This window comes from Carassius gibelio, chromosome B3 (genome assembly GCF_023724105.1).
Source record: "Carassius gibelio isolate Cgi1373 ecotype wild population from Czech Republic chromosome B3, carGib1.2-hapl.c, whole genome shotgun sequence".
NCBI classification, from domain to species: Eukaryota; Metazoa; Chordata; class Actinopteri; order Cypriniformes; family Cyprinidae; genus Carassius; species Carassius gibelio.
This window is the reverse complement of record NC_068398.1, coordinates 51,071,867-51,143,955: the sequence shown is the minus strand read 5'-3', so window position 1 is coordinate 51,143,955 and position 72,089 is coordinate 51,071,867. Positions and strand designations below refer to the sequence as shown.

Sequence of the window (72,089 nt, the reverse complement as noted above, 5' to 3'; positions counted from 1 at the left end):
CATTAAGAACAATACTTCTTTAATAAAAACTAAAACTTGAAAGACACGTTAACCTTCTCATAAACAAATTTCCCACCTCAGGCACAAACTCCTTATTAATATTATACATATTTTTCAGGCAAGGGCGCCTTTCATGTACCAGCCTGATACAGACAATATGTAAACAATTAGAGTAGTAAAACAAATAATAGATTTTTAAAGGGGTCATATACTGCAATTAAAATGTTTCCTTTCTCTTTGGAGTGTTACAAGCTCCTTGTGCATAAAGATGATATGTAAAGTTGCAAAGACTAAAGTCTCAAATCCAAAGAGATATTCTTTGTAGAAGTTAAGAGTCAACCACACCTACCTAAAATGGCTCATTCTAACATGCATGACACCACCCAGATCTTTGGACTCAGAGTCTAGAAGTACGTATATTTAAATAATTTGCCACTGAGGATTCAAACCAGGGGTTCGAATACCATTTTTTGAGCTTCAAAGATTCAGTAGTAATCAACACCGGATATTCAAAGCTTTGGAGGGAGGGGAATGAACATATTCTTCACTCTACCGCTGTGTCTACACCGGACACGAGTGGTGTAGCGCAACAAAATACAATAGAACTAGGGGTGTAACGATTCACTTGATGCAGTGATTACAAACCCTGAAGATTCATATGCATCAATCTTGAAACATGATTTTTGAATCGTGAATCACCAATCTCAGTCAGTAATCGTTTATATTTAAAATGATAATGTTACGTTCTCTTCCCAGTCTAGGGGTCAGGAGGGGAAGTAAAAAAGCAAAAGAGATCAAATGACACATCCAAGATGAAATCATCGTGCTAATCCTGATCCAGCTAATTGGGTTCTTCGAACACACCAGTTGTGTATGATTAGTATCGCTGGATTGAGTTATCTGAGATAATTGCGCATTCATGTGTTGGCTCAAAAGGGGATATGTATCGAATACTCGAAACCATGATCAGCAGTGCAGCGATTGGCTGGTAGCAAGACAGCAATGTAATGACGTCATATAATTTAAAACGACACCTGACGAACAATTTGACAAATTTCTGGACTTTTATAAGAAAACAGCCAAGCAAACAAAACTACATAAATGTTATAATAGATACATGAAACAGATAATAGATACATGTTTTTATTTTATTCGAATTTTTTTCACGATTCCCAATTATTTAGATTCACAATTTATAATAGCTGTGCAGTCTTTAAATTTTTATTTCAATATAAAAATTATCTATTCATTTCATTTTATATTTGGACAGATTTGTTACGTGACAGCATTAATGAAAGTTTCTAAAGGGTCAATATCATGTTATCTGCATCTCCTGCGCTCCATCAAGCCACTCTTATAATAGCAGTCATCACTCAAAATAATGCACGACTCTATTATCTGTATAGCATGTGTGTAAGACTCTAATACAATTATGAAGTAATAATTTTATGACAAATAAATATTTCAGTGAGTAAAACTGGCTGTGTCTATAGTAGGCTGTTATGGACTACACAGCATTTTTATATTATTTTTAAATAATTTTTAATATAATTTAATAAAATAATCTTTTAAATTGTTATTTTAAATTATTGTCCCTGGATCAGTACGATACTCTTGTAATAAAGTAGCGGTGGTAGCAGACATATTTTGAGTATCAGTTCTGGTTGAAAAGAAGCGATCTAATCCTGTTTACATGAAATAAGCTGCTCCCGAGCAGGTTTAAGCTGACGGACCTGTTGCTATGACAGCAGCTCCGGGATGAGCTTCGAAGAACCAAACGATCCAAGATCACGCCAAATCATCAACATTCAAATCCAGCTAACTGAGTTAGCGACGTACGAAGAACAGGCCCCTGCATTAATACTCTTCGGCTCAGACTCAGGCATAGCCTACTCTCAACGAGGTGCAGCTGATGGTAAGTAACCTGAGTGAGAGAGTGATGAGAGAAACAGAGCAAACAAGCATTTTCTTACAAGAGATTATATAAAAAGACCCTGGGACGTAACACTAAGAATCGAATGAATTGCAATTTCTATAGCGAGTCAATGATTTCAAAATATATACACATTGAATTACTACAAGCACAAATTAATGGAGACCTTAAACAGTTTTTTCGTGCTTCGCATCTATCCTTCACGCGCTCCACTATTACCGCCCGAGACTGTCAAAGGATTGCGCTTACACTCTGTTCTTCTCTTACGCAGCTGACATGTGATCTCTCTTTAGGACTCATGGCCAGTAATACTAATGTGAAGTAGTTTTACTTTTCTGTAGTTTGTCAATGGCTCTGCTTCTAACCAACGCCGTTACCTGAGCTGTCGAAAGCTGTGTATTTATTGCATGGATGGAGCAGAAATGTAAGTTTCTAAATCAAACGCACAGTTCCATTTAATGATTAGATGTGTTTTAACAATGCTGATTAACTGAATGTAAGAAGAAAACTGATAAAGAAAAGAAAAGAATATTCGAATCTCAAATTGAAAATCAAATGTGAACCCAACGAACAAATATTCAAATAATCGAATATTCTGGTCCAGCTTTAATTCAAACGTAAGTTCTGAACAATGCCTATGGTGAAGTGCCTAAGTGGAAGTGAGCGCACTAGTGGACACCCAGGGAAACAGAGACTCGACAGCATGACAGTTGATTACTGATTGGTCTCCACTTGTGTTAATCAGGTTAATGAACTGCGACTGCTCCTCCCGAACTTTGTTATAAAACAACATATAGAGAAGACTGGGACTATGCGAATAAACCTTGCGCGCGATATACAAATGAACAGGAAATTAAATGTATTAATTAGTGATAATATTAGTTAATAAAAACACAATCATTCAGTGCTTTTTAAAGTTTTTTTTGCTGTTAAGTGATGTAGCGGTGTCTGACTTGGGGGCGAGATGTGGGCTGATGACATCATCGTTTCAGAAAATAATACAGATTCACTGTCCAGGCTGCTTTTTAAATTTACTCTGCGACCCATTTAAAAAAAAAAAAAAACATCGGTTTCACACTCCCAATCCGCCGGATCCGGGTGGACAAAACACACATACGATACAAAATTTATGTGTATACAGTGAAATACGTCACCGTGTGGACAGGGCCTAAGAGGAGGCTGGCTGAAGCAATCCCTGCTATCACTGCTATCCGATCACTGAATCAGCTGACCAATAAAACCCTGTACAATGTCACCTGTACCACAAGCACAAAGGACCCTAGAGATTGCCCTTGTTATTATTATTGTTATTATTATTTCCAAACATGAGAAAGAACATTTATTTTTCAGAATACCCTCATACCCTTGGAGCTCATCTTTACGATGCGGAAAATATTGCATCACTACAACACAAAATACAATAATGTAACTGAAGCCAGTATCTGGAAAATGGTGGGCCAGTCTGCTCAACTGCAGTTGGATCACAATGGGAAGATAGTAATGGGTAAATAAATTTGTCTTTGTTTTTGCTTTGTTGTCTAACGTTACATGGTTGTCAAGATTATTCTTTACAGTTATTTGGAAGTAAATTCAGGTAATTTTTTTTTTTTTTTTTGCTTTCCACTACCTCCTTTTTCACATCAAGTTATTACTTTCACTTGGTAAACTAGTTTTCTGTTTAAAGTTCAAGTTATATCAGTTTTATTGGCACACTAATACGAATCATCATGTCAGATTGTCATAGCCCAACCAGTGTTGCCAAACTTAGTGATTTTGTCGCTATATTTAGTGACTTTTCAGACCCCCTTAGCGACTTTTTGACAAAAGTTTAAATGAGTTATTGCGTCTGAGTTCTTTAATTTGTTGGTAAGTCATCCGCAGAAATATCCATGCCCATTGGCACCCTTTTGGAATTGTGCTCTCGGGCTAATTTGCCCTGTTCAGTAAAACTGTCTCTCAGTCTTGTGTTACAATCAACTGACCTCACAGTCTACGGAGACGGACATGCCTCGTGCCATCGCATCAGCAGAGTCTGGACCAACAATAGACCACTTGTATGCACAGCAACTCACATTCTGCAGGGACAACTTTGCAAGTATATGCAAAAGATCTCCAGAAATTAGTTGACTCTTGCCTGCTGCCGAGAGTAAAAATTGACAGTGCGCCTAATAAAAATAAATTTACAACATGATGTTTGTTTGTTTTTACTGTTTTTTGTACTTTCTATAAGTGGTTGTAAAATAAAAAATAAAAATGTCTGTGTTTTAGTTCTGTTCTTGGAAAAGTTTTGTTAAAATAAATTTTTTTGTTTGCTTAGGTCTTTGGACCTTGTATTTTACTGTGTAATACAGTTCATTGTTAATAACTTTGATTCATATCTATTGCAGCATAACTAAAAATGTTTAAAATTTATTCCATGATCCAATGGCCATGCAGTTACACTGCATGATTGAAAATACTTTTTCCCATAATGTCTAGTAATACGCAGTACTCGTTCCCATATCTCAGGGAAACAAGATTACTTTTGTAATCGAGTATGTTTTGGGTTAATCAACCGAAAGTTCAGGATTTAGCTGATGGTAAGTTAACCTTGCTTTCTGGAAATACACCCATGGGGCCACCTAATTTTACTTGTGCAATCATTTTTCTTTTTTCCCCGTTTACTCTTTAATCCTTGAGAATAAGAGATATATTGTTAATTTGATGCTAATTATATATATTAAGTCATATTGCTTGCTTGCTTTTTATTATAGAAATACATTATAAAAAATGGCGATCCATGTGTAAATTAGTATAAAATGTAATAAATATATAATATAGTAAATTAAACATTACCTTGTCATAATAGTATTTGTATTTAATACTCCCTTATCTTAAAATAATTCCGTATTCTCACACTTTATTAATTTGTTTATTAATTTATATATATATATATATATATATATATATATATATAAAAATTGCAATAATATTGTCACTATTATCAAATTTAGTTATATTAGTTATATTTGATGGGTAACACTATGTGCACTGTGCTATGTGAGAACCAGGCCAAATCTCCAGGTTCATTGTAATAATTTATAATAATATATAATATTGTGCGCAATCTGTCACATCCACTGGAGTCTCGTCCGTAGAGCTCTGAAGTTTCAACACTGAAACATAACCTACTCTTAGTAAATTAAGTTAATTAGGTACTTAAGCGGTTAATTAACTGATGATTGTTTGATTATTTGAAGAAACCTGATGATAACAAGCAGAATGATTGAATGAAAAAGAAGCACAAGAACTACAACCAGAGGTGGGACTCTCAAGTCACAAGCGAATCTGGTTCGTAATGAATGAAGCTGGTTTGTGGAGTTGTTTAATCCTCCTCTGCTGTGATCTTGAGAGATTGAATGTCTTTTATTTCAGTTGATTTCATAAAAGCCTGTGACTGGAACTCAGGGGGGAAGTGGTGGCCTATAAGTAAGAGTGTTGGACTTGCAAAACAAGGGTTGTGAGTTTGTGTCTTGGTGCTGGCAGGAATTGTAGGTGAATCTACAGTTTTCTCTCCACCTTCAATACCACGACTGAGGTGCCCTTGAGCAAGGTACCAAACCCCCAACTGCCTTCCTGGGAGCTGCAGCATAAATGATGAACACTGCTCTGGTTTGTGTTCACGGTGTGTGTGTGTGTGTGTGTGTGTGCGCGCGCACTCTGGATGGGTTAAACGCAGGGCACAAATTTTAAGTATGGGTCACCATACTTGGCTGTATGTCACTTCACTGTCACTTTCACTTATTTGTTGTGTTTCTCTTTTTTTTCTGTTTCTCTTCAGTGATTTTGCTTGTAACAGTAGGTGTTCATCATTAATGCGCAATCATCACTTAATAGCTTAATTATCTCATTAACTTCAACACCGCTTCAGTGTTACTTTTAACACTCTGTAGTGTGGACCCATATAGACACCCAGCAGTGTTAATCTGACAACAGGGATGTCTGTTATTATGCTGGCGGCTTTAATAAATTGCAGGAAATGCAGACTCACTCCTCAAATCTCAAACTGCTTTTATGATGCACAATGAAATTAAACACAAAACAAGGTTTTAAGAGATATCAGGGTTAAAAGATATGGCAACTGTCAAATCATTTCAGATGTATTAAGCAAAGCGTGAAGAACAGTCCCCCTGGTCAAGTTACTGCAGGATGTCATTAACATCCTCAATGGTGACCATTACCACAGTCTCAGCCGTCTTACGGGCATCATTCTCCTGAGCTGCCTGTTTTTACAAGAAAAAAGCTGTTTAGAGAATATATATATATATATATATATATATATATATATATATATATATAAACAAAGTACTGAATTCTCGTTCTTAAGATCAGCCTAATAGTTTTCATGTCTGTTTTTAGAAACTTCCGATACCTGTATGATAACAGAAATCTGCTCTATTTCCTCTCTGTCTAGTGCCTTCGTCACAGAGATCACTCCACTTTTTCGATCAATTTCAAAGTTGTTCTGGTATTGATTTGGAATGACTGGAACAAAAACGTCAATATATGCTTTATTATCATCAGTAACTTCATTATTTCATAACTTAACTATTTATTATTTAGATTAGGACATATGTCATGTAATCGTCTTTTAAGGATACCTGTCGTTAAGCTGTAAACTACAGACGTGTTGATGCCTTTGTCGCCATCTTGAGCTTTTATGGCCTCAGGAGTGATGTGTGAGAAGTGTCCTACCTGTGCATGGACAGAAAAGAGGGTTGTCCTCTGATGTAATTTAAAAATAAAATAGTTTTTTTAACGTAATTTACCTGATTTTCCTTAATGGATGCCTTGTAGAGACCGTGGTTAAAATAAGGGTTTAGGTTGTCCTCATCTTTAACTGCTATTTCAACTATCATTGTGTCAGTGAGGCTTCCTACATCCTGCAAGAAAAAAAATAAACCTCACTTAAAAAGAAATGTTGGGTTAAAAATAACCCCAATAGTAACCAAACTACTGGATTATTAAAGCACCTTCCCAAAAGTTGAATTAGACTTTACCCAACCATTAAATTTACTATTTTAATCTCTTCATGACATTTAATTTATTTTATTATATATCTAGTACTGACTTACTGTCACCCTTAAAATAATTTTCCCATCCAATCTAAATCTAAATCCTGACATCATGACAGCTGTTCCTGGTCCTTAAACACTTGTATGTAAAAAGCAGCTTGGACATTCTGCTAAACATCTCTTTCTGTGTCCCACGAACACGTACATGATGACAGAGTTTTAAGTTTTGGGTGAGCTATGCTTTGTAGACTAGAGTAGTACTTTATGTTTAGTAATCAAAGTGAAATGGATGTAGCTTTACTCTAGCAAGCAGGGTGAATTTGTAATGTTGAATCTTGTTGTAGTTCAGAGGTTTAGTCAACTTGATGTTACATGAATTCGTCTGGGCATCTTCACTCAGTCCAAAGTCTTCTGGTACTGGAGGCTGTAAACAAGAGTAGATGGGGACATGCATAAATTCATGTTATTTCATTTCATCTCTTAAAAAAGTATTTGCATGCATCAGTTCTGCACAGCAGACCAAATGCACAGTTACATCAATCAATGAAATTCTAATGTTTTAAAGGGGTCATGTCATGCTGCTAAAAAGAACATTATTTTGTGTATTTGGTGTAATGAAATGTGTTTATGCAGTTTAAAGTAAAAAAAAACACACATTATTTTCCACATATTGTACATTATAGTTGCTCCTCTATGCCCCGCCTTCTAAAACGTGTCGATTTTCACAAAGCTCATCACTCTGAAAAGTGAGGTCTGCTCTGATTGGCCAGCTATCAAGTGTGATTGTGATTGGCTTCATCCACAGTGCAAAGCTGCATTTATTCAGCGACCAGCATGGATCAGCTCAACCGAAGTGGATATCGTCCTCTTTTGGAAGGCCAAACAAAGTAGTTTCGCTTTCACAGTGAAACACACAGCGCCTATATGACATGGCGGCATCGGCAACAAAAATACTACGACAAGAATAAAAGGTACGCTTTTTTTTCTTTGCATGAACATCTGGGCGGCATTATGCAAATCTTCCCACATACTGACGTAGATATGTGGGGGCGTGTTAGGACGAGCTGTTTTTGGGGGGGTGTGGACTGGTCTTAACTTTTATAAAGAATATCTCTTTGGATTTGAGACTTTAGTCTTTACAACATCACCGATCTTCTTTATGCACCAAGAGCTTGTAACACTCAAAAGAGAAAGGAAAAATCTGAAATCACATCATATGTCCCCTTTGAAGTCAAGAGTCAAAAGCAATTGATTCAATCTAAGGCTTTGGCTGAAGTCAGTTGTAGTTCTTGTATTTCTGTTCGCCTCATCTCTTTTTTTCTGTTCTTGTTCTCTTTCTTTCAGTGATTCAGTTTGTTAACAGCAGGCGTTCTTCATTAATGATCAATCCTCGCCCAATAATTTAAAAATAATTATCTCAATAACCAGGGCCGCTGCTGGCCAAATGTGTGCCCTAAGCAGGATTGTATTGTTGTGCCCCCCTTCCTCAAATATGGTGATGAAATAAAAAACAATTACTATGGGGTGAAAATAGAACTTTAATCAAATAAAAAAGTAAATGAATAAATTGTATTATTTACAAATTACAATTGTAGCTCTCGACATTTACCTATGGCTATAACTTTATTATGACTCTAATGTATTTTATAGTCTCAAGCATTCAGAAATCATGCAAAAGGAAATTAAGCAGTGATTTATAATTTATTTAATATATAGGCCTATTAAAATCTATAAGGTGTGTATTGTAGCTGACACCTAAATGAACACATTACAATTGTTTTATGACTGCAAGTCTTTCTCCTCAAATGCTATTGAGCTTCAAATTTGTGTCTGAGTCCATGTGAAAAAGTAGCATAATTTACATATGACTTACAGTTTGTTTTAATAAATATCAAATATTCAATTCAATTGTGCATTATAGCTGACACCTAGATGAACAATTACAGTTGTTTTTATGACTTTAAGTCATTCTCCTCAAATGCCACTGATGTTAGAAAAGTGTATACAATATAAATGCCAATATTGCATGTAACTTTAGAGACGGTCCCTAAATTTGAGACTCTCGAACGTCCAACGTCAAGCCAACTTTATGCCTGTTTTTTATTTTATTTTTTACTTTCTTTAGCTTTCTTTTCTCTGCGCCGGATTGCTGATGTTCATCCATCAATTATAAATATTCAGCAAACATGAGGTGCGAGCGGTCGCAAATGGGGATGGGAGAATGGCGGAAGTTTTTTTTTTTTTTTTTTTTTTGAGCAACTGGGATGGTGCCCCCTCGGGGCTTGGTGCCCTACACAGACTGCGTACTCTGCGTGTAGGGAGCGACGGCACTCTAAATAACTTTAACACTGCTTCAGTGTTACTTTTTTAACACTCTGAGTGTGGACTCATATAAACACAGAGCAGTGTTAATCTAACATTGAGGATTTGCTGTGTAGCTAGAAAACATGAGATAAGATATATTCAATGTTTTTGTTTATAATCAAAATGCAGTTTCCAAGTCAATCGTCCCATAGCTTCTGTAAAGTACAACACAACAGTTGGGCTTTGGACACTGTCAGATCAAATGTCACTCATTTAGTGCATGTAGGGCTTTTGCATTCACCATTAATGCAGTTTTCCGGAAGCTTATTGTGTATATCAAATATGTAAGAATCATTGACTTACCAGAATAGAATATAAAGTTACTTTGCTTAGTGCAGATACATCATTATCAGTAGCTGTCACACTGAGCACAGTTTTACCCACAGGTATCTCCTGGAATGACAGAATGAAAGACAGGTTTACTCAGTGCCCTCAGTGATCAAACACACTATGAAGGTGTGAGATTACACACACCTCCGACACTGTGAAGCCGTATGATTTGGTCGGGAAGACCGGTGGGTTGTCATTTAAATCCCCAATGGTATGTTTCCGGATGTTTTTTGCCTGAAATGGAAAAAGAAGAATTTATAGTTTATAGTAATCTTTTTTTCTCTCTCTGTATAATACATTGCAATAATTATAGAATAATAATTGTCTTATTTAATGATTTAATGATGTTATTGTTTAAATAAACATACCCCTCCTACGCAGGTGATTGAATAATAAAAAGCATCTGCATACTAGAAGACAAAGCATACAAACAGACATATATGATAAAATAAAATGCAATACAATCCCCTATCTATCTATCTATCTATCTATCTATCTATCTATCTATCTATCTATCTATCTATAGGCATTGGATCAGTGAGGATGGAACAAACCATCATTATTTCGTCAGCATCGAGCGATTTGATCAGCCGTAAGGTAGCAGTTGAGCTTCCAGCAGTGTAATCCAGCTCCAGATATTCCATAGCAATGGCACAGAGATATGGCTCCAGAACCAGACGATCATCCGGGCTGATATCAGTGATAGTCTCTAGAATGTTGCCTCCTGTAAGGCAGATCAAATAGATATTCTAACATACAATCTAAAACAAACACATCAGATAATGCCAATGTTGTTTTCCCAATACCCTTGTAATACTCTTTAAAACAAGATAATTTTTTCTAAATATTTACAAATCAGAATTACTTTATTTTATATTAAATATTATATAATGTTTGTATATCTCACTTTCATATGGCTCATCGGTAATTCCTCTGTAGATATAGCTTCCATGTACACAGTCTATGTATGCAGAACCTAAAACAACAAGTAATTGGTTTCAGAACTCAATTCAGTAGCACACACTCCATTAATATATACAATATATTGAAAATTAAGCCAAATAAAATATTTATTTTAAAAATTGGTCCAAAATACTTAAATTTTGCTCAAATACTATTGGCATGACTCTGCTCCCAATCTCAGATCTTTACGTCAATTGTTTGTTGCATCAGCAGCATAGTTACTGAAACTTGACATAATCAAAAGTAAAACTAAACCACACTTAAGAATTATTTTACACATAGATAGATAGATAGATAGATGAATCAACAAACAGAACTAACAATTATTGCTAAATGTGTGACTGAATCATATAATAACTTAATTAATAATATTGATAGTTCATCGTCTAGCTGACTACGTCTTGTATTATTATTATTATTTTTTTTATTTTTTCTAAAATCCTGTCAAATGTGCACAAACTACTAGCTACTACTAAATATTGTAGAAACATAATTTTCTGTAAAGTTGCTTTGTAACGATTTGTTTTGTAAAAAGCGCTATACAAATAAACTTGAATTGAATTGAATATATAGACGGACGGACAGATAGATAGATTTTAGTTTAAATAAATTTGACTTACCAACATGTAGACAAGCTAAAATAATTACCACAGTGAATAAGGCCATCTTTTCCACAATTCACTGTCAGTGATGCTTGGATTGTGAAGTCTGGCAGTGAAGAGAATGATTATACCTTATATACGTATACTGAGCTGTTATTTATTGTATGCCATTAACCTTTATGGCCTCTGTTGTAAGCAGGTATCAAAAGTCAAGTCAAATCAAGTCACAACTTTACAGATTGTGTCAAAGCAACTTTACAGTATCAAATAGGACAAAAGTGTCAATAATGAAAAATGACAGGATTAAACACTCAATTTTCAGTTAAAGGTCAGTTTATCTTTAAATCCAGTGATGTCATCATCCAGCTCAGTTCAGATTAAATAGAATCTGTGCGATCAAGTCGACGATATCGCTGTAAATTAAGTGTCCCCAACTAAGCAAGACCGAGGCGACAGCGGCAAGGAACCAAAACTCCATCAGTGACAGAATCGTTCATAAAACCATTACTACTGTGCTGTTGGGAAATGTCAACACCTCTTGATGCTTTATTTTTTGTTAATTTAGCCACTGTATTGAATAAATACCTGGTGTTATGTTTGTTTTCTTCTAAAAGAGACAAAAAGTAATCAGATCTAGCAGTTTTTAATGCTTTTCTGTAGGATAGGTTACTTTCCCGCAAAAGCAATACGGAAATCCCATAGTTTGGTTTTCCTCCAACTGCGCTCCATTTTACTGTGCTCATTATTCCACGGTGTCAGACTGTTTTCCTTAACCTTCCCTAAGCATAAAGGAGCAACTGTATTTACGATGCTAGAAAAGAGAGGGTTCATCGTCTCTGTTACTGTTGAATCTTTTCTGTTACATCATCAAGTTGTTCTGAGGTTTTGGATATGCTATAAGAATGTATCCTGTCCTGATGTATCCGAATAAGGAATTCGGATACATCAGGAAGATTACTTACAAAGCAGTCTTTTGTGGTAGAAGTGATGGTTCTACCATACTTGTAACAAGAAGTAGAATTTACAGTTTTAGCTATATGAAGTTTGGACAAGACTAAATAATGACCTGAGATATCATCGCTTGGCTGCATAATTTCAACACCATTAAAGGGATAATCCACCACAAAATGAAAATGTTGTCATTAATCTTTTACTCCCATGTCATTCCATGGGGGGAGGCCTGGGACTGTCCCATAGACTTATATTACACTGTCAAGGTCCAGAAGATTATAAAAGACATCATCAGATTAGTCCATCTGCCATCAGTGGTTCAACCATAACGTTATGAAGCGACGAGAATACATTTTGTAAGCGAAGAAAACAAAACTAACAACTTTACTCAACAATTCCTTTGTCAACAGTTTCATCTGTGTCTATCCATATCACCATATGCATATGTTTCTATGTGTATTTAGCTTTGATTTGAAAGAAAACTGACTTTTGATTGCAACAGTGAGTAGGTCCTGAGACGTAACCCCAATAGGGTTCAGAGTGTCTATGAATGCTGAACCCAATGCATCTTTTTCTTTATCAACATGGATATTAAAATCCACGCTCTAACTCGGATAGAATGTCAGAAAAAATGTCTTTAATAAAGTCTTTTTGGTGTGCAGGTGGCCTGTATACAGTAGCCAGTACAAACATCACAGGATTTTTATCATTAACACTTGTTTATGAAGCACCATTACTTTAAACGAGTTATACTTGAAGCCTGCCTTCTGAGAAATACTGAAATGATTGTTATAAATTGTAGCAACACCTCCCACTTTACCTTTTTTGTATTTTCTAGTTCGGGGAACAGACACAGTCTCTATAGTGTGATATCTAGGTGAAAGAGTCTCTATGTGCTGAGAATTAACTGACCTCTGTGACGGGAGGCAGCTAGCAGACGGTCGGTTTAGCCAGTCTGTCTGCTTCCTGACCAGGGCCCCAGTTAGTCAAGTATAAACACTAAGACTTTTTGCCATATTTCTAGAGAGAAGAGTGGGGCCACCCCAGGAGGGATGAAGACCATCTCTTGAAGACCAATGGTGTGCCATAAATGCTAATAATTCAAGATATGGGATGGAGTGACTGGAAAGAGTTTCATGTGACGAGTTTATTCGAGGATATTTGACATTTTGAACTTTTGTAATTGAACTTTACTTAATCTTGTTCTGTTATTTATGCAACAGTTTCAATCATTTATGTCTATTCCTGTTTATTATAACTCAGCCCTTTCTAATTCTCATTCTGATTGGACGGTTGCAACACTCAAATGTTAAATGACCAATGAAGTTTATATTTGGCTACTGTCCTGCAACCGTTTTCATATGCTCTGCTTTATGTCTTTTGAATCATTCTGTGTTCTTTCTTTACACAAAATTGAATAAAGTCAATTCATTATTTCACAGAAATGGTAAACTGGCAGGGTAACAAGAGTCAACTGTTCATTATAGTAAAATAAACCCCTTAAGGGTAATGTAAGTTTGTAACCAGGATGTGAACCATCCTTTCAGGGATTTTTTTTTTTCAGATATAATAAATAATACATTGTTCCTTCCTCAATAACTAAAGCTGAAGACCTTTATGCTGGACTTTTGCCTGCAATTGAACAGGCTGTAAAGACAATCATAAATAATACATAAATAATACTCTCCATGAGATTTTTAACATCCGTGTGCCTAATTCTGTGTTTCCATTGCCAACACTATCTTATCACAGTGGGATATGTAAAGCAAAGTTGAAAAAATATTGCATGCCGTGCAAAATGTAACTGCAGTAAAGTTCAGTCAAGGTGCTGAGAAGGCAAACACATTGAAAGTTTGCACAAGATGGTCAAATTCAAATCCAATAACAGACCTTCCTTCCTTTTTTTCAGCTGAAACAAAGAGAAACTAAAAGAAAGGCCTTTACACAAAGGCTCTTATGCATGCATATAAATACACGGATTACACAGATTAAAAGCTAAATGTTTTCTATTCGGTTCATTCTTGGTTAAAACAAAAACAAAAATGTTGGTTCAATTTGCAGAGTGAAATTAGATCGGTCCAGCATCTAGAAATTATATTTATTAACTCTGTTATTATTATTGATTATTTTTCCTTCTAATAGTTTGCATTTTCCAATTATGCCTTAAGTGTGACCAATAGTATATTAGTATTTTCTGTTTCAGCTGTTTGATCACGCTGGTGTCTCTCGTGAGTCGTGCACATATTCATTGGAAACAGTGCAGTTGTTCACCTTGACATCCGGCGCGAGCAGTGGTGCACTTTGGCATATTTTTGTTCATTTTTTTTTTTTCGTAGAATACTGAAAGACGCCTGAACTACAAAGCCTATTTATAAATGGGCAACATCCATCACGAATATGGAAATGTTGGATTTCTCCAGAATTAGAGAGCCTACCCCATACAGTAAAAAAAGACATTTATTTTTGCCAAAATATATTTTAAATATATGCTAAATATATGTCGTAACTGTGAAGTTCAATAAAATATATTTTTGAAATCGAAAATATATTTCATTTCAACCTTCATTTACCAAAATATATTTAATATATATATTTAATAATATATTTCAGAGACAAGAAAATAAATTTTCAACCTTATAGTACAATGTGGATGGAGAGCAAAAGTATAAGATTTTTTTTTTTTGCATTCTAAAATAGTTTACAGTAAAGTAACGGAATAGGCCTGATTAGTATGTACAACATAAACAAATAATTGGCTACAAATAAAACAAGAGCCAAATGTTTAGAAAAGAATTAGATAAGTCAAGTTCATTCATTTGCTTGTCACATTGCAGAATACCTCACTACTAATGTAGTACAGTTGACTTTGACTTACTGGCACGATATACATGAGGAGATTTGATGATAAGGCATTAAGTGGCAGTAGGTGCACTGTATCACTTGATGTTTTGAAAAGGCACCAGAACTAGCACGATGCACAAAATACAAAACTGCTATGTACACTTTAATTTGTTGACATTAATTAATTATAAGGGATAGAATATAACACACATTAATGGTAACACACACACTATTGAAATAATCAGTATAATTTTTTGTTTAAAATAAACAACAAAAACAATGCACAATATATAATACTGCTAGTGTAATGTACATTTGATTTCTTGCCATTAAATATGAAATATATATCATATATATATCATATTTTTTCAATGATAATGAAGACATGTTAGTGTTATAAACATAAGCATCACAAAATAAACTGAAAAAGTTACAATTATTTACACAAATTGCTTCAGAATAACTTTGCAAAAATATACCACATTGTATAAAATTTGAAATTTGAAAAAGAGTCGCACGAGTCAGAATTCGGCTCAAAATCGGATGAAAATCGTACAGTGTATGCACAGCCTTAGATGAAATCAACTGAAATAAAATACATGAAATCTCTCAAGATCTGATTAAACAACCCCACAAACAGCATCACCAGCTCCACTTATTAATAACCAGACTGATTTTATTTCTGTCAGACGTCTACAGAAGATCTTATTGAGAATGAACTAAGGTTTAGAAGGTGATTTATTGTTTCATTTGAAGTAACCATGTTAGAGATCACTGTTTGCTTTAGTTGGGCTCTCGACCCTTGACTTCTGTCTTACTTATTTTTCTGGCTGTTGGGACCTTATGTTTCTAAAACATATTTGTTCTAAATCAAAAGCCCAGAAAAAGTATCATCAAGTGTTACACAAAAACACAGAGGCTGCATTTTTTTCCTAACGTGTACCTAGGTGTTAGTTGTTATATTTTATATTGGTGAAGATAATTATTCATTATTGAGCTGCTTGGAGTCTAATCTCTGATGAAACAAGTGTTGTGTAATTAGTTGGATTGATTACAGTAAAAGTGATTCTAAGAAGCAGTTGTTCTCTGACAGTCAGTTAATACAAAGACTTTCCAAACAGTTTAGTCTCCTATGGTGTCAATTAGTCACACACAGACATCAATAATCAGCATATGAATCTCAACAATGGTGACCATAAAAAAGATGCTGCAATGCATGCTGGGTACTATTATAGTAAAAAACTCATTCATGGCTCCAAAGCATGCATTGGCTGAAAATGCCATTAAATTTGGGTGGACGTGGGGCTCTTGCCGATGGGAGCTTGTACTCGCAGCATCGGATGGGAAAGCCTTGACGACCGTATAAATGGAAAAGGAGGTTTTCGCCGGCCTCCCGCGGGATCTGGATAGTGCATGGTGGAAATGACAGCTTGCGGCTGTAAGGAGAAAGGAAAGGTAGTCTGGCCAGGAGGCTCTCGCCGGCATTTGATGGGAGCACGCGCATCGAATGGGTAAGTCTCGCCGGCCGTAGGAAGAAAAGGTTAGGTTTACCTAACCTGGAGACTCTCGCCGACATCCGAAGGGAGCACACACATCGAACAGGTAGCCTTGCTGGCTGTAGAATAGAAAGTCTCGCCTGCATCTGGTGGGAGCTCTTTACTCGCGGCACCAGATAGGTAAGTCTCGATGACCTTAAAAGAGGATTTACACTGGGAGCGCTTTGCAGCACCTGACGGAGGGTTCAGTACTCAGAGCAATTTGAGTTGTCTAAAGGGGATGCTATGAGGGTTACTTGTGTAGTGGTTTAGCAAATCCAATACGCTGCTTCCGATGATGTCAGAAAATCTTTGATTGGCTTGCATTCGAAATTAAGTGTAGGATGAAATGGAATTTACTGTCCTGTCAGTGTACCTCGAATAAGTCCCATGAATCTGGATGCATGGGAATAGCTTAAAGCAGAGGTGATGTCATCCTTCCCCAGCCAAGAGCTTAAGAATTATTATTAATTATTTTTTTCTTCTCTCTCTCCATATTGATTGCGTGGTCATTGTTCTACAGTTGTGAGAGAGAATTCATCGTGGAGATAGAGGCGGGAGCAGGCTCCTGTGGGAGCAGGCACTGCTGCAGCGGTGGAGAAATATAAATAGAGGCTCCTGCGGGAGCAGACACTACTGCTGGAGCAGACACTACTGCTGGAGCAGACGCTGCTGCGGCGGTGGAGAAATATAGATAGAGGCTCCTGCGGGAGCAGACACTACTGCTGGAGCAGACACTACTGCTGGAGCAGACGCTGCTGCGGCGGTGGAGAAATATAAATAGAGGCTCCTGCGGGAGCAGACACTACTGCTGGAGCAGACACTACTGCTGGAGCAGACGCTGCTGCGGCGGTGGAGAAATATAGATAGAGGCTCCTGCGGGAGCAGACACTACTGCTGGAGCAGACACTACTGCTGGAGCAGACGCTGCTGCGGCGGTGGAGAAATATAGATAGAGGCTTCTGCGGGAGCAGACACTACTGCTGGAGCAGACGCTGCTGCGGCGGTGGAGAAATATAGATAGAGGCTCCTGCGGGAGCAGACACTACTGCTGGAGCAGACACTACTGCTGGAGCAGACGCTGCTGCGGCGGTGGAGAAATATAAATAGAGGCTCCTGCGGGAGCAGACACTACTGCTGGAGCAGACGCTGCTGCGGCGGTGGAGAAATATAAATAGAGGCTCCTGCGGGAGCAGACGCTGCGGGAGCAGACGCTGCTGCGGCGGTGGAGAAATATAGATAGAGGCTCCTGCGGGAGCAGACACTACTGCTGGAGCAGACACTACTGCTGGAGCAGACGCTGCTGCGGCGGTGGAGAAATATAGATAGAGGCTCCTGCGGGAGCAGACACTACTGCTGGAGCAGACGCTGCTGCGGCGGTGGAGAAATATAAATAGAGGCTCCTGCGGGAGCAGACGCTGCGGGAGCAGACGCTGCGGGAGCAGACGCTGCTGCGGCGGTGGAGAAATATAGATAGAGGCTCCTGCGGGAGCAGACACTACTGCTGGAGCAGACACTACTGCTGGAGCAGACGCTGCTGCGGCGGTGGAGAAATATAAATAGAGGCTCCTGCGGGAGCAGACACTACTGCTGGAGCAGACGCTGCTGCGGCGGTGGAGAAATATAGATAGAGGCTCCTGCGGGAGCAGACACTACTGCTGGAGCAGACGCTGCTGCGGCGGTGGAGAAATATAGATAGAGGCTTCTGCGGGAGCAAACACTACTGCTGGAGCAGACGCTGCTGCGGCGGTGGAGAAATATAGATAGAGGCTTCTGCGGGAGCAGACACTACTGCTGGAGCAGACACTACTGCTGGAGCAGACGCTGCTGCGGCGGTGGAGAAATATAGATAGAGGCTTCTGCGGGAGCAGACACTACTGCTGGAGCAGACACTACTGCTGGAGCAGACGCTGCTGCGGCGGTGGAGAAATATAGATAGAGGCTTCTGCGGGAGCAGACACTACTGCTGGAGCAGACGCTGCTGCGGCGGTGGAGAAATATAGATAGAGGCTCCTGCGGGAGCAGACACTACTGCTGGAGCAGACACTACTGCTGGAGCAGACGCTGCTGCGGCGGTGGAGAAATATAGATAGAGGCTCCTGCGGGAGCAGACGCTGCTGCGGCGGTGGAGAAATATAGATAGAGGCTCCTGCTGGAGCAGACGCTGCTGCGGCGGTGGAGAAATATAGATAGAGGCTCCTGCGGGAGCAGACGCTGCTGCGGCGGTGGAGAAATATAGATAGAGGCTCCTGCGGGAGCAGACGCTGCTGCGGCGGTGGAGAAATATAGATAGAGGCTCCTGCTGGAGCAGACGCTGCTGCGGCGGTGGAGAAATATAGATAGAGGCTCCTGCTGGAGCAGACGCTGCTGCGGCGGTGGAGAAATATAGATAGAGGCTCCTGCTGGAGCAGACGCTGCTGCGGCGGTGGAGAAATATAGATAGAGGCTCCTGCTGGAGCAGACGCTGCTGCGGCGGTGGAGAAATATAGATAGAGGCTCCTGCGGGAGCAGACGCTGCTGCGGCGGTGGAGAAATATAGATAGAGGCTCCTGCGGGAGCAGACGCTGCTGCGGCGGTGGAGAAATATAGATAGAGGCTCCTGCGCGAGCAGACGCTGCTGCGGCGGTGGAGAAATATAGATAGAGGCTCCTGCGGGAGCAGACGCTGCTGCGGCGGTGGAGAAATATAGATAGAGGCTCCTGCTGGAGCAGACGCTGCTGCGGCGGTGGAGAAATATAGATAGAGGCTCCTGCTGGAGCAGACGCTGCTGCGGCGGTGGAGAAATATAGATAGAGGCTCCTGCTGGAGCAGACGCTGCTGCGGCGGTGGAGAAATATAGATAGAGGCTCCTGCGGGAGCAGACGCTGCTGCGGCGGTGGAGAAATATAGATAGAGGCTCCTGCGGGAGCAGACGCTACTGCGGTTTAAGTTTAAAAATAGCTTGTTTTATTTATTATATTATTATTTTTCTTCATAATTATTTTACTTTTGTTTCATGTAAAGTGCTTGGAATAGCCACTGTGTACGAAATGTGCTATATAAAAAAAACTTGCCTTACCTAAATAAATTGGTCCTGCCATCTCAGTGAGGTTTAAACATGCACAGTAAGGCAAATGTAATGTCTTCATACATTTTGGTGTGGATGGCTTGCCTTGAAAAAATGCCTTGGCTTTGTGGTTAAATGGCATCGTCATCCGACAGAATTACGTCATGACGTCGTTTAACAACTTTAGCCATGAAACCAGCGTTAGCGTCTTCACCTGAAGAATGTATTGATTTACGACAGGGGGTCTGCAAAGCGAGAGAGACTTGCTGTGGTGAGCACTGGGGTGCGGCCCAGGCTGGTTGAATGCCTGCTGCGATCTAGCGCTCGAGGGGAGCCCGGTCTTGAGTGGTATCGAGCAAGGCGAGCTCTGGGCTTCGCAATGTATATTGGCCACAACGTGTGGCTTTGCGAGAAGAGCAGCTGTCGCGATAATGCTTAATGGTGTTCGGCGTCTGTGATAGGATGACGGACAGAGCGAAACGAAGATCACAGTCAACATTATTTTATAATTATTTGTTCAATAATATTTAACTTAACCTGCTTTGTATCTTTATTAAATGCAAAAGTGATTTATTAAAACAGGTTTATGAGAGTCATCCGTTTGATCAACGAATTGGAGCGGCATCGGCTGTTAGATCCTTTTAAAATGTCAAATAGCCTTCAATTGTGAAGATTTATTTTTAATGTGGATCCCACAGTGTAACCTAAAATAAATGTGCTTTATTATTATTCATATTCAAAGCTTTGTTCGAAAATTATTAATGCACATGCATGACATGGAGGCGCCCTTTCACATACATGTAAAATATATATACAGAACCCAGGTAAAAAAGATATATATTTAAATTGTGCTTTTTCAGACAACCTTAATATATTTAAACTATACTATACTAAGTGAATATATAAAATGTATTATTTTGAAAAAACTTTGAGTATATTAAGTGTATTTCAAGATATGTCTAAGGGCTTGTCATTTAGACACTGCAGTATTTGAAGACTGCTTTATCACAGGATCTGTGAAAGGCAAAAATAATTAATATAAAATTAGACAATGACAATTTTGTATCCATGATTGGATAAATGTATTATAAATTATAATTTGCACTGATGTTAGTATTTTGTTGACGTCTCAGTTTACCTTTTGACAATATCCTCATCAAGCTTGACATATGAGTGTCCATTCTTATCCTCTATTCTCTTCACTCTACAGCACTCTACATTGAACATAAGATTAGAAGAAGCCTAACAACATTACTTACAGAGAGCAGAGTTCAAATATAAAATCACTGATGTGAAAGTGACATGATATTACCAGCCCGAGACACGAACCCACAATCCTAGGGTTAGGAGTCAAACTCTAACCACTAGGCCACACCTTCCCCTAATTTGATAACAAATACCATACACGCTTGCAGAAGCTGGTAAAAATAAGAACATACTGCTATATTTTTGTATTAATTTCATAGTTCCCCCAAAACAATTTGAATTCTGTCACCGAGCTCATTATCATACGAACTAATCAGCCATTCAATGGCTCTGGGACAAATCAGGTTTAGTCAGTGTGTAGTTTGAATTTAAACACAATTAACTCAAGATTTTCTTCTTCTTATTATTATTATTTTAAAAGCATTTTAGATATGGTGTTGAAATCCTTGTTTGAATTTCAGTGGTAGTTTATTACAATTATTATATCATGTAATGAATATACTGTACAAACTGTATATTATATGGCCCTATACCAACCCTACACCTAACCCTAACCCTCACAGGAAATTTTGTGCATTTTTACTTTCTCAAAAAAAAAAAAAAACACTAATTCTGTACGATTTATAAGCGTTTTGAAAAATGGGGACATGGGTTATGTCAAAAGTCACCCTCTCCTTGTAATACCTGTGTCATACCCATGTCATTGTACAGAATTGCGTCTTGATATGTCACAAAAACAAGAGCACACACGCACACACACATGAAAAGAGCACCATGACTTTACAATTGTTCAATTAAAATAAACATATTTTGCTCTATGCAGTGTGTCTGATATCTGATTAGCCTAGAAGTAAAATTAAATGACTTTCAGAGGACTTAAAGCAAAAATCCCCTAAACATCCTGAATGGTGTCTGCACATCTTGTAAATGTCCTTGCGTGTTGCATTAGCGCTGTCATATCTTACTATGACATGCCATATAGCAGTTTTCAGCAATGGGCAGCTTGTAACTGGCCTGCCAACAATAAAATCTCCCCCGCTTCCACAGCCATAACAGTTGCAACACTTACTCATGATCAGAGTATGTGAGCGGTTCGGAGCATGCAATCACTCTCTATAAAGCATTCAAACAAATATTATTTATTTATTTAATTTTTTAATATATTTTATGAACAAAACTGTGATATTTCAAACAAACGAAAATATATTATACATGAATCATGAAGCTCATGTGCGGGCCATTGTTGTTGCATTTTTCATCAATTTATGCATTTAGCAGACGCTTTTATCCAAAGCATCTTACAGTGCATTCAGGCTATCAATTTATACCTATCAAATTATCCTTTGACTATGTTCTGGCCTGCCATCTAGTGGCAAATTCTTCTATTTTTGGGGGCCCGATGCCAAACTTACTTTTCGACCCCTGCCATATAGCCTATAAAAGCACATTTATTATTTTAATATTTGCGGAGAAATGCCTCCCAGACCACCTTCTGAAGTGGTTTGAGCGATCGGATTTAAACCCGTCTCGAAAGCATTTATCCTGGGGTCTCATTTATAAAACTTTCCTTAGATTACATCCTAAAATTGTATATATGCACAAAAGCTAGATTTTGCGTACGCACAAAAGTTTTCCGATTTATAAAACCCTGCGCCAGAACCTGCACAAAAATCCCTTTATAAATCCCATTCAGAGGAAGATGTGTGTACGTGCATCTCCACCCCGACTCCTCCCAGAAATCACCATTACAATGACTAACTTTATAAACGTTGAGTGTGCATGGGCATAATATATGCATACGCAACTTTCCACACACATATTGTGATCTTGGATATACACATTTACATTAAATATTCCACTTGCATTAAAGGAGATAAACACTGGAATTACATAATTTTACAAACAACAAACATATTTACAAAATGTTATTAACATTAAACATAATTTTCCTGTGACATGCTATATTTTATTGACAGGGATGTGTGCTATAGTTGCACAATAATAAATCTTTAAACTACAGACCACGTTAAGAAACTAGGAGAAAATGGTAAGATTTGCAAGTTTCTTTTTAAAAATAATGTCAGTGACAAGCCGAATCAGAAAATAGTTTTTTACTCTATATAGTTTTTATCTTGGTTCTCGATTCATGTCCGCACATTTGCCATATTTCTTTTCTCTAAAAGACTCTGTTAATTTCATGCAGTCTTTTCTATAGATGTATTAGATGAGGAATAACTGCTAAATTTGCAGAGCTGTGGGGCACATTAAGAACTACTGATATAAAGGAAGTTGTGTCCTTGCAGGAACTCAATGTGTTAACATTTAGATCTTATGATATGAGGCATAAAAAGATAAAAAGCCACACGTCTCAACACATCTCGCATTTTATTACTAAAGCTGTTTCGAAGAGTTTCATATTCATATTTGACTGAAACTGTTGAAAAATTAACATGGTTTGGTTTTGTGTGTTCTTGTGGTGTCTGGTTGGTGAGTTTTAAATATTTGTTCTGCAACAGATTTAGGGAATTTCTTCCCCCTAAATGTCTTTTATGTAATAATATTGAAGCTCAAATACTAGGAGCACTAGTTTTCATTAGATACAATATGTCATCTGAAGTAAGTGTTTTCTGTTAATGATGTTTGGAGCTCAAATTAAATTAAGTGTTTTATTGAAAATCACCATAAAATGTATTCTAAAGATTTCAAATGTAATTCTCAAACCATTTACACTAGTGGTTATTAGTAGCTCTTATTCTGTTTCTGTTTGTTCTTCAGGTGCGTTTGGGGATACATACGGGCTGAAGTCAGTGTCAGTGAAGGAGGGAGAATCTGTCACTTTACACACTGATAGAGAAATGAGAAATAATGATTTGATCCAGTGGAGGTTCGGACCGGAAAACATTTTAATAGCTGAAATCAATGTGTTGGACAGCAGCATGACTGTAAATTATGATTATGATGGACGATTCAGAGACAGAATGAAGGTGGACCGTCAAACTGGATGTCTGACCATCACAGACACCAGAATTGAACATGCTGGACGTTATGAACTAAAGATCAAACTTATGAAGAAGTTCTTCATTCTCACTGTCTATGGTGAGTTAAATATCAGTTTCATCTGTGTTGTGTCCATGTGGTAGTTTGGGATATTATTCTTTACTTTAGTGAACTCAATACTACCATCATGAAGGTATTTGAAAGTCTTCATCTGTGATAAACACGGTTTCTGTTTGTTCTGCAGGCGCGGTTGACGATGGGGATGAGATGAAGTCAGTTCCAGTGATGGAGGGAAACTCTGTCACTCTACAGACTGATACTGAAATGAACAATGATCTGATTCAGTGGAGGTTTGGGAACTATTTAATAGCTGAAATCGTGGATACGGCCAACGGCATCACTATATATGATGATGTTCTTGAAGGGCGATTCAGAGACGGACTGCAGGTCGATGAGAAAACTGGATCTTTGAGCTTCAAAAACGCCAGACTTGAACACTCAGGATTTTATCAACTACAGAGCAACCGTACGAGGAAGGTTTTTACTCTGAGTGTCTATGGTGGGTTGGTTATACCTTGTACATAGATCCCTAAAATGAAAATGTGTTATCGATTCCCAGGTTTACATTTACTGGTAACTTTCTAAATCAGATTCTATTTAAGTCTTTCTGAATGGTTCTCCCTCATCTACATCTATATCTTCATTCATCCTAGCTTTATTTGCTCATGTTTTCTAGCTCCTCTGCCTGTTCCTGTCATCTTCAGCTACTGTCCTCCTTCATCATCGTCATCAGCATCCAAATGTATGCTGCTGTGCTCAGCGGTGAATGGGGGTCAGGGGACTCTCTCTTGGTACAAAGAAAACCATTTATTGTCCAGCATCAGTGTGTCTGACCTCAGCAGTCTCTCTCTGCCTCTGGAGATGGAGTATCAGGATCAAAACACCTACAGATGTGTGCTGAACAATTCATTCTCTGAGCAAACTCAACATCTGGACATCAGTGAACACTGTCACACATGTTCAGGTACGGTAGCGCTGGTATTAGTTGATGTCACCAGTGATTTTACTGTGTATTTAGCATGTATTTCATGTTTTTACTCCTCAGACTCAGGCCACGGCTGTGAGACTGTTCAAGCTGTGATCCGATTGGTCGTCACTGCTCTAATGGGCGTGGCTGCTGCGGCTGCTGTGGTTGTTCTGTATTATGACATCAGATCCAGAAGAGCTGAACAGAATCAAGCACATCCTTCCATTTCAGCAATCTAAATGATATGGTTATGCCTTTTTATCATTTATAAATGATCATTCATTTTCAAAGGCTTTGTTTATCTATCTGCTCGTATCAATGTTGATTTATCAGCAGCTCATTTTCACCCTAGAAGATGAATTGAGAACAAAATACAGAGATCAGGGTGGGGGTTAGGGCAATTGGTAACAGTTAACCAGGGTGTTATGGAGATTTCTGGGAGATATGTGTCGTGTTCTTTAACAATCTGCCTGGAGTCATAGATGGTGTGATCTATGATTCCCCCTCTCAGAGGAAGAAATCTGTTTAAGTTACAACTGTGACAATCGCTTCTTTCACACAGTAATACCAGCAAATTGCTGTAAAATTATTGGGATGACTTAACCGGAAAAATGTTAAAAATGTGCTGTTCACACAGGCAACAACATTTTTTTTTTCTGGTAAAGCACCATTCACGCATCGATTTCAAATTACCTTTTTTTGGTCCAGTAACATCATATTTGATGAATTCATACCAAAAATCTACACAGCATTGAATAAATGCATCATCTGCATCAGATTGTAATGATTGGCCAAGAGCCATTGAAGTTTTAATTTGGATTGGCCCGGAGTAGACGTTTCACATCAGCACGGTCTGAACATGAACGTTCTTATACCGATAATTTTCAATCTTCGTTTACACACATCACAATTCCAGCAATTTCCTGGTAATGTTACAACTTCTCATCCTGGTAAATTGCCAGATTCAATTTACCGGAACGGCTCGTTATTGTGGCAACATTTCTATGCTCCTAAACACAAAGCGGTGCAAAACAAAACGTGACTGGTTGCTTTGCCTGTCCGTCATATGGCATGCAAGACTAATTGAGCTCTGGCCATATTAACCAGTAATTTATTTTCCAGCAAGTTATGACTGGTTCATTATAGTCCCACATCTGGTCACATCTTTTTCCTTCAGCAAACATCGCATTATCAATTAAATCAGCAGCAAGAGTCAAAACTAGTCCACAGTTTAGCAAATGTTGGCAACCTCTGTAAGTTAATCTTGAATATGCTTTACTGAATGCTTTGATACCATGTAATAAGGTAGGAAATTGTTTTGAAACTTAAGCTCTATCCATAAGAATGCAGTTGTTTTTAAAATAGCAGCTTTTTCTATGTGTTTCTTTTCTTGTGGTTTAAAATAGCTTGAATGTGTAAATTGATAAATTAATCTGCGGATCATGTGCGTGCCGAACAGTATAGGGTCTTGTATGTGCATATCACGGATCAACTGACAGATCAGAGCAGAAATTATCTTTCATTTACGTCTTTTTCTTCAACGGTTCGTCCACATGCAAATGCCACACAAGGTCACTGAAACTGCACATTTTTTAAAACGCCTGCCAGAGTCAAGATTTTCAAAAACTCGGTTGCAATGTTATCATGTAGACAACAAAACTGGAGTTTTTGGCTTGTGATGTCGGTGCCTACACTGTTATCTCCGCCTACTGGAAACTTTTTTTGTGTGCTTTTTTGCATGTATTTTTATATAGCTCTTTATAACCCTGTATTAGACTGTGTATCTGTAGGCCAGCAGGTTCCATGTGCGATTTGATCCCAACATTTATTGAGTTTAAAATTAAAAAAATATGTAAAAATTAAAATAAATATCTTTTCAGATATACATTTTTTATTATTATTTATTTATTTTACAAAATGCCATATGGAAACATTAAAATAAATGTTCTTTCAAATTTTTTGGTCTTTTCTTTGTTTTTACAGAGTGCCTCAGAAATATGCCACAGAAGACACCTAAAAGACAAGACTTAGTCAGATTGTAGTTATATGAAATGAAATGTACAAAAAAAAACTTTTTGAATAAATTAATAAAAAATATATGTAAACCAGTAATATGGAGAATTTATCAAGAAAAAAAAACATGAACATTTGAAAACTATAATTTTTGACAATAAGATTGTGTGTACTGTGTAACACTCATTTCTCAACATAAAAGCATTAACAACCTATAAACATTTATGTGAAACGTATAGCCCAGAAGTCCAGGAAAAAACCTTCTTTGGAAATTATTTTCTGTCTCCCATGATGGATTCAAGTCTTTCCACACCACAAAGGCATTTAAAGCAGACACATCAAATGCAGTAGGAGAAGACAACAATTGACCACGAGGTGTTTTCTACTTGCAACCATAGCTTTGCAACCATCAAATATTACACATACACAAACAAACACGTGCAATTTGTATATCTGCTGGCAAAAGAAATTCATGAATTTCTCACTCTATCACCAACTTTGAATAAAAATGAGTAAATAATACATAAAAATATTTCATTTGTAAATACCTTGTCAAGGTTGTCAACTCTGCCTTTTGCAGTGATTGCAATCTAATATCACATCAGGCTTCTTTTATTCTGTCACTCACTCTGGACTCCTTGTGGCAGCACACGTTTCCCCTTTGTAACAGTGGTCTCCAACCTTTTTTACACCCCGGACCGGTTACATTTATAAATGTAAAAAAAAAAAAAAAAAAAAAAATATATATATATATATATATATATATATATATATATATAGGAATTTAACAGAGAGTAGTGTTTTAATCATATCCACAAATAGTCCTGCACAAAATAAGGAAGACTGAACATAAGGTTTAAGAAATTAGTCAATAAACACCAATTTAATAACTTTTTAAAAATTCTAATTAATTTCCCAAATATAACCTCTGAAAAAAGTTTGAACTTTCACCCAACAAGGCAATCAAGACAATCTATTTTTTCTCGATTGAAAACCCTTGGACTAACCTCAAAACTGGCCATAACTGGACACCTGGACAGAGTATATAATTCTAAAGTAAATGTATGCACCACCTGCAACTTCCTTTATAATGACATTTCTGTTTGTATGGAGGAGTTTTTTTGGTTTCTTTAGACAGGGATGGATGGTGATACCTTAATACTAACAACAAGGCAGTCAATACAGTGATACCATACGCCACGACCCAGTTCATCAAGCTAGTACTCAATATCTTCATTGCTCTCAATCCCATTTCCACAGTCACCCACTGTCCAAGAACAAGCTTCTGCTGTGCATTCAGTTTCCAGTTTACTGAGTTCACCAGTCCCAGCTCTGTCACTTTCACTAAAATCAGCAACATGATCACCACACTCAGCAAACTGTTCAGGAAGTTGATGCACTTTCAGCAGGATCAGCTTTTTCATTTGTTGAGACATTTATGTAGAGTGATTCTAGATGTGCCTTGACCATAACTCTCGCCTTTCTTTGCAGATTTGAGGTGTTAAATGTACTCAGAGTAACACTTAACTATTATGCCTAAGAGGTTGAAAAGACTATAATATTGCAAAGATGCCATGCTAGCACTACAAAATGTTAAAAAATAATATATAAAAAAGGCCACTTTCGCAATGTAGACAGCTTCACTGAGCTTCAGATGCAATGTGTTGATATGAAGCTCTTTGCAAAAGTTATGGGTGATACCACTTTTTTTTTTTTATATCCGACACCAGTTCTCTCAAAGCAAATATCACCAATATTGATACATCCCGATACAGACACCTCTAAAATAAAATAATAAAATCAGTAATTATAATGAATAGATATATGTGTGTGTGTGTGTGTGTGTGTGTGTGTGTGTATGTATGTTTAGTATTTTTTTGTACTGTACCAAAACCTTACTGAACCATAACGTCAAAACCAAGATGCGTAGTGAACCGTCATGTTTGTGTACCGTTACACCCTTAGCAGTTAATCAGACTAGTTTTTTTTTCCACATTTGTCATCTCATATATAGCTTTTCCTCACAAGACAAAAGGAATTGACAATTACTAGTCAGACATAATACAAGATGTTTGGTTATTGCTTATCTTCATTTGTATGTTTTGGCTTTAAAATTTAATGGCAAATGGCAAACTCATGATGTTAGATTGAGAACATGTTTATTTAGCAGAATTTTTGGGCAGTGTAATGTTGCGGTAATGAGGTTAGTATATGAAAGGCCACATGGGAAAATACTGTAGTATACTGTACTATTAGATGTAGTAAATTATAGTTTGCTGCAGTATGTTACTCATCATTCCTCTGTTTTAATGCATACTACAGTTTTCGATAGTATTAGTGAACTGATAAATCATAGTTTTCTTAAATGTTTACTATGGTGAGGTTAAAAAACACTATTGTATCCAGGAATATTACTACAGTTTGCTATAGTAAATAAAGTCTACTACGGTATTTTTCATACTAAAATCTTGTGTGCCTTTTGCTGACCATAGCCCATGAGTCCTATCAGTCTGACCTGCTGTTAGTTATTAGTGTTGCTGTGGGTGTCTGTAGAGGTTTCACCTCCTGTATATAAAAGTCTGATAGCCATATCATAATGTTTAGTGACAGTAACAATTGGTTGAGAAGGTGAAAAGCAGCATGTTTCAGATTATGCTAAAAATACTAAACACAAATTTAAAGTCAAAGATGTTTTTCCTGTTTCACTGGTACTATTTAGTGACATAAAAGTAGTACAGAATAATCCCTACTGTTAATATGTAAGCCCTCTACAACAACAAAAAGTATAAACTCATAGTGATGTCTACAAATTTTTAGTGGGGCCACTCACTAAATAAGATATGTGACAGAGATGTGACATTACACATAGCAGAGCTCTAATGACGTGAGAAGATAAAGTGTTGATGTCGCAGCGGATAAGACACATGCCTTTGGTGTGAGAGACCCGGGTTTGAATCCACTATGAAACACCAATGTGTCCCTGAGCAAGACACTTTACCCCTAGCTGCTCCATAGGCGTGCGACCTCTGACATATATAGCAATTGTAAGTTGCTTTGGATAAAAGCATCAGCTAAATGAAAACGAACTCAGGCATTCAGACAGCTATATGATGCAAAGTGGTCTGAACTTGTTTTTCACACAGCCTTGACCACCTTGCATGAGGGGGCTTTAACAAGCCATCCACCCTCCCTTTCACCGAAGATGTACAATGTCTTCACAAGCATCTTGAGAAGGTTGCTGATTTAGCCTCTGAGAACTTGGAATGGATGCCATCAACAAATCTATGGGGAACTTTGCAAAGCAACTCTAGCAAAAATAATACTGTTTAACCAACAATGTGGGACAAAGCTGCCCTATATTGCTGCTGGGCTAACAAAGTTTGAACAAAATGTTTTCACATTTCAGTTGGGTGGAAATTACATCAAAAACAACATTTGCAATGTAAAACTTACTTGATACTCAAAACGTTCATTTTTATAAAGATAAGTTAGACTTTACTGATTCTAAGCTAAGTGACGACAGTGGTGTAGATGAAATACATACACAGACACAAACAGATAAAAGCACATAAACATACAAACTTCAAATCAGTAGAGTCGGGTTGGTAAGAATTTGGCTGGTTGGGAGAAGAGGGAGATGAGTTTCGGCCATCATGGTGTTCAGAAACCTGTTTTCCTCTTTTGTAGTGATTTTTGAAAATTCTGCCGAAAAGGATGATGCATCAACAAATATGGTTTCCAACCGAAATTGCTGCAGTAATGAAACATTTCCAGAACCACATCACAAGGGGGAAAACTTGCCACTAAAATTGAATGCCATCAGTGCAAGAATGCTGAGCATCCAGCTTTGGCTAGTCGCTCTGTCCAAAACATAGATTTAATCAGGAATCACAGCTTAACTACTGTTTGTATTTTATTTTTCTATTCACACATATTGACTATGCTCTTGGACAAATAATTTTGTTTCTAGCCCTTGTGGTTCAAGGGTCATTAACAGACATACAAATACTTAAGAGAGACAAACAACTTAAACAAACATTTGACACCAAAGCTTCAGTAGGCCTACACACTAACGGCAGCCTACTTGATGTAAGATGAGACAAATGTACATATAGTACATACAGTAAACTCACATTGCACTCCCTTAAATAACGATTGTCATACTTATTTGTACACACTTAAAGGTATTGTATTTTAACACATAAAAAGTCAAAACAAATGTTTCCCAACCCTGCTCTTTGAGGCACACCAAACACTAAACACCTGCCCTTCATAATCACATCTCAATAAACTAGTCACCCGTTCAGTAGACTCCAAGACATAAAACTGTCAGATGAAGGAGACATCAAAAACATTGACTGTTGTTGTGCCTCCAGGAACAGGGTTAGGAAACACAGGACTACATTTATAAGTGGTTCAGAAAGTGTTTTGTGACAAGACCAAGAAAATATTTCTTCTGTGGTTTCAGAAAACGTCTAGAATTATATATGGACAGTACATTCAAACACAGTGATGTACATTACCTTGCATATTTATCCTAGGCTATATTTGCTGCTTGGGCTGATAAAGTATAAAACGGGTTCCCAACACTGACTCCTGGAGGCCACCCAGCACCACACATTTACATGTCTCTTTTGTATGCAAAAGTTTGAATGAATGTACAGTGTATCCAAATAAGTATTTGATACACTGGCGATTTTTCAAGTTTTCCCACTTACAAAGATTGGAGAGACCTGTAATTTTCATCGTAGGTACACCTCAGCTGTGAGACACAGAATAAAAAAAAGAGTTAAATAAAAACCCTATATGATCTTTTAATATGAATTTCCACTTTATTGCATGAAATAAGTATTTGATACAACAGAAAAATATAACTTAATATTAGGTACAGAAACTTTTTTTTACAATTACAGAGATCAGACATTTACTGTAGTTCTTGACCAGGTTTGCACACACTGCAGCAGGGATTTTGGCCCAGGTCTTCTCCAGATCTTTCAGGTTTTGGGGCTATCATGGGCAACACAGAGTTTCAACTCCCTCCATAGATTTTCTATTGGCTTCAGGTCTGAAGACTTGCTAGGCCACTCCAGGACCTTGAAATGCTTCTTACAGAGCCACTTCTTAGTTGTCCTGGCTGTGTGTTTGGGGTCATTGACTTGCTGGAGGAACCAGCTATGACCCTTCTTCAATGCTCTTACTGAGGGAAGGAGGTTGTTGATTTTGGTCTCATCTGACACATGACCCAGTCCAAGGGAGATTGACAGTCGTCTTGAATTTCTTCCATTTTCTAAAAATTGCGCCAACAGTTAAATTCAATTCAATTCAATTTTATTTCTAAAGAACATTTAAATTCAACCTTTGTTGGCCAAAGGGCTGTACAAAATCGAAAAATAAAATATATTAAGGTAAAAGCAAGTAAACAATTCAAACAGTTACACATTACTGAGAATTAAAAGCATTAGAAAAAAGATGTTTTTAACCTGGATTTGAATTCAGATAACATTGAGGCAGTTCTTTAGTTGCAGGTTGTAGCATAGCTTAGGACCAGCTACTGCGAAGGCTCGGTCTTGCTAGGTTGCAGGCGGGATCGTGGTATTTGCAGAAGATGGACTTCTTGGAATCTGAGTGACCTAGATGGATTGTAAATGGTGAGTAAATAAGAGAAATACTTAAGGGCTTAGTTATTAAGAGCTTTGTAGACAAAGAGCAAAATTTGGAAATCAATTCGATACCAGACTGGTAGCCAGCGCAATTTACATAAAATTGGTGTGATATGGTCTCATTTGTGGCTACCCGTGAGTAGGCGGGCAGCAGTATTTTGGACCATTTGAAGATGCGAAATGGAAGAGAGAGGTTACCCGACATACAAAGAGTTACAATAGTCAAGTCGTGTAGAAATAAAAGTGTGAATAGCTTTGACTAACTGACAAAGATGATAAAAGTTGGTACTAACTATTGTATTAATTTATTTGTCTAATTTGAGGCTATTATCAAGGACACATGATACTACATACTACAGTTGTTGCCTTCTAACCAAGCTGTTTGCCTATTGTCCTGTAGTCCATCCCAGCCTTATGCAGTTATACAAGTTTGTCCCTGGTGTCCTTGGACAGCTCTTTGGTTTAATTTAATTTAATTTAAGTAATTAACCTGTCCTGTGATTTCTTTGTTTTCCTCACACAACACTGTCCAGACACACTAAAGTATATTGGTTGTCTTTACATTATAATACATGTTTCATATAATCAAGATTTAGATATGGAATAAATAGCATTCAATACAAGATGAATGTAATATACTGAAACCAAGTTTTTATGTGATAAAACACTTGCTTTGTTGTGCACTAGAACCACACCAGGCATTTACTCATATTTCAAAAATAATTTATTCAGGCCAAACATAAAATAATTTGAATATAAACATAAAAAAATACAACATGTACAACCATGTAACTATTTACATACAAAGACAGAAAAAAAGGACCTCATTTTGTTTTAAAGCCTACTGTGGGCTTTGGGGGTCCGATTATTCCAAATTTAGCTCAACGGTGCTGTTTTCCATCGCCAATTTATAAATTTGAAATTTGATAGTTTATTTTATATGAGGCCGCATGCTCTGCAGAAAAGGAAGAATGCTGAAGAGGAAGTGCTCGTCAGCAGACTGTGGTGGTTGTGGTGGTAGTGTTGGTGTTGGTGTTGGTGGTGGTGGGGCCGGAGGAGGTCCGCCGGGTGCCTCTCCTTCTCTGTTGGCCTGTGAAATCAGAAATACAACACCCAGTGCAATGAGAAGACAGAAAGATGATAATTGAAATAACAAAATTGTCTAGATATTGGGAGAATAATATCTGTGCCTGTGTGAGTGACATACATAGCCAGTGCTTAAATACAAGTGTGAAATTGTTTTGAAACTTGCTTTAACATATTTTACATAATTAAAGTTATACTTCAGCCATATAAACATCAGGAAGATAAACATGTAAATGAACAGTAGTTAAAAAGTATTTATGTTTGATTGGTGGTACACATTGCAAAAGAATTGAGTCTGCATTTACAACTACAATGATTATCAGTAAAGGGAATAATTCACAAATCGTTTTGCCTTCATGTGAATGTTAAAGCTATGAGTGGATACTTTATTGATGTTTTCTGCACATAACATGTTCAAATATTGTTTGTGGTATTGCCTTCACACAGCTGTGGGTGCAGCAGCAGCGGGTGAAGGAGACAGGAGAAGCCGCAGGGGATCTCGGATCAGTCTCTTCATTATCTGTAGGCTCTGTCAAGACAATACGAAATGTTAATACAACACGTTGGTAACAATAGTCATAGATTACATTATACTCTTCATCTGTAAACAATGACAGCATATATGCCTTGTAAATTACTGTAGCTAAATTGTAAAACTCACCTGTTTCTGTATCCCCTGCTTCCGGCTCTCCCTCTCCGTGGTCCCTGAGGTAGTTGTACTCTGTGACCTGAGTCTCGAACCCCCCCATGTTACCGGTGGTCTACCGTGGGGTGACGATGGGCTCAGGAATCCCAGGATCTGAAAGTACTTCCACTTCCACTGACCCTGCTGCTGACCCCATCCTCTTCTCCATCTCCTTCCTCTTCTCCTTCAGGTACGTGTCCCTGAGGCTTTTCCACTTTTTTCTGTGCATGTCCTTAGAATAAACACATAATCTTGTTGGCGAAAAAGTAAATAGTTGTAAAAAAATGGCAGGAAGGCCACAGGTCGATAAAGGTTTACGTTACCTGACTCAAAAGTGAAATGTGTATTTTCAACTAACCAGGTTGCCCAATCTCCTCACTGACACTATTCCAAGCCAGGTCCTTTTTATTCCTCTCTCTATAGATATATGAACTTGTGTCGTAAATTTCTGGGTGACTGCTCACGGATAATATCAGTCATTCCTCCATTTTGAATGAGTGACAGCAGCAAGCAGGCTCCTGGTTGGTTAACGCGGCGCGAATTGACGCCAAAGTTCAAACTTTTCAACTCGGGCGGCAGCCGCGAATTCACTTCAAGATTCTTTTTTGGTAACCCTTTCTACCACTTACCTATGTGAAGACAAGACATGCGTTTCAGTCTGTTGAAAATAAAAACAGTGAGACAGTCCCTCGCGGACAACTGCCGTGCACAAACAAAAACCAAATACAAAATTAAATCCAGGCCTGGTCCTTTCTAGTCCTTCACTGTCGTCGCTCCTCTTTTTGCCCCACACCACTCGTCACACTGCTTAACACTGCATAAAACATCACTCTTCCAAACAGATTGTCAGTTTAGTTTAACATTTATAAAAAAAAAAAAACTTGGTCCCTCAACTTTACACTTGATCTCAATGCTTGTTTGCAGCATCGTTCACCGTGATCATCTCACAGTGTGTCTGCAGCTAGTATTTATATAGTTTGAATTTAGTTAGATCATGTACTGGAAAAGGTTTCCCAAAAAAAAAAACAAATACTCCGTAATCCCCACTCCTTGTCCTGATTTAAAGAAACTGATACAGGTACTTTTTGCATCTTATACGCTTACAGACATGTGGTTCTTGCTGCCCATCTCAGCTTCTTAATACTACCAGTAGGAAACTGCTTTAAGGTGTAATATAAATAATATTTAAATTAGAAACAATTAAAAGAAACATTCCATTTCTACAATTCACATAACTGTACACTATACAGTGATTAAAATATAAGAAGTATCATACTAAAAATGGCATTGGCATGTTTCATATCCAAGGAAGGTTTCTTATGTTCTGATGCAGAACCATACAAGTTTCGTAGGTCTCTGATGATTCCTTCGCAAAAAAAACTTTATTTAACTGTAGCACCATCAGTACAAATACATATGAAGAGTTTGGTTCCAAAACGCAATAAATCCACGTGTTTTCTTTACCAAGAAAGCGGCAAGATGAAAACAACTATTTTCTGTTTTACATTTTCACATATCATCTTTAGGTTATAATATATAAAAAAATTTAAATTCAGGTTTTGATTTTAAAAGATTTATTATAAAACTTTATTACCCCCCCCCCCCCCCAAATGCAATAAATCCATTGAATCAATATAAAAGTTATTTTTCATATTAAAATTGATGAAAATACACAACTTAGTAAGTTGATCCACATATGACAGCCTCTGAACTTGGTCAATACTTATTGTTAAGTTCATTTAGGAATTGAGTGAGATGTATTCCTCATTAAGTAAGGAAGAGTCCATCTGATTAAATTAACCTTGATTAAAAGCAGTAGATCTATTGGTTGTGAACCCGCAGTATAACCTGGAGGAGTTCCGGAAGCTGATTGGCCATCAAAACTTCACATGTTAAATAGAACCAGGTGTGCTTTGGTGATTAGTAGTGAGCAGAGGGATCTCTGTAGGCAAGGTTAATGTGCTTCTCCTACCCAAGTTGGTGGTGCTACTGATACTGGAGAAAGATTGCTAAAGCATGTTTGGAGTAAACCAAATGCTGAGACGGCGGTGAAAAGCCACAATGTGTTCAACAACTTTATAGAAGCTACTGGTAGGATAAAGACCCTTTTATTGACTGTTAAAGAGATCAATTGTGAATGTCTTGCAAGTTGTTTATTAATGCTAGCAGGTTTAGCATTTAACATGCTATCTGGTCATGTGCAGTAAATGCATTTGATTTAGTGTTGTTAAACCAGTTTGCACTGTATTTCTGATTTGTGCGTATTCTAGTAACATTGGTTGTAATTTAAATAAGTTAAAACCTCTTTAAATGACTGTATTACTGTGTGTAGTGACTCATATCTATATATTCTCTGTATAGGTTATTAAGCTAAGCATTTGAATTGAACTCTGAAAATAAGCAGAAGAAGACCAAGTTGCTGTTGAAAGATTTTAATAAAGTGCTTCAATGAAGAATCCGAATCCGATGTTTTGAGTTATTCCATGCATCCTATGAAGTTGATTGGAGCCTTGTTCAAGTTGGGGCAGACATTGAGGCTGAGAATCTCTAGATAACTTGACACTTATTATATATTATATCATAATTATCAATACAAATATACCGGCACTTGACCAAAAACACCATCAGCCATTGCTTCCGAAATGAATTCAATGGGTCATCTTGTTAATGCTATAAATTACAGCAATTAAAGAAAATATCATCATGAACAGGAACATGAACAACATCACATTACCACAGAAATTTGAACATTATATTTCAACTTCCCAGAGTGCATTCATCTTTGCCATGTTACATTCATTTAGCTGACTAGTGCTTTGTGCTGTATTAACAAAAACATCAATGTTATTAATAAAAACATTAACACTGACAAGCTACACAATATCATGTTTATAATCGAATGCGATTGATCTAATGAACGTGATTTTGTGCAGCTTGTCAGTGATCTACGGCTCTTCGTATCACATAATACAGCCCTTGTTTGTTGATCACAAAGTACAAATTAGAGGAGTAAAATGATGTAGATTTTAAACAAATCGCGGGCATTACTGCCTAGAGTGCATGGAATGGTTGTGATTGGTTGAGCGCATATCACACTCTGTAAAAAATGGAGATTGGCGCTTGTAGCAGTTTGGGAAAAAAAAAAAAGACAAAACATGACCTAAAAATAAAAGATTGACTTTTCAATACCGACCAGAAACAATACTGATTCACCACTTTTTGAAATATCTCGACACAAATGCTCTGATAGTCAATGGGAGATTGACTTCCATTTTTATTAGGTACTTACATTTTATTTGTTTGTTAAATGTGAGGAGTGCAGCTCTACACTCAAAAAAAGTCAACTAACCACTTGTTTGATTTGCAAAATACAAATATGTCCGATTAATAATAATATATCGAGTTTACATCTGTTAAATGATTAATTCTTGTTATTTGTAACTAAATTAAGAAGCAATCAAATGAATTAGATCAGCACTTGTTGATTCAATGAGACTGAGGCGCTTCATTTCAACAACTCTCTCTGGTGAGTCACTGTGCATGCGGCGCGAAGTTCGTGAACACGTCATCACGCAGCGATTTGAACTGCTGTGGCTAATCATTGATATAAGGGTAAGTACCTGATATGTACATGTTTGCAATTAGTACCGTGGAAATTTAGACATGAGTAAATTTTATACTGTGGTGATGTTTCTAAGCAGGCTTATTTCCCCAGACTAGAAGCACATGTGTTTGGTTAAATACTGTTTCTTCATCGATAAAAGTTTCACCTTACCATTAGTATATCCGCTTGCTATGACATAGCCTACGTAAAAACTAAACTCTACGTTACCCCAACAATGGGAGGGGAAAATGGGAGATAAAGTGAATGCAGAGTCGAACACACCATGTAAGTTACCTTTTTTTTCCTGTAAGTTAATGTAGCAAACGTTAGCTTACTGTGCACATCTCATCACTCTTTTCAGATATCGTTTATAGGGCTTTTTTTTTCAATATTAAGTTTAATGTGCCAAAAGGGAGACTGTTGATATTATTAGCTAAATTAAATAACATTAGCTTGGCCCTTGTGTTTATATGTGTATATTGGCAAAATATTACTTTAAACGTTCGATAGTTAGAGATTTCTGTGTTTTCAAACATAGTTTCAAAATGCCACATAATGCTACCCAGCTTATTGAATACATTATGCTAAAATTGTCAAGTAAATTCTATGATGCACATGCAGTCTTGGCATACACATTAGGGTAAATCTGTTGCAGTTTTTCAGGTTAACTTTTTATTTTATTTTATTTATTTTTTCAGGTTAATTTTTTTCACAGCAGAAATGTTTCTTACAAAAAAAAAGAAAAAAAAGAAATGGGCTACATCAAAATATAAATCTGTCCCCAATGCTCTTCTGCTGTGCCTCACCTTTATTAAATGGTTAGTTTTTCTTAACATTCACATACAGTAATAAACTGCATGTACCTTACATTAACAAACTTTCCTTTTCTTTCTCTTTTAGTAACATATGTGGCAGTGCAGGCAGTGTATTGCAAAGGAGAGATGAAGGTACAAATGACTATTATCATTATAAACCAAACCATTGTTTTGGAACCAGCTGTTATTATGTTTTTGTATATTTAAATTGTCTATGCACATTTAAGACATGAGCAGTACCGAAAACTCACGTCAGCTCTTATACTTTTAAGTAAATTAAAAAATGGTGATGGTAGATGGTGCTGTATATCATGTCTTAACTCTCTCATTGCTTGACTGGTACTCAACAGGATAGGTGGAGATCTGCAGTAGAAAAGGGGGGCAATCAGGGGAAAGAAAAAAAGAATCACACCGATCATGGTTGCCATCTCCAAGGTTTGTATTGATGAATAGCTTTCATAGTCATACTCATCGCAGGTGGAAAGACCAATGTAGTTGGGCATTTTTTTCCTTAACAGTACTCCTAAGCTGTGCCACCACTGAAGTTTGAGTTAATCTTGTCCCCACCCCGCAGGATGACACCATACATACCAGAAGGGCCTGTGTGATCAAATCTCTGTGCACCTACTTGAATGAAGATCCTGAAAAACTAGTGAATGCGTTATTTGGTGAGTTGATGAAAAAATGATATTTTAAAAAGCCATATATTCTGTACTTGGGCCGTGTTTCTTCCTATTTGCCACAACACCATGTGACATGATAGAACATAACTTTGTAAAATAACTGGACAAGGTGTTCATTTATAGGAAACTGATGGTACATTGACAAACTACTTGTGTGATTTGAACTAAACCTTTTTTTTTTTTCATATTGGTTAAGCTCTTTGGGGGCCTACTTTGCAAAAATGTGTAAACCCATACTAAAGATTTAAATTAATCTGAAATGCAGAAGAGCCAATGTTTCATTTCTTTTTTTAATATATATATATTTATATATACAGCTTAATAGGAGCACATGAGTATTTATTTTATTTTTTTTACAAAAAAAAAAGTAAATAAATACAAGCATTTCAGCATTTAACTGTGAAGAGTGCTGCTAGAAAGATGATTGTGCAGCTGGAGACAAGTATCCCAGAGTGCAGTCTGGACGATGGGGCGGGGCGACACGTTGGGGCGAAGCGACACGTGTCGCCCCACCCACCTCAGCGGTTATTGGTTTATGATTAAGATGAGCTTATTGGTGTACAGATGAGTGACGATTTTACAGCTTATTGGTATAGAGAATTATGACGCTATTGGCAGGATTGGAATGCAGAAGTAGACACCAAGATGAATAAACTTTTAATATAAATTAAAAAGTGAATATAAATGTTGTGTTTTTGCATTTATTGTTGCATTTCCACAACATCCCGTATAAATACAAAGAGTTTTGGATTACGACGAACAGAATAGAAATAAATGGTCTATTGGTCTGTTTTTATAATTACAGCTCACAGTAATTAATATGCCAACAAATATTTTTACTACAATAAATCCATGGTTACTTTTTGCAAGGAAGGAACTATACAGGTTCTAAAGAACTTGCCCAAAAACACTTGTTACTTTCTGTTATTTGTTTTCTGATGAACTGCACTACTGAAAACCTCATTAATCCTCACAATCCTGTCACAACTAAATTAAGAATCCATTATGAGCAATGCATAGCAAATCATGTTATCATCAAATATGAGAAACCTTAAAGAATGATAGACTGATGTAAATGACTGAAACCTGTTATCATGCACGTGTTTTCCATAGTTTTTTTATTAAAACATTATACACTGCAAAGTTTAACTTTAAATGACATCAATTAATACATCAAAACCAGTTGATCTCAGTCCATTCTCTATTTCCCTTCAATGAACTTAACACACAAATGTGTTTCATGCCGCAAAAAAAAAAACAGTCCTTGGAACAAAATCCTGTGTAAACAAAAGCCCAGAAGATCACCACGCCGGCCTCTTCCCTGTACCCTGGTGGGTTAAACTTGAAAAGGGCTCTGCACTGCACGCATTCCCTGATGCTGTACATCCGTCTGAACTCGTTCCGGTCAGGAGACAGGAGGACAATGCTTCCAGTTGGCCACAACTTATAGTGTAAAGACAAAATACAGGAAAGATAATAATAATAATACAAAAAAAGTTTAACGGCCTTCTACTACAAAATTCAATTGGAGAATGAGCATTAAACGGGGAAATCTTACTGTCTAGCCAGGCAAACTGTGCCGCTTTCCGAAAAACTTCGGAGCACATCCCTAAACCATCTGCAAACCAGAGAAAGTGTCAAATATGCAGAGTCACCAGCCGACAAAATAACTTCCCTGAGGATTTCCAGTGGAAGCTGTTGAATCAAAAACATACATAGGTTTATTTATACATGTATATAAAAGTTATTAAACATTTTATAAACACTGAATACAGACAACCTTTGCTTTAAAACTCTCATTAAAAACTCTATAGATTGTTGTCACAACTGCATACTCATTCTTTTATAATAACACTAATAAAATGTTAATATACACAGTACTGTGCAGAAGTATTAGGCATGTTAGTATTTTCTAATTGAAAAAAAAAAACAGTTTTAAGCCAATTATTTATATCTTTTGCTGTTGTGTGTCAGTAGGATATATTAGTTTACATTTCCACACATTCATTTTGCCATTAATTGTAATAATCCAGTGAGATATTTGTATATATTTGTATGCATGATCCACATGAAGATCTTTTACATTGAATATAAATATTTCTGTCTTATATGGTGAACAAAATCCACATTAGATCGCAAACAGAAGTTATTTAAAAAACTCGCTGCTGTCTGAAAATGAATTAAGCTGACATGTTTTTAAATGTCTTTGATGCTGATGTTAACTGATAGCTATATATGAAATAATCACAGTACTTGTACATAATACCAATTTCACATCTGAACAACTATGTAGCTGTAATAACTAAAATACCTCTGCATGTACACACATATGTAATTATTAGTTCTTAATGAATGTATGTGCACAAATAACCTGCTTTGCTGGACTCTGCCTGAAGACATGGTGAATGGTGAAGTTCCTCCCCTCAGTGGTTGAGCTCTAAAAGAACAAATGTCAAGAGGTAGGTATATTGCTAGATATAGTACAGAGTAATGTTTCATGTAGCAACATTCAAACAGCTACATACATTTGCGGAGTAAAGCTGTCCAGGAGAACAGAACACCACCACCTCCTGATCATGTCATCCTGAAAAATAATAATAATAATAATAATAAAAATAATAATAATAATATACACACAAAAATCATGCATGTCTGTTCAAATAACTTGACAAATGTGATGCCATACTCTGTAAAATCGAATGAACTAAAGCCATGTACAGAGTGTACTGTTACAATCCACAAAGAACAATAAAATTAGCAATTTATAACAATTATTAACAATAATTATTCAAATTGAACGTACCATGGATAAATAAATGATCGAACATCGCATTTCATATTATAAGATATTTACACAACCACTTTTACTCACCTCAAGCAATCAACGGAATAGCGTTATTACTCTGCTGCTGTAGTTGCCACCGTTCTGTTTGTTTCAACGCAAACTGCCCCCTGCTGGCTCGGAGAAAAATGTCAAAGGCGGGGAAAACAAATATGGGCGGGGCGACACGTGTCGCTCCGCCTCGAAGTGTCGCCCCGCCCCATCGTCCAGACTGCACTCTGGGGTTACTTGCTGGAGAGAGAGATGAGGAACTGACAGACTGGTGAGAAACATGCTAATGCTAATTATAACAACCACGCTAACACTCAAAGCTACTTCAGAAGAGAGGAGGGGTGCAGCTGGAGAGAGATGAGGAGACAAACAGATTGTGGTAAACACAACCTCCTCACTCAACAACAGACATGTTATTGCTAATGCTAACAGACAAAGAGTAACAGTTATTATAGAAGAAAGGAATGAAGCTGGAGAGAGAGATTAGGAGCTCCGAGACAGGTAAGAGAGAGACACTAACCCCCTCGCACAAAAACAGACATTTTAATGCTAATGCTAACAGACAAAGAGTAACAGCCACTGTTGGGAACATTACTTTAAAAAAGTAATTAGTTATAGTTACTCCCTACGTGTTCCAAAAAGTAACTGAGTTAGTACCTGAATTACTCTATAATAAAAGTAACTCGTTACCAGGGAAAGTAACTATTTGCGTTACTGTATATAAAAAAAAAGTTGCTACATGTCAGATATTTGTACTTTTTTTTTTCACAAGTCAGTTGAAATGAGTAGAACAGACAGGTACATAACTTTAGATATTTATTGCACGTCAACAGACAGCAAGGCTTTTATCCTGCACTTCAAGTATTATCTTTGTAAGAAAAGTGTTTTTGGCCACTAGCTTTGTAGATGCGTGTCTCACTATATGTACACATTACATGCACGTTCTTGCCTTTGACCACAATGAATTTGAAGTAGCGCTTATATCTTCACATTGAAAATGCCAACTTTTCATCGGATTGCTCCTGACTCAACATTTCTGCTGCGAAATCTCTGCGTAGCTGTTGCGTGTGTGTGTGTGTTTGGCGCCGCTGGCGCAGCCGCGTGTGCCGGCATGTGTGTAAAAACACTGGCTCTGATTGGCTACCATGAAACACATGACTCTGCCTTAGCCAATCACAACCGCTTATCTCGTCATTAACCCACCTCCCCACTCGCTGTATGAGCCAGGGGTGCGTTCGGATTACATAGTTTATTAAATCAATGCATAGGAACGCACCGCATTTAACGTTCAGTAACGTTAACGGCGTTGTAACGACGGGAAAAGTAATTAGTTAGATTACCGCGTTACTGAAAAAATAACGTCGCTACCTAACGCCGTTCTTTTAAACGCCGTTATTCCAAACACTGGTAACAGCTACAATAGAAGAAAGGAGTGAAGCTGGAGAGAGGAGCTACCAGAGAAACACAATAACTTTCTCACACAACAACAGACATGTTAATGCTAATGTTAACGGATAAAGAGTAACAGCTACTATAGAGGAAAGGAGTGAAGCTGGAGAGAGGAGCTACCAGAGAAACACACTAACCTCCTCACACAACAACAGACAAGTTAATGCTAATGCTAACAGACAAAGAGTAACAGTTATTATAGAAGAAAGGAGTGAAGCTGGAGAGAGATTAGAGGCTGCCAGACAGGTAAGAGAGAGACACTAACCTCCTCGCACAAAAACAGACATTATAATGCTAATGCTAACAGACAAAGAGTAACAGCTACTATAGAGGAGAGAAGAGGAGCTGCCAGAGAAACACACTAACCTCCTCACACGACAACAGACATGTTAATGCTAATGCTAAAAAAGAGTAACATCTACTATAGAGAGGAGTGAAACTGGAAAGGAGCTGCTAGAGAAACACACTAACCTCTTCACACAACAACAGACATGTCAATGCTAATGCTAACATGCAAAGAGTAACAGCTACTGTAGAGAGGAGTGAAGCTGGAAAGAAGCTGCTAGAGAAACACTAACCTCTTCACACAACAACTGGCAAATGCTAATGCTAACAGACAGTAACAGCTCTTATAGAGGAAGGGAATGTTCTTTTACAAGAGATTCCCACTGAAACATTTCCTTGGATCAGTCTACTTGTAGTCTGCATCCTTTTATCAATCATGTATCTTAATCCATTTCCAAAATGAAGTTAATGTCACTAGATTCTTAAATTATATTGCATCATGCCCAAATTTTGGAAAATCTGTTTTATCTCGTGCAATAGAGATTCAGCTCTGAAAAATAATAATCTATAGTAAATACTACAGTATGGTTCAAAAACACGTGTTGCTGTAATTCTACAGCTGTGGTAAACATTACTTAACTTAATACTGTAGATCTTATAAGACTTTAGGGTATATTAAACTAGAATACACTACAATTTACTGAAGTAAAAAATGAAGTATAGGTACTACAGTATTTATTACACTTAATCAGTTTACTATAGTTAATACCTACATTATGCAATAGCATTCTTTAACAAAGTGTTGTAAACATTACAATACAGTTGTGCTCATAAGTTTACATACCACGCTATTTCATATAACAGATGTTTACATATGCTCAGTGTCCTCGGTGTGATAATATTAATCTCAAAATCATACAGTTACTTTTGGAAAAGGTTCAAATATATAATAAAAATTAATTTCTACATTAGATTTAGTACTATCTTATCAATGATGACTAGTTTCCAAGTTGATGTCCACATGGCAGAAATGTACAGTAGAGTAAAGTCATGGTTAAACGTACTATAAACACTATTTACAGCAATAAACTTAAACTGCAACCAGACTTACAAGGTTAACCATTTTTTATTGTATTCTGGCATCCTCTGAGGGGTTCACATCATCTCTTCTCAGGTGCTCGTCATCTCAGGTCTTTGTATAGGCAGCAAATTAAAGCCTGTGTATTTCCTAGTTACCTAAGAATGTCAATCCTGTGGCAGAAACAGAAGCAAATAGAGATAAAATTTGTCAAAATCATTTTTTTTTTGCTTGACTTATTCAGCAGCTGTGTTCAACCCAAGCAAAAGAATGATGATGTGCAATTGATCAGATATACATAACTGCAGTACAGGGTCATCAAATATTAAAGATTTAAACGGAGATTGTCAGAACCAACACCGACCAAATTGTTAACTGGGTGGAGACAAAAATGGTACCTACTAACCTTAATACACACTGATTGACAGAAGAAATTTAACCTTTAATGGAAAACCCCCACTTGAGCCGTGTGCAGGTGTACAAAAGTACCTACAAAGGTGCCAGGAGATTGGGAGGTCATCAAGAACAAGCTGAATTTCCTTTTTATAAATGCCCTATGGTAAGGGTTTACTTTTATTGGACCTTAGGGAGTGTGGTAGAGGAACTAAATGAATAACTGCCTTAACTTAAACAATAACACGCAATTTTCATGATCCCTTTTATTTGTTTCAATCATTAACATTTTTCACATTGTGCAAGGGGTATGTAAACTTATGAGCACAACTGCATAGACAACATATTCCAATATTCTTTAGTTTACATATGGGAATAAATATATAATGAGAAAAAAACTTATTCTGTATTAAGTTGTAATATCATTTTGATTTTCAAAGTTGTTCATGTTATAGTTTTTGGGTCCAAACTGAGGTTTGTTTGCGTCATCAAACCAGCAGCTGTGTACTCCGTTGCTTATTAACAATGGTGGAGGGGGGAAAAAAACAGCGCTGCTCTCCTCAAAGTTTTATTTTGAACTGTTGGTTGTGTTTTCAAAGCTTTGTAACATAAGGCACTTGTGTCTATCTGCCATGAATATACTGCAAATGCTCTAAATAAATGCAGAAGGCCAGAAGAAATTAGACATACATCTCTCTGCCTGAAGTGGGTCAGCCACACTCATGAGTAAATGAGTGAGTTAAATGCACAATCAAGCACACATTTTTATTAAATAATACACCATTAATAACAATTCAACTTCAACAATTTGGTACGTTTACATTTATTTCAGCAACAAACCGTTCCATAGTTCACTTGAACTGTACCCCAGACCATCTTTTTTAAGCAGACTTAGGTACAGTTTGTGGGTGCACAACTAAGTTCACTAGACAGCATTCACATCATCAAAATATAACATTTTGATTGACATCAGTCAAACCTGAGTGTCCACCAAAAGTGCTAGAGTAAAAGCACACTTACATATTTTAATCATTCAATTTAATTTTACAATTGTTGGAAAATCTTCCAAAAAATGTTGCATAAGCAATGTATCTATAAAAGCTTTTAGAAAATTTGCATAGAGTTGTGTTGTATTTATTTATTTTATTTTTTTTAGCAAACCTATCTAAATGACTTGTATGCAATGTTTATGTACATAGTCTTTAATGATTAATGATTTAATTAAAAAAAAATTTTTTTGGATTCTCAGATTGGAAACATGCTGCTGATCAAAGTTAGTTATCAGAACTGCAAGAAATTTATCAGGCTTCAGGATGGATTCATTTTTGAAGACTTTGTTGATGAAGGTGGGTTTTTTTGTTGTTGTTTTTTATACTTCATTGGTTTGTTGTTTCTTTTTCATACATGAAATGCTGTCTATGTTTAGTCCACTATAGGTTTGGCTTACCACCTGAGACAAGTTTTCATATTTATGATGACACTGAAACTGAGATAGATGAGGACATTTTACAAGATGTGCTCAATGCGAGACCTGATACATCGCTCATTATTGTTAAAAGAGAGAATGAAGGTACAGTGTGGCATTGCATTCCTGTTGTGTAACAAATACACTATTCATGTTTTAATTAGCTTTTGTGTTTCAGAAATGTTTTCAGATGCAACAAGCAGCTCTTGGACTGACATTTTGTCACTTAATCATTCATCATATGAACTTGACCAAATGACAGAACACGTTTACAAGAAATCTAAGACAAATGATGCAGAAGCTGAGGCAAAAGAGGTTACTTGTACATTTAAATTTAAAATTTTTTTTTTTATTACAATAAGTTAGTACAATTTTGATATATAATGTGTTGTTGTTTTTTTTCTTTGTGTTTTTGAAGATGGTCCGTAGTGCCCTAAAGCAGACAAGTGGCGGAGATGCTGTCCTTGCTGAATACAGTTCCAAAAATACACTTTCAAGTGAAATGAGACGACTCCTAGTCAACATTTTGGTTGGACATATGGTGGAAATGCATGGGTAAAACTGCTTTTATTTGCTCTTAAATACTCATAGGCATGACAGCTTAACACAAAAATTACAAAGTGAAGCCAGCATCACAATAGAGTTAGCTTCTTATAGAATGAAGCAAGTCGCTCCCAGGCACACAGGAAATATGGCAAAGGGAAGAGGCGTTACAGTCATACCCCAAGGTGTTCCCTTTTGAGGGGACTTGTGTTATGTTGTATTATAACACTTTATGGAACAAAATACCCACTACAACATAATGACAAAATATCTGTCCTAATGCAACCCTCTACGGACATCTTGGCAATTGAATCTCCATTGGCTAGTACATTTTTTAGTTTACTAAAATTAAAACTACTGCCCTTTCAATTTTTTTCAACCAAAGTACTCGATTTATGTAAAGTAAAATAGTTAACTTTTTTTATAATTCTACTTTATAACTACCAGATAACAATAGATCTAACCGTCTCATCTTCACCAGGATGAAAAAAAGGGTTTTAAAGTTTGTTGTTTTGCAGACCATCACAGTTATATATGACATGAGAATAAGGCCTGAAGTTAGGAAAAACATTTTAAGGAAAATATAATTATATTCCCATAATTATTTTTTCCTTGTCAAACCTGTCTATGGTTTAAAAACACATCTGGTTAAATGCCCCCAGAGGGCATCACTTCCACCTTTGATAATTACTGCAGTTAACATCTCTGACCATCACATCCTTTATTTTTCCCCCCAGATGTAATCTATCTTATGTTATGTTGTTGAACAAAAATATTTGGACTTTATTTTAAAAAATTGACCTTAAATTAGCACTAGCAAGCTTATTAGCTAGACACATAGCATTAGCTAACAATATTTACTTATTTCCAGTGTGGTTATGAATAAACATTCATATCTGTCTACTCGGCTAGTTAATTCAAACAATATAAAAATGTGTACTGTTGATAATATAAAAACAGACGTCACATAGGGGTAAATGCGTAGTTTAATAAAATGCGGCAGCAGGGAATTTGAATGTGCATGAGTTATTTTATTTAATCTGTTTTATTTTAATGTTTCTTACTTTTTCTTTTTTACCTAAAGCATAAAGACACTGATTGAAGAGTCTGTATTGTCTGCATTCAAGCATTTCAGTGGGCTTAAATAGATTACATTTTACAGCAGATTAAGGTCACAATCAACTGACCTTAATATCATTTTCAGTTACAAAAATGAATCTTATATTTCGACATTAATAACTAAGCAGTACCAGACGAGCACGCTCACCGTTCTCACTTGTGTATTCAGTTCACTGGAGACTCACACTAAAGCCGTGTTTCCACCGCAGGAACTTTACCCAGGAACTAGGGACTTTGGCCCGGTACTTGGTGTGTTTCCACCGCAGGAACCAGGAACTAAATAAAGTTCCGGGTAAAAAAAATGCCCCTCAGAAAGTCTCTGCTGGCGAGGTAGTACTTTTTTAAAGTTCAGGAACTTTCGGGGGCGGGACTTTGGCGCTAAACATCCTGATTGGTTGAGTTCACGCAGCATTGGTTGAGTTCAACCACCATTTATTCGGATCAACATTTTCAAAATATTACTGTTATTGTGTCATGAAATGTAATTTTAAAAGTATTTCAGGTGAGAATGTAGTTGTTTAAAATTCAAATCTGATGTTTATTTATAAAGACAGCGCCTATTTAAAAATGTGTTTCGCCGATCTCGTAGACGGTGAGCTCCACTCGATCAGCGGGAGATCAGTCCTCATGTATCCACCGAGAAGCAGCCTCAGCTTGGATAGACCTTCTGATATGTGCCGCTGGCTCTGATGTCTCTTTAGTGGTTAAACATAAAATATAATTCAGCTGCGGGGTAAATCTAACAGGTTTTCTCTGGTCTGTATTCAATTTATCTATATGTTAAAATGAAAATAAAAAAGGCAAATTTATATAATATTTTGTTTCATTGTAATGGCTGTATATAACGTTACACATATCCCTGAACTAAGTACATTTCTGCAGCTGTTATTATGTTTAAATGAAAACGAAAGGAGGCAGTGGTATTTTATATCCTATTTCGTGTTATTGTATATATACTGAGGGGAAAATTGCTTTAGCCAAAGCCATCTGAGTTAACGCAGCATTGGTTGAGTTCAACCACCATTTATTTGGATCATTTTCAAATATTACTGTTATTGTGTCATGAAATGTAATTTTAAAAGTATTTCAGGCGAGAATGTAGTTGTGTAAAACTCAAATCTGTGGTTTCTTTATAAAGACAGCGCCTATTTAAAAAACGTGTTTCGCCGATCTCCGCGACGGAGAGCTCCTCTCGATCAGCGGGAGCTCAGTCCTCATGTATCCGCAGAGAGCAGCCTCTCCTGGGATAGACCTTCTGATATGTGCCGCTGGCTCTGATGTGTCTTTAGTGGTTAAACATAAAATATAATTGAGCTGCGGGGTAGATCTAACAGGTTTTCTTTGGTCTGTATTCAATTTATCTATATGTTAAAATGAAAATAAAAAAGGCAAATTTATATAATATTTCTTTTCATTGTAATGGCTGCATATACACATATCTCTGAACTAAGTACATTTCTGCAGCTGTTATTATGCTTAAATGAAAACGAAAGGAGGCAGTGGTATTTTATATCATATTGCGTTTTATTGTAAATATACAGTAGGGAAAATTGCAGTAGCCAAGACGAGCTTTTATATATATATATATATATAGTTACGCTGCTGTTTATAGATTTACCAGACTTGCGTAGTTGCAGACATCGCACTCCCCAGTCGAATGCACAAAGTCTGAACTAACTACCGATGATGCACGTCCAAAATCAGCATACTTTTTTATTTTATTTTTTTTTTATCAGCGGTATTTTGTATTGAGAAACGCGCGCGGACCTACGTCACCATTCATTTGCCTAATCTTCCCGGTACTTTACACCGCGGTGGAAACGCAGAAAGCAACAGGTCTGGGGGGAAAAAAAGTTCCTGGTAAAAATGTTCCGGGTAATTTCGGTGGAAACGCGGCATAAACTGTTAATTAGAATCAGTGAGTTGTCGACTCTAGAACAGCTGCATTCGGATCATTCTAATTCATAAACGAATCGATTGGTTCGATTTGCGATCCGATTTAGAAGGCTCATTGAAAAGAATCGGTTAGTCAATGAATCATATATTGTTTGTTTGTTTGTAAAATGGTACTGCTTTTTAGATATCTGAAAGTACACTCTTAACATCAGTCAGTCAAGCATTATAATATGATATTATGGTAATCAGGTATTATTTAATGACAGAACTTTATTCATTAGAATTAAAATTAGGTGCCATGTATAAATGCTTAGACATTGTAACTGAATTTAGGACTGGTAGAGTTGCTTTTTTGGTCATTTAGTGTTTCTGTAAAAAAAAAAAGGCGAAAAAACTTAATAATACTGATAAAATGATTATGATGATAATAATAATATTAATTTTCCACTAATAAGAACAGTAAAAAAAAAGAATAAAAAAAAGGCAAAATAGGGACAATAATATGTGAGCACCAGCCAGTAAGATTGCCATTTGTGCATTAGTTTTTATTTATTTATTTATATATTTTTGTTTAATTAGTTTATTTGTCAGCGACAATGTACAAAATACATTAATGTTATGAAAAGATGTTTTGTACCCGAGTTAGCAAATGCTAATTTCCATCTGCAGTCCCGGGCAGTTGCACACAATATTAAAGCATAGTCAAAAACATTTACTTCAGTATTACATTTGTTAAACCTTAAGTGTTCTGATGCTGACACAGCTGGTTATCGAGGATGTATTTCTTTATGTTTCGAGAGAAATTATTCAGATCTACAGACAACTTTAGACTGAGTTGATTCCATTGTTTAATGGTTTCAAATGAAAAGGCTGTCTGTGCAAAGGTAGAGGATCTCTTCGGGATAGCACAATTTCTGTGAGCAGTGGAGCGGGATATTCGGTCCATTTATTCAGAATAAAGTTTTATGATTATTTGTTTGTGAAAGTGCAAGGGTTAATGCTAGGCCAAACCGGTATTGGTATGCTTTGCCCCCGAGAGCGAACATCAGGAACTTCCTGTCTGGCAGAAAAATGCAGATACGGAAATAAACATCCTTTTGATCTATAGTGAGAAACCAGTCCTCTGGCTTGATATGACTTTCCAAATTGTTTTTGCCATTTGTATACCGGCTGGCATGTTTGGTTTGTACAAGTGATTGTTGTGTTTTTGCTTATGTATAATTTATGTCTTGGCTTTTAAGGAGAATTCCTTCAAGAAACCAGAAGGAGAAGTATGCTCTAGGTGTTGTGACACTTTTTCCATCACTTAAGGATCCATTTTCAAAAAAAGGCCATGTGAGTATCCTTAACTTGTGTATTGTATATTGTAGCTGTCTAGATTGTCCCTGTGAATAATGAACCTTGTAATGATTTTGCGAAATGCCTTAGGAACATTTTTATGATGCAGACAGTGGGACTGGATACATTGCATGGCGACTTAAGACTGTTCAGAGGAACGCCAAGAAGCGCAATAAGCCTAGCATCTCCAAAAGAAGTGAGACTGTTTTGAGTGGACCTTCTAGGAACAGATGTTCCAGCTCTGAGAAGCAGGATGAGGATACTTTAAGAGAGGCAATTGCCTTTCTTACCCATTCCACAAATGAATCACAAATCATACTCAAAATGAGGGAGACTTTTCACTATAGGCATAGGCTTGTTCATGACCCAAACAAGACGGCAGACGTTCTGAAGACCTTTCCTTCATTTCTAAACACAAAGGGACTTGTAAGTTTGGAGATTCAAACAGCTTATTCAAAGAATAATAAGCAACATTATGAATTCTTATTTATTGTTTTTATTATTATTAAAGGTGAATCAAGACTTCTCACTACTCTTCAGTCCTGAAACATCGTCAAAGTTGCTTGAAATGTGGGATACCACTTTTAAGCCAAAAATCATTGAAGAAGCCATTGGCTTAACTTCAACTGCTGTTGTGCGCTCACTTCTTCTGTCAGCAAATAACCAGCGAGATAGTGAACATTGTCCTGGTAAGATGTTATTTTCTCAACTTCATTTATTTGTGTATTCCTTTAAATTGTAAGTAGCCACAAAGCATAAGTGATGCCTTCACAAAAACATTATATGGATAAAGTATTTGTCAATTATATCTGAATTTTAGATTGGGACAGTGACATGGCAACATTGCTTTTGCTGCTCCATCTACTTCCACCAACACCTGGAAAGAAGGTCTCAAAAATCAGTGCATCAGATGCCATAAACAGGCTTGTGGTTTATCAGAAGGTAATAAGACTAAGAATGTGACTGCTTTAAATCTTCCTGAATTTACTAAGTTTTTCTTTTTTCATTATTATGTGACTGCATCTTGTAGAATGTTTTTCATCTGTCTATTTGTAGTCTCGTACCAGCCTTGAACAACATCTTCAGCAACGAGAAGGAAGACACCCATACCTCCTTGCTGTTGGCAGGAACCGCAACCAGATTGAGCAATTCTACATAGCTCTCGATAAGAATCTCATACCCTGTCAGACGAATACTTCTCTTGGTGCATTTGATGAGCTATTTAAAGCACACTTTGTTTTTAATTTAGCGTATGATGAGGCACTCCTTCATTTTTACACTTTCATTCAGACAACAATCTACATGGTTGATGTAGGGAAAACCAAGGAGTCACCAAGAGTTAAGGAGCTGAGAGCAAAATTACTGAATTAACCATATATGTTTTAAATGCTAAATAATATTTTGTGACTCGGTAGCAACAGTTTGGGTCTGAATTATAATCAAACTTTCTGTCTTGTTAAGAATACCCTGTTATTTTTTGGTGATGTGGTGCCACAAGACAACAGAAACTGGAATTTGTTGCGAAAAATCAACGTTGTCTTTTCTCCAGGGATCTCTGATGGACTGTATCTCTTAGATATAAGAGCACCACCAGCTTTTTTTTATTTTTATTTTGTACACCAATCAACATGAAAAAACCTTAACACCATTTCATGGTCCAAAACAAAAGTTTTTTTTAAATGTTAATGAGTCAAACTGACAGAGTGGACATTGGATGTTTTCTAGAAGTTTGGTAATTTTACCAAGTTTCTTGCCAAGAAACATCCAATGTCCACTGTATGTCAGTTTGACTCATTAACAAATAACACAAAGAATATGGGCCAATGTGTTTAATACTGAAAATCAAGATGGTGGTAAAAAATTGTGATCACTTAAAATTCCTGTGCATACAAATATATGTTCCATTAATTAGGTTAGAATTGTTTCCGTTGAATACAAAGTTGGGCTAATTGTATATAATGAGTAAAAGAATGACATTTCCGTATTGTCCAAAATTTATTGCTGAGTGTATATTATATGTTCTTGTTCAGCTTGTCTCTGATGTCAGTGAACCCCACCATGTCTCTATAGTAGGCAGCTGTGAGGACTATTGAAAATTATTCAATGGTTAGCCATCCTAGATGTATATGACCTTCGGACAAACACAATCAGAGTTTATATATATATTAGGGGTGGCACGGTTTATTTACGGAATAAATGACAGCTCATATTCCAGCATACGGCATTCACATTGAACAAGAGTGAATGGTTTGTCCAGGTTTTTTTTTTTTTCCTATCGCTGTTGTCTGGGAATCCAGAATGCGCATCCATCAACAGAAACATATATTAGTTGAACCCAGTTTGTTTTGCGTGCTATTTATAGCAAACCATATTAGATATGCTTTGTCAGATTTACCGTAATTCCTCAAATAAAAGCCGGGGCATTTATTTACCTGAACTGCAGAAGGTAACAGGCTTTTATTTGAAGCAGGCTTTTATTTCTAATTCCATCTGTTTGATAAGTAATTGATTTTAAATTACCAGTTTTAAATTAAAAGCAATAGCATTCCAGTAGACAGAGATCATAACATTAGCATCAGTTCAGAATCAATCACCAAAATAATTAGTTTGGTTCAGACACACTGTGTGTCAGTCTGCTTCACGCTGAATCACACATGCACAGTATCATCAGCTCCTCGGTTCTCGAATCAGACGGGTCTGACAGAAATGGATCTCGGTTCAGTGTACTGGTGATCCGAAAACCGATTCAACTGGTTCTTGACTCAAGAATGAGAAATGCTCTGGCAGTGGGTGTTTACATTCGTTATCTGGCACTGCTACACAAATTTTCCCCCCGCCTTTAAGACTGGCCTTTATTTGTCCGTGTTGACCACACCCCTGGCCACTATAAGAGGCCCGGCGTTTATTTGACTACCGGTTTTTATTTGAGGAATTACGTTAACTTGGACCGCGGTCCCAGCGCGTGCCGAACTGTGTGGGGTGAGCCGAACAGCGGACAGTGCCACCCCTAATATATATACACCCTGGCTCTTACGAGCATTATAATAACAATGAATGGCTGCCATGAATTTGAAGCCCAAAAAAGTGCTTCCATCCATCAAGAAATCAATGCACATGGATCCACGAAGGATAACAAAGGCCTTCTGAAGCAAATCATTTTGTTTTCGTAAGAAAAAGTTAAATTTTTAAAACTATCTAAACTGAAATTACTGACTTCCAGTGGACAGTTGAACAGTGGACAGTGGAATCGGGTTTGTATATGTTAAGGCTAGAGCACCCTCACTGATTTCAGAAGCACCCCCAGTGATTTGATTCAGGAACTGCGCCTTCCTGTTACTAGAGTTTATAACTTATATAAATATATATATATATATATATATATATAAATTATTTTTTTTTCTCTGGATATCACTATCAAGTTGCAGTCGGCTCTTCATCTCCAACATACAAGTTAAAAAAAAAAAAAAAAATAGGCTAATTAAAGAAAATGACAAGATTTACACGTGCCAAACATTGAATATCTTGGACAAACATATATATGTACTGATTGCCAACATTCATTCTGATTAGCTCCTGTATTTGCATTCATGTTTCTGTGAGCATGCATGCATATGTGTGTGTGCATGCATATGTGTCATTGTGTCTAGGGGTGTAGTATAACTTAAAAAAATAAAAAAATTATATTAATAGAAACCATAACAATAATGATAGGCTAATGAAAAAATTATTTCATTAAGATTGGGAAAAGGTGGAGTACAATGAAGAAGGCAATTAATAATTACAATATTAATAATAGTATTAAATTATAAATGAATAAATAGTTAATAATTATTGGGGTTGCCTCCAATCCCATTGTGGTTAAAACATACCTCAACTTATTCTGCAGCCCATGTCATGCCACAGAGGCTGTGGGGCAACCATAGATTGTGAAAAACCAGGTTTCTAAAGAGCTTTTTTAAAGGTCAAATTGGGCAGCCAGCCATTGCCATCTTGGCAGCGCATTACTCCCGGATAATCGAAAATGGGTAAAGTGGGGGGTGGCAGCTAGTTGTTGAAACCATGTCCACCTACAGTAGTTGGCCTTCCAGAATTAGCTTTTTACTGCTGCAAGTGCCGACGCGTTTGCAAAGCGTGATGGCACCTGCACTTTAACCACAAGTTATCAAGCAAACGCATCAAAGAGCATTTTCGCAAATAGCCATCAGCTTTGCCTTCTTAATGTGTTACATTCAAGTGAGAGAATGAGAGAACCCAACCTTACCTTATGCTTAACTTAAATTTATTAATATTATTAATATTATTATTATTTTTGTTTATAGCTAAGCCTATATTCTTATATACTGCAATTATATTTATCCATTAGAATTATATATTTTGTTAAAATTTATTTATTAAATTTAAAGGATTTGTGTCATATTATAAAACAAGTGGAGCAGTGTGATTGGGGATTAACCTTATTTTGTGGAAATTATTGATTTTGTTATGGCAATGTGTACTTTTAACCTTTTTATATATATTTGTTGTGGAATAATTGTATGGTGTGCTGTGGTCTTTCTCTTGTTTGCTGTGGTGTCTTGGACTTTTGGTGCTGTTTTTCCTCCTTCACAAACTGCAACAACAAACACTAATTGACACACCTGTAGAACCCTGTTTACATCAGCGATCTAATTTGCCAGTCAATAATTTGTCATCAACAGGATGAGGAAACTGTTTCTGCTTTTATTCTCCGTCTTCGGGAACTATTCTCCACATGGAGGGAGCAGGAGCCAGCGGGCACTGCCCAGGATGAGATGACCATTAGGGACCAGCTTGTCCTGGGTTTGAGGCCTGGTGTGGTGCAACAGGAACTCCAAAGACAGGTGTGGAGAAAACCTACATTGACTGGACATTGGCATTGGAAGTTGAGCTGAGGATGGAGCCTGTCTGTGCTTCACGTATTTTTGTGCCACAGACAAACCTGTCCATGGTTGCTTCTAGGCTAGAAGAGTGGAGGGAGACCATAAGAGCCGAACTTAGAAAATAAATTACAGACCAACTTTCTGTTATTAAAGAAACCCTAACTGATGAGATTAAACAGCAACTCTCTACTCAGATAATGGGGCATAGAGACTCTCCTTCATCCTCTAAGGGGGCTGTTTGGGAAGGCCGCTACACTGCTTCCGTCAGGCCTCACCAGACCCTGGAATGGGACGACCAAGGCAAACCAATTTGTATAGGCTGTGGGAAGGCTGGTCACATCCAGAGGTACTGTCAACAGGGGAGGAGGCAGTTAAACTAACAGTCCCAACCACTGGTTGTTGGGGAGGGGGACCAGGGGAACGAAACTGATAAACCATCTTTGGTGGGGATGTGTTCAGGAGTTGAAGTTGTTGTTGCAGGAGTGAAGTTGCCCTGCTTACTTGATACAGGCTCACAAGTTACTCTGTTTAGTGAAACCTTTTTTTTCAGAAATGGCTGGGTGGAGAGCAGAAGCGAAGCCCACAAGATCTATATTGGCTTTCTCTAAAAGCAGCTAATGGACTACAGATTCCATATATTGGCTATGCCATCTTGGATTTTTTAGTGGGAGAAGACACACTGCCAGGTAAAAGGGTTATGATTGTAAAGGATGGGTGCTTGAGTGCTGAGAGGGGTATTCTAGGGATGAATGTCATTTCACATTGTTGGTAAGTGCTGTTCCAGGGAGCCCACTCTGGCCTGACTGTCTTTGGTGCAACTATGTCACGTGAAGCAAGGGGAGAATGGGAGCTTGCTTTTGCTGTCTGTCAAAAGGTTTCACAAGATAAATCATCTGATGGGCTGATTGGAGTGGCCCGGTTAACCCGTCAGGACCCTGTCTATTTGCCTCAATAACAATAAGATGGTGCTGTGGACACACCTCTAAGCTGCAAATACCAGGTCAGATTTTTGTGCTGTGGTGGAGGGACCAGAGAGAGATGATGAGTGGCAGGTGGCCCGGGCCGTTACTACTGTGGTAAAGGAACGCCTCACTATAATGGTACGTAACCTCAATCCTTACCCCATATTGATACCTCAACGCCGTCCCCTGGCTAATGTCTTCCAGGTTGACCCAAGGCAGATTCGAGGGGAAAAGGAACTTGTTTTGAAGACTCTGGATCCAGGTGTGGTGGAAGTGGATGTGCAGACCAACCACATTGGTACTGAAGATCTGCATCCAGTTAACCTGTTGAAAGGTGATGGTTTAACAACAGACCAACAACAGAAGATGGACTCACTGTTATGGTGATGGAGAGACATATTTGCAGCAGGAGAGGGGGACTTTGGCTGGACCAGTGTAGTCCTCCACTCCATACCTACAGGTTCTGCACCACCCAGCAGGGAGCGCTATCGGCCCGTCCCACCAACCCTTTACCCTGAATTGAGGGAACTTCTGTGAAACATGCTGGATAATGATGTCATAAGGGAAAGCTCTAGTCCTTGGGCAGCACCAATTGTCCTTGTGAAGAAAAAGGATGGATCTTGGTGCTTTTGCATGGACTACAGGAAAGATGCCTATCCCTTGCCAAGGATAGAAGAATCCCTTACCAGCCTCAAGCAAGCTACTTGGTATTCTACCCTTGACCTGGCCACTGGATATTGGCAAGTAGATTTGGATCCGAAGGATGGAGAGAAGACTGCATTCACCACATCTCTGGACTTGTATAAGTTCCAGAGAATGCCCTTTGGCCTCTGTAACGTACCTGCAACATTTCGACATCTGATGCAGCGGTGTCTGGGTGGGCAGGTCCATGACTCTCTCCTTATCTACTTGGATGATGTTGTTGTATACTCCTCAGACTTCGACACCCACTTAAAGCATCTGGAGCAGGTTTTTGGGAAGTTGGCAGCCCATGGTTTAAAGTTGCAGCCCCATAAATGCAGCCTTATCCAGAAGGTAACCTACCTTGGCCATGTCATCTCTGGTGAGGGATTATCCACAGATCCTGAGAAGACTGTTGTCGTTCAAAATTGGCCAACTACGCCAAGGTCTGCCAGTTTTCCAGATAAAGCCTGAAGGAAAAGAAGGTCCCATCTGGACAATTCATTGAAATCATCTGAGGCCTTGCCCTTTTTAATCCCCCTGAGGATCCTCCACAAGCCCTGGAGACTGAAATGGTGAACCCCAAATTGGCGAGTGCCTCGTATCCTGGGCCTTTGTCATTACCTCTGACCTTTGTGCCCATAGCATGTGCCCCTCCTGTAGTTTCAGTGGACGATGATCCAGCAGACCCCATAGTGAGACCTGAGTAGAGAGATAGATCACCCCTGCGTAGATCCCAGAGACAAAATAGGGGTAGGCCTCCGGACAGGTATGGACACTAAGATTTTGTCGGGACGACAACTGTTAAAGGGGGCAGGAGCAGAGTGATTGAGGGTTAACCTTATTTTGTGGAAATTATTGATTTTGTTATGGCAATGTGTACTTTTAACCTTTTTTATATTTGTTTGTTGTGGATTAATTGTATGGTGTGCTGTGGTCTTTCTCTTGTTTGCTGTGGTATTTTGGACTTTTGGTGCTGTTTTTCCTCCTTCACAAACTGCAACAACAAACACTAATTGACACACCTGTAGAACCCCATTTACATCGGCGATCTAATTTGCCAGCTGAACAGGTCATTCGGATAAAAAGATCTCTTACTGGGGAATGCTCGAGGAGGAGGAACGAGCCATGTACTGAAGCGGATGGGCGCTCGCTGATCTTCTCGCCCCTCTGTGTTGTTGCTGACTGGATCTCCTGCACTCTGGTAGAACGGTATCTCGGACTCTGCAGTGTCACGAACTCCCGATTGAAGGGAAGTGATTATTTCTTTTTCCCACACTGATGCGCACATATGTGTGTGTGCTTCGCATTGTGTTAAAGGAGTCGTTCTTAGGTGTTCATCGCTGTAAAGGTGTCAGATTTGGGGGAGCCGACGGTAGAGTGCCAGACACGATAGTATTGCTGATGTGTCCATTTGAAGCATAGGAAAGTCGTTATTCCATTCATCTGAATTTTGTCAGTTGTCGGCTACGTGCAAACTACCCAATGACTTTTCCGATTTCCCACTGACAGACACGGGGCAGTGCTGTAGAAATCATGCTCCTGGATTTGTTTGAAGCCAGCCATTTGAGACCCTACTGAAACAGACACTTTTTTTGCCGGTGGTAGGGGAATCACTGGGCTGATTTGAGGCTGGAACGGACTTTGGTATTACCCTGGGCAGAATATTGGACAATTTATGGTTTTATTGTCTCCGCTGGTTTGAGGAGGAGATTATGATTTGGATACTTTTTTTTTTAAAGCTTAGCTTTTAATGTAATAAAACGCTATTTGAGTCTTTCTCTCTGTGTTGGTGTGGCTGAGAATCTAAATTTGCAATTTAATAGATTTTTAATCTGTTACATTTGTTGTAAAGTGAAGGGAACTAAAAAATATCCTGTTGGTACATTATAACATCATTAGGCCAGCCGTTATTTTTTCTGAATGTAATAAAATGTAACTTATACATGACTTACATTACAGACCAAAATTTTGGACACACCTTGACAGAAGGCAAAAGGGCCAACAAGTGCTAAGCATCTCTCGGGGAACTCCTTCAAGACTGTTGGAAGACCATTTCAGGTGACTACCTCTTGAAGCTCATCAAGAGAATGCCAAGAGTGTGCAAAGCAGTAATCAAAGCAAAAGGTGCTGGCTACTTTGAAGAACCTACAATATGACATATTTTCAGTTGTTTCACACTTTTTTGTTATGTATATAATTTCATATATAATTCAACATGTGTTAATTCATAGTTTTGATGCCTTCAGTGTGACTACAATTTTCATAGTCATGAAAATAAAGGAAACTCTTTGAATGAGAAGGTGTGTTCAAACTTTTGGTCTGTACTGTATATATTTTTTTCCTCTCACAAACTTTATTTTTTTACGGTGTAAAAAAAAAAATTCAAAATTTGTTACTCTGGGTTAACTAATTATAATTATTATATACCTCAGAACTAAGCTATCCAGATTATTTTTTTTCATTGCATCTGAAAATGACTTTTCACTTCACTTTCATTCACTTCACGCGCTCTGGCGCAGATCCATCTCTCGCGATGCTCAGCTGTGCACGATTTCAAAATGTTTGCTATAAAGGTTGCTGCCCCATTTTATACAGGAATTGTTCATTTAAAAAAATAAATAATTATATTGTAAGTTCTAATTATATTTTAACACAAGTTCATTTAGGCAATTTAACATGCACTGTGACATTTTATCCTTTTTCATTTATAAACTCCTTGAGATTTTAAAGTTAGTTTAATAGTATATTCAAGTTTAAAAATAGGTTTTAACTGCTTAAATTATTTCTATATGAATTAGTAATATGTTATCATGTTTATTCTTTGGAAAATAAATGTCTATTCTTTAAGAAAATAAGGGAAAAAATAAGGGACGATCCAAATATTTTTTTGCTTCACCTATTTATGTAGGCTACAATTATATATATATATATATATATATATATATATATATATATATATACAGTCATGCCCACAAATATTGGCTCCCTTGGTAAATATGGTCAAATAAGGTTGTGAAAATACATCTGTGTTGTTAATGCTTTTGATCTTTTATTTAAAAAACTCACAAAAATGTATAATTTCATTGGATAATAAGAATTTTAAATGGAAATGGAAAATATCATTATGAAATAAATGTTTTTCTCTAATACTCGTTGGACACAATTACTGGCACCCTTTTATTCAATACTTTTTGAAACCTCCATGTGCCAGTTTAACAGCTCTAAATTTTCTCCTATAATGCCTGATGAGGTTAGAGAACACCTCCCAAGAGATCAGAGACCATTCCTTCATCCAGAATCAATCCAGAACCTTTAGATTCCCAGCTCCATGTTGGTGCTTCTCCTCTTCAGTTCACTCCTCTCATTTTTCGTAGGGTTCAGGTCAGAGGACTGCAATGGCTATAGCAAAAGCTTGGTTTTGAGCTCAGTGACCCATTTCTGTGTTATTTCTGTGCATGTGTTTGGATTATTTTACGGTCGGAAGATCCAAACATGACCCATTATAAGATTTCTAACAGAGTCAGTCACTTGCTGATTTTTTATTTGTTGGTATTTGATATAATCCATGATGCCATGTCCAGGACCTCCAGCAGAAATACAGGCCCACAACATCAAAAATAGAGCAGTATATTTCATTGTACACATGGGGTACTTTTTTACTCGGTGTTCACCAAAAACCATCTTGAGTGTTTGCTGTTAAAAAGCTAATTTTTTAGTTTCATCTGATCATAAAAGCCAGTCCCATTTAAAGTTCCAGTCGTGTCTGATAACTGAATATGCTTTAGTTTGTTTTTGAATGAGCTAGGATAATTTTTCTTGTAACCCTCCCAAACAACATATGGTGATGTTTGTTCTGTTTTACAATTTTTTTAAAGGTTTTCTGAACCAGAGACTCAACTATTTTCTGCAATTCTCCAGCTGTGACCCTTGGAGAGTCTTTAGCTAAATATACTCTCCTTCTCACCGCACATTAGGATGATATAGACACACGTCCTCTTCCAGGCAGGTTTGTATCATTTTCTGTTGGTGGGAAATTCTTAATTATTGCCCTGATGCTGGAAATGGGAATGTTTACTGCTCTAGTTCTTTTCTTAAAGCCACTTCACCGATATGTGAAGCCCCAATATCTTTTGCTGCACATCATAAATATTTTCTCTGGTTTTTCTCATTTTGATGTATGATTAAGGGGATTTGGGCTTTATTTTCCCTCCTCTTTATATTTCTGTGAAAAAGGAAGCCAGAGCTGGATGATTTCATGTTTATAATCATGCTGGAGTGCTCAAAATTGTAAATATGAATAGGAATATACTTCAGAGATATTTTACTCATAAGAATTTCTAGGGGTGCCAAGAGTATTTGAGAAAAACATTAATTTCATAATTTCCCCTCCGTTTTAAATTCTTATTATCCAATGAAAGGATACATTGAATTTACATGAATTTTCACAGCCTTTTTTGATCATATTTGCCAAGAGTGCCAATATTTGTGGGCATGACTGTATATATATATATTATATAATTATAAAATAGTGTCATTAAAAAATACCATTGAGTAATTTTGACCATTATAGAAATGTGACTTTAAAGATTAGTCATTTAGGAGGTGAAAATACTGTGAAATTAATAATGGATTTTAGAGCATAACAACTGAAGTTTTATGAAACGTTAGCCAATAAAGCATTATTTTAAACAATGGAACTTAAAGTTGTGAACTAAATTATTATTTCAACCATACAGCATGTAAATAAATAAAATGCATACTTTTCATAACTATTCATTATTAAAAGCCTTCACGAATAAAATATTTGTAATGGATGTGAAATACATTAAGTTAATTCATTATCAGGAAAAAATTCAAGTGATCAAGACAACCACTTGAATATGAATATTAATTCTCATTTTGCCTATTCATTACAGCGTAAATTATTTTTTTACATGCAGTTATCTAAAATAAAACCAAACAAGATTTGTAATGAAAATAAGAATAAATGCTGCACATTGCACTCACCCGATGTGCAAATCTTGCACACATTTTACAAACCTGCATTTAAATGCACCTGCAATTTAAAAAATTAATAATAATTATATGAAAGCAAGTAGGGCTTTGTGATAAATCGATTTTATCAATTAACTTGAATGTGTAATTGAATGAAAATCGGTTTTCTATTTAACATCCACCAACACTGCACTCAGGGCTTCCATAGTTCCAAGTGGACTCAACCCTCCTCCCCGTGCATCTGACAGACAGACCGGAGTGGTGTGATTCTGACTGGAGTGAGGAGCAGATTTTTTTTTAAGAGTCTGAGTGTTGTGGTTTTCTCTAGAGCGCTCCATCACGAGTACCATGCCAACAGCTGGTAATATAACTGCATATTCAGCAAGAATTATATATTTAGCTATGGCTTGATCAGAAGGTTATAATGACTGCAAGAGTTGAGTGGGATGTTACAGGCTAGTTTTCAAAGAGTTTGTCTGTTCCTTTTACTGATTATTTTCAGGTTAATAATAGTAATAATAATAATTCCTTGCATTTATATAGCACTTTTCTAGACACTCAAAGCGCTTACATAGTCAGGGGGTATCTCCTCATCCACCACCAGTGTGCAGCATCCACCTGGATGATGCGACGGCAGCCATATTGCGCCAGAACGCCCACCACACACCAGCTTACTGTTGGAGAGGAGACAGAGTGATGAAGCCAATCAGCGGATATGGGGATTGTTAGGAGGCCATGATGGTCAGAGACCAATGGGCGAATTTAGCCAGGATGCCGAGGTCACACCTCTACTCTTTTCGAAAGACATCCTGGGATTTTTAATGACCACAGAGAGTCAGGACCTCGGTTTAACGTCTCATCCAAAGGACGGTGCATGTTGACAGTATAGTGTCCCCATCACTTTTCTCAGAGGTCTCCCATCCAGGTACTGACCAGGCTCAGCCCTGCTTAGCTTCAGTGGGCAACTGGTCTTGGGCTCCAGGGTGATATGGCTGCCGGGTTAAGGCATGATTTAACTGATACAGTACATTCACACACAATGGCTTTCGCAATAATGCATTCAAACAAATGTAATCTTACAGTGCTACTACATTATCAGTATATGATTTTGAAATCGATCTGTTTAGATAAAATAACTGACAAAAATGTACTGTTATTTTCATCACAAACAAAATTTTCACAGCAGAAAGCAGCAATTATAGATTTAAAGGTCCCCTTCTTTGTGATCCCATGTTTTAAACTTTAGTTAGTGTGTAATGTTGTTGTTAGAGTATAAATAATATCTGTTAAATTCTAAAGCTCAAAGTTCAATGCCAAGCGAGATATTTGATTTAACAGAATTCGCCTACAAAAAACAAGCCGTTTGGACTACAGCCCTCTAGTTCCTGCAGTAATAACGTCACTAAAACAGTTTTTTTTGACTAACCTCCGCCCACATGAATTCACAAACAGGGGGCGTGGCCTTGTTGCGCTCCGACGGAGAAGAAGGAAGAGCTGTTTGTGTTTGTCGCCATGTCGTTGAAATGATGTTATGTTCATCTCTGAGTCCAATCACCTTTGTTTGGGCTTCCCAGGAAAGCTGTACTTTGAGATTAATGGTTACAATTTATGTTTAACTCGGTTCCCGAAAATTATAATGCACATGTTAAACTATGTGCAGCTCATTTTGCTGAGGACAGCTTGCTGAGGACAACTTTCTCAATCTCAATCAGTTTAATGCTGGATTTGCACAAAGATTATTCTTGAAAGATGGAGCAGTTCCCTCTTTGTCTGGAGAAGGCGTTGTTTATGGACCACAACCGGTAAGTGTATTTTATTATTTAAGTTGGTGCGTTTAACAGTTTCTGTAACTTATTACACAAAGTCATTATTACACACATGTTATATTGCACATTGTAAACACAATCAAAGCTTCAAAAAAGTGCGTAAAACGGGACTTTTAACACTAGAACTACCAAGGCAGTCATTTTGACCGTTTTAAAGATTTGCAATGTAATAACTTTGTTGAAATAAAACCCATATAACTACCGTTCCATTTTCTTAAATTAATTAAAATTTTATTTTAACATTGTTATTTTATTAAAATTACAAAACACAAAAGAGTTCTGAGTATTTCTACCTTGAATGGCCATAGCGGTCAATTTGACCGCACATATTTACAGGCGTTGTATCTCCTCAGCGCTTTTTCGCACCGTTAAAGATGTGCGTAGCTGTTGCCTAGCAACCTTTTTCTGGCAGTTTTGTATGCTTTTGCTAAGCTAAAACTTAGCTTTACCGTCAAAATGGCAACAAAAAGAAAATGACTGTCACTGAGGTTTTATCCTTGCTTGAGAACATTGATGATGCAGAGTCTGATGGAGGAGCAGAGAGCGATGTCTCTTGGTCTCTTGACAGTTCGTCTGACACTGATTCTGAGAGTGATTCAGAGTTTATTATCTGTCCTAATATAACAGAACTATTTATTCATTCTAGATTTCATTAGAGGCTGCATAAAATTGTGTCCGATTCGTGTGGTCCAAACATTTCCGATAATGCTAAAGCATTGTAAACTCCAAAAGCCAAATGTATTGAATAAAGACAGAAGTAATCATTTCCAAAATTCACAATATGTTTTTATCTAACGAAATATTCTGCTTCATTTTATATTTGTTGACATTTTGACTTTCAAAAACAACATTTTAACTGTGGTGAAAAACTTTGATCTCCAGCTTGCCGGATGCAAATTGCGGAAAGCAAATTGCGGCATGCACTTTTGTGGGAGGTCTAGTAGCTCTTACACAATAATATCACGAACATATTATATTATGTATGCTTAAATTACCCCACATTTTTCATAAAACATGACCATAGAAGCTTTGAAGTAAATATAACATGACAAAAATGACATTCACTGCTGTCTGGTATGAACAGTCAAAATGACCGCTATTGGCAGTTCTAGTAGTTATAGAATTCCGGTAGTGCTAGTGTTAATGCTTACAATGTTATTAGTTTGGTATGTGATAGGGAAAAAAGTTTACACACAATAGCCTAAGCCAATTTGAAACTCTCCTGTTATTTAATTTTTTTTTTTTTTATTTCTTATAGGCTATGTTATGAACATAACATTTCACACATACTGAATTACTTTGATCATGGAGTGAAGGCAGCGGTTTTTCTGGTATCAGTGTGCGTGGAGCTGATGCTTTGAGCATGGAGGGGAAGTTTTTACTGCGTCACTCTCATAGACTTTGCTGCCGAGTGAGAGAGTTGTTTCATCCGACTAAATCAAGACGACCGCAGCAGCACGAGCACAGCATATCTGCCAAAATCAACCTGCAGCAATGCTCGTTGCTTGCTTCGCCAATCTTTACTTTTGTAGGTCGCATGCAGAGATGGGCATAAATACATGGAAATGTATTTAAAATACATATACAACATACTGTGTGGAAAAATGTTTGTAAATACAAATACAAAATACGGTGTGGAAAAATGTATTTAAATACAAATACAGTATTTTGTATTTTGAAAATACACAAAATACATGTGAAATTGAAGATTCAGTGCAGGTATCCCTATTAGGCTGAAATCTATCTGGGCCTATTCTGAATGCCAAAAAGCATTTAGATGTGTGCAACTGCTTTGAAACTTTCGTTTTAATTTTATATACCTATTTCCTTCCCCTGCAGTGTAAGAAATTAAAAACTACAAAAAACTACAAAACTAACTTTTATTATGTTTTATCACCATCATTAAAAGCCAATGTGACAGACTGGCGTTCCAATGTGGCCCAGTTCTGTTTGTTTCACAATCTTAAAGTATCTGCCATCCAATATTGCTGACCTAACCCGCCCAGTTGAACTAGTTGATGGAATTTCAATGGGTGATATGACCAAAATCTTAATTTTACTTTACAGTAACAATATATGGCATGGTTTCACAGTTATCAATATCAGTTTTGATACCACAGCAAAAACTGAATTTCAAACTCTTTTGATGCTTTTTTTAACGCAAGTAGTATACTAACTTTTATATTTGTTTAATGTAAAGTTTATTTGTTTCTATATACATAATTATAAAATATAAAGTTTATCTAAAATATTTTTTTTTAAATTAGAAATCATTTGGCACAATTTTTTTGTTGAACAATAAAACTAAAAGTGTGGTGTATCTTTCATCATTGTCCTCACAAATGCACACAATCACTACACTAAATACTATTTTGTATTTTGTATTTTACAGGGGTGCAAACACATGTATGGTCAAAAAAGAGAGAGGTAATCGAAGCCCCCGCCCAGCGGCAAATATCCAGATACTTACATTGCCACCAACCCCTGCCATCCCCAGCCCACCCCATAGGCACAGACTAAAATGAAATTCTGAAAATCTAAATTCACAGACGCTAATTTGTAATATTCAATTTCATTTTTTATTCCGAAACATAAACTCTCATTGAACTATCTCCTTGCTTTACTCCAACTTCCTCTTCTTCCTGGCCACCTCCTGCAACGTATCCAGGGCCTTGCGGCTGCATTAATTTTCTTATCAACATGTTTGAGACGTGTCTGCCTCTCTTCGGCCAGAGCAGTGGTCTTGGCCTTCTCTGCACTTTCACATGTAGCACTGCAGCCATACTCCACCTGCCTCTTCTGCTTTGCCTCCATCCTCTTCTCTCTGTCGGTCTTGTCCCTTCTCCCTGCAACCCTAATGTTCTGGCAGAGAGTTTTATCAACTGGCCCCAGTTTGATGTCATCTCTTTTGAACATGCCAATGCCAGTCTTGCCCCTTGACCTCAGCACATATTTGACAGTCTGCACTGCATCAAAGGTGGAGATCTTCATGCTAGATATTTTAGCATCAATCACATCTCCCATGAGACTAAAGGAGGACTCTACCAGTGGTCCATGGAAGATGGAAAGGGCCCCTCTGATAACCTGGCTGAGAGCTGGATACTTCCCCAAACTCATGACATGGGTCCACCACTTCACAATGTCATCTCCATCTTCATACTTGGCCAGGTTGGGGTCCACATTGTACCTAATGATCTCCTGGGTGATGTCACTCTCTAGGGGCACTTAAGGTTTAATGATCCTAGCCAACTCCTTCATCTGAGTAACAGCCTGGGATTGGCCCCTCACCACAGGATCAATAGAGGACAAGGCCTGTAGGGTCTTACTTTTGAGAGGTTACAGTACATGTTAAAGTACATGCTTGTTCTGCATGTACTTGCCACAAGCTGTGTATGCCTTGGTCACCTTCCCAATAAAATCCATGATTATCTGCAACACACATACCATACAAAAAACATGTTTAAACTGAGTTCATACTCAGGTTTCATGTTGCACAGATTGTAACAGTATGAGTACTCCTTAGGCTAATAAAATATAATAATAACAATTTACTTGGGACAAAAGTGTCTGCTAAATCATAACCATAACCTTAAAACAGTAGGTATAGGTGTACAACACACATTTTATTCATCTCTCTCTCATATAGACAGACACATTTTAGTTCCTTCTTGACCATAGAACAATCTGTTACAATATATACATTCACATACATACCCTTCTGGCAGAGATCCTGGTGAATAAATTCAACCCTTCATTGAGCCTTTTCACTCACACCATGGTCTCTGTACAGGTCCTGTAATATTTTGTTGTAAGTTCTTGGTCCTGCTTTCCCATAAATCCAAAGTAGAGCACTCTGAACACAGGTAAAATTCTTTTAGTATTGATCTCTACCTCATAAGCTGACAACCAACGATGGGAGACAAATCGCTGGGGATTTGTGGCAGGTATGTCCAGGAACTCTGCTATTTCTTTCAGGTACCCCAACTGCAAGTGAAGATAACATATCTTACACTACTAGCAACACTCAAAACAGTTAATAAACAAGTTAGAAATAGATTTTTCATTAAAATTGAAATGCATGTGCAGATACCTGTTCTGGTGCCCATTGATGGTCTGTGTGGATGTCAGCAAAGAGCTGCTCCAAGTAGTTTTCAAAAGGTTCAGCAAATCTCTGCAGAGTTGTGGATGTGATGGCAAGAGTCACCATCCACATCGAGTAGAGTGGAACAATGCCTCTCTCGTATCCTTGTCTCCAGCCCTGATTTGCTCCCGCGCATCACGTTGCATGAGTCTAGCAGTATGCTAATAAGGTTCGACCAAGGAATGTTCTTTTTCTAAAAAAAAAAGTCACACATCACCCTCTCCAAACTAGCTGAACTGACTTTCGCAACTTCAAGGGAGCCCAGGTGTTCAACCACAACATCATTGAGCTCTTTGTTGAAGAAGCTGACCAACATAGAAAGGACCTTCTTATTACTGCTGGAGGTACTCTCATCCACATTCAGAGAGAAGGTGTATTGTCGTAAGTTGGAGAAAGTTCTCTCCACAAATGTATGGCCCATACCATACACCATTTTATAAGAAGCTGCAGTGCGGGAGAGTTTAATTTGGCTAAGGGCTGCCTTGTCTGCAGCTAGACACTGGCTTAACTCCACCAACACAGGTGCTATTGTCAGAGGTAGAGAGTGCTCAGCAATAACTGCCAGGACCATTGCCTAGTGAATAGAGAAAGAAAATACATAAATTACTCATTTAATGATTCATGTTAAACGAATTTAGTTCATCTCCATTTGCTTTGTCTTCATTATGTACTCATTTCCATAAAAAATATTTTGGTTTACTAGTCTTCAACACACACACACACACGTAGTGTTTTCATGTTTTATGGGGACTTTCCATAGACATAATGATTTTTATACTGTACAAACTGTATATTCTATTCCCTTACACTAACCCTATCCCTAAACCTGCCCATCACAGAAAGCTTTCTGCAATTTTACATTTTCAAAAAAACATCACTTTTTTGATTTATAAGCTTTTTTTGGATTGCCATCCTTATGGGGTCCCCATAACGTAGGGTTTACCAGGCCACACACACACACACACACACACAAACACCTACCTCTCCATTGGCAATGCGATTACACATAGGCACTGGATGCTTAACACTTTCCCTGATCTTTTCTGCTGCTGAGGCCTGGTTCTGAGTAGCTGGTAAAGGATCTTCCTTACGGAGGAGTTGTGCCACACTTTGAGCTGTTACGATTGAGGTCACTCTGTTTGTGTGTATGGATGTCTGAAAGTGTGCATACAGGGCATGCACCCCTCTGCTACTGTAGTTAATTTCCTTCATGCATAGAGTGCATTTAGCACAACCCTTTTTTTTTTAATTTTCTGAAAAAAGTCAGACAGTATGAATGTGTGTTTGACTGCATGGACCTTGATTGTAGTTTCAAGTTTCAGCCAAGACCAATTCCAACTGCATTTACAGCCTCTATCCATCTGTTGCACAAGAAGTTCCTCAATTTCCTCAATTTCCCTCATTCTGCAAATGAATACAGAGTTATTTTTGCAAAACTGTATCATAACGGAGTTCAAATAGTTCACTCTGCTCCTTTCCACAATGTCTTGTTTATATGCTCCAATATTTCTCACCCACTCTGGGGTTGCCATAAAATGTAGAATGTTATGGGTCCATCTTCAGCAGTCTATTTGTGTCAATATTACCTGATAAAAAAGGACCTCCTTAAAAATAGCAAAACCAGCTGGTGATCACCTAAGCCCACTCAAAAGTTCCTTGAAATTGGAACTAGAATTAAATTGTATAGTTTGTAAATAAACACTGATGTCTACAGAAGCAATCAAAATAGAGAAAAGCACCTTTTGAAAGTAACATGGAGCATGAAAGAACAATTATATCGATTGCATTGTTACACCGCTAGGTGGCGACAAGTGACTTAAATGTATTTGTTATTGAATCATTCAAGAGATTCGTTCAAAAAACAATGATTCATCCATTAATGAAACAAGCAAAGTACCGGTATTTATTTTATTAATATATTGCTATATAATACTAAATAAGATATGTATTAATATTAGGGCTGGGAATCGATTAAAAAAATTAACTAATTAATTGCACAATTTGCTGTAATTCACTAGTTCACGCTTACATATAATTAGCTGAGGTATGGTATGCGTATTTGGCGTGCTGTCCGGGGAAGGGCTCCGAGCTCGGGAATTGCCCGAACCTAGAGTACCCCCCCTTCCCCGTATATTGTAAAGTGAACTTGAAGTGAGGAGATGGGGTGGAGGAGGGATGCTGATAAACCGTCAAAGGATAGAGGTAAGTCAGCGATATTTATACTGTGGGATTGATTACTTGATTGTGGTCCACCTGTGATGATTAGGCTAAGTATCTGACGCGCTCCTCCCGAATCTTCATTGATAATTACATTTCACTAGTTCACGCTTACATATAATTAGCTGAGGTATGGTATGCGTATTTGGCGTGCTGTCCGGGGAAGGGCTCAAAGGGTTTAAAGAATGCCCCCCCAAAAAAGCAGAGTACTGGAGTACGTAGGCCCTTCCAGCCTGCCAACGAGATGGGAGCACTCGCATCGGACGGGTAAGCCTCACTGGCCGAGGGTGGAAAAGGTCAGGTTGTCTAGCCAGGAGGCTCAGATAGGAGCTTAGCTCCAGGAATCGAACGGGTAAACCTCTCTGGCTGAAGGACGGAAAAGGTTGTCCGGCCGGGAAGCTCTTACCTTCGTCCGACAGGAGCTTAGCTCCCGGATAGAACGGTTAAGCCTCGCTGGCCAAAGGACGGAAAAGGTAAGGTTGTCTAGCCGGGAAGCTCTCACCTACATTCAATGGGAGCCCTGACTCCGTGCATTGGATGGGTAAACCTCTCCGTACGTAAGACAGAATGGC

The 72,089-nt window shown here is 37.5% G+C and overlaps 3 protein-coding genes and 2 long non-coding RNA genes across 8 annotated transcripts; 2 read left to right on the top strand and 3 right to left on the bottom strand.

Annotated features, from left to right (window-relative positions):
- Positions 1 to 5,966: 5,966 nt before the first annotated feature.
- Positions 5,967 to 11,366, bottom strand: LOC127951915 (protocadherin Fat 3). Its single transcript, XM_052550058.1, has 11 exons — positions 11,265 to 11,366; positions 10,589 to 10,657; positions 10,236 to 10,405; positions 10,050 to 10,091; positions 9,826 to 9,915; positions 9,655 to 9,744; positions 7,289 to 7,411; positions 6,742 to 6,855; positions 6,574 to 6,667; positions 6,345 to 6,457; positions 5,967 to 6,195 (listed from the first exon to the last, which is right to left on the bottom strand). The coding sequence occupies exons 1-11, from the start codon at positions 11,308 to 11,310 to the stop codon at positions 6,112 to 6,114; spliced, it is 1,035 nt and encodes a 344-aa protein (XP_052406018.1). The 5' UTR covers positions 11,311 to 11,366; the 3' UTR covers positions 5,967 to 6,111.
- An 11,821-nt stretch (positions 11,367 to 23,187) lies between these two features.
- Positions 23,188 to 26,838, top strand: LOC127951913 (tyrosine-protein kinase-like otk). The gene is made up of 5 exons (XM_052550057.1): positions 23,188 to 23,312; positions 23,601 to 23,921; positions 24,067 to 24,381; positions 24,559 to 24,846; positions 24,928 to 26,838. Exons 1-5 carry the CDS (start codon positions 23,276 to 23,278, stop codon positions 25,086 to 25,088), a joined length of 1,122 nt encoding a protein of 373 aa, XP_052406017.1. The 5' UTR covers positions 23,188 to 23,275; the 3' UTR covers positions 25,089 to 26,838.
- Positions 26,839 to 40,188: 13,350 nt separating this feature from the next.
- On the bottom strand, positions 40,189 to 42,522 carry LOC127951922 (uncharacterized). The gene is made up of 5 exons (XR_008152761.1): positions 42,268 to 42,522; positions 41,921 to 41,979; positions 41,767 to 41,832; positions 40,954 to 41,090; positions 40,189 to 40,838 (listed from the first exon to the last, which is right to left on the bottom strand). It is a non-coding gene; the product is annotated as an uncharacterized LOC127951922 (long non-coding RNA).
- Positions 42,459 to 53,774, top strand: LOC127951909 (uncharacterized). 4 transcript variants are annotated; one of them, XM_052550053.1, is made up of 10 exons: positions 42,459 to 42,499; positions 46,683 to 46,779; positions 46,860 to 47,003; positions 47,077 to 47,213; positions 47,317 to 47,453; positions 51,698 to 51,791; positions 51,885 to 52,220; positions 52,306 to 52,483; positions 52,615 to 52,736; positions 52,851 to 53,774. In XM_052550053.1, exons 2-10 carry the CDS (start codon positions 46,692 to 46,694, stop codon positions 53,163 to 53,165), a joined length of 1,551 nt encoding a protein of 516 aa, XP_052406013.1. In that variant the 5' UTR covers positions 42,459 to 42,499; positions 46,683 to 46,691; the 3' UTR covers positions 53,166 to 53,774. The 4 variants fall into 4 exon arrangements, with proteins under 4 accessions (XP_052406013.1, XP_052406012.1, XP_052406010.1 ...); XM_052550052.1 differs by having other exon boundaries at positions 42,470 to 42,607; XM_052550050.1 differs by lacking the exon at positions 42,459 to 42,499 and adding an exon at positions 42,584 to 42,729.
- A 13,975-nt stretch (positions 53,775 to 67,749) lies between these two features.
- On the bottom strand, positions 67,750 to 69,144 carry LOC127951927 (uncharacterized). Its single transcript, XR_008152767.1, has 3 exons — positions 69,051 to 69,144; positions 68,874 to 68,952; positions 67,750 to 68,588 (listed from the first exon to the last, which is right to left on the bottom strand). It is a non-coding gene; the product is annotated as an uncharacterized LOC127951927 (long non-coding RNA).
- Between the last annotated feature and the right edge of the window lie 2,945 nt (positions 69,145 to 72,089).

Excerpts from the sequence above, each read along its gene's own strand:
- LOC127951915 (XM_052550058.1), bottom strand. The coding sequence starts at position 11,310 with ATGGCCTTATTCACTGTGGTAATTATTTTAGCTTGTCTACATGTTG. Across the intron at positions 10,658-11,264 it reads TTTAGCTTGTCTACATGTTG|GTTCTGCATACATAGACTGT; the intron begins GTAAGTCAAATT and ends TTGTTGTTTTAG. Across the intron at positions 10,092-10,235 it reads ATGCTGACGAAATAATGATG|TATGCAGATGCTTTTTATTA; the intron begins GTTTGTTCCATC and ends TTTGTCTTCTAG.
- LOC127951913 (XM_052550057.1), top strand. The coding sequence starts at position 23,276 with ATGGTTTGGTTTTGTGTGTTCTTGTGGTGTCTGGTTG. Across the intron at positions 23,922-24,066 it reads CTTCATTCTCACTGTCTATG|GCGCGGTTGACGATGGGGAT; the intron begins GTGAGTTAAATA and ends TTTGTTCTGCAG. Across the intron at positions 24,847-24,927 it reads ACACTGTCACACATGTTCAG|ACTCAGGCCACGGCTGTGAG; the intron begins GTACGGTAGCGC and ends TTTACTCCTCAG.
- LOC127951909 (XM_052550053.1), top strand. The coding sequence starts at position 46,692 with ATGCTGCTGATCAAAGTTAGTTATCAGAACTGCAAGAAATTTATCAGG. Across the intron at positions 47,214-47,316 it reads CAGAAGCTGAGGCAAAAGAG|ATGGTCCGTAGTGCCCTAAA; the intron begins GTTACTTGTACA and ends GTGTTTTTGAAG. Across the intron at positions 47,454-51,697 it reads CATATGGTGGAAATGCATGG|GAGAATTCCTTCAAGAAACC; the intron begins GTAAAACTGCTT and ends TTGGCTTTTAAG.